At 43.1% G+C, this 64,890-nt stretch overlaps 2 protein-coding genes across 2 annotated transcripts; both read right to left on the bottom strand.

Moving 5' to 3' along the window:
- Positions 1-19,912: 19,912 nt before the first annotated feature.
- Positions 19,913-43,196, bottom strand: IL17F (interleukin 17F). The gene is made up of 3 exons (XM_082411729.1): positions 28,244-43,196; positions 22,746-22,951; positions 19,913-21,576 (listed from the first exon to the last, which is right to left on the bottom strand). Exons 1-3 carry the CDS (start codon positions 28,268-28,270, stop codon positions 21,312-21,314), a joined length of 498 nt encoding a protein of 165 aa, XP_082267855.1. The 5' UTR covers positions 28,271-43,196; the 3' UTR covers positions 19,913-21,311.
- Positions 43,197-43,958: 762 nt separating this feature from the next.
- Positions 43,959-61,665, bottom strand: MCM3 (minichromosome maintenance complex component 3). The gene is made up of 17 exons (XM_082411677.1): positions 61,491-61,665; positions 60,496-60,608; positions 59,857-60,065; positions 59,260-59,390; positions 56,737-56,975; positions 56,164-56,272; positions 55,316-55,469; positions 54,841-54,972; positions 54,019-54,227; positions 51,559-51,733; positions 51,091-51,217; positions 50,138-50,288; positions 47,544-47,684; positions 46,957-47,060; positions 46,367-46,452; positions 45,879-45,948; positions 43,959-44,707 (listed from the first exon to the last, which is right to left on the bottom strand). The coding sequence occupies exons 1-17, from the start codon at positions 61,566-61,568 to the stop codon at positions 44,509-44,511; spliced, it is 2,427 nt and encodes an 808-aa protein (XP_082267803.1). The 5' UTR covers positions 61,569-61,665; the 3' UTR covers positions 43,959-44,508.
- Between the last annotated feature and the right edge of the window lie 3,225 nt (positions 61,666-64,890).

Genomic DNA, 64,890 nt, shown 5'->3' with positions numbered 1-64,890 from the left:
TAAATAAAAATAATGGTTGTTTGGTAATTTGAATAAATCATTTCCATTTTTAATGAAATAGTATAATGAATGGAAAATATGAGATTATATGAAAATGGCTCTAAGAAAGAGTCAGTATCTGAAACCTGGAACCTCAGACCAAAAAAATAAAATAAAATAATGAAAAATAATATAATATAATAAAAGATAAGATAAGGTAAGGTAAATAAAATAAAATAAAACTTTAAAATATCCAGGCCACCATGATCATGGCCACTGAACCCCCTTGTGGCAGGAATGCCAAGTAGGGAAACAGTAAGGTAAGAATCCACTCTAGCTGGGAAAAAAACTGCAAAATTAACAAATAATACACTCTAAAGACATAGCTCCATGTTCAAAACATCAGGAAAAACATCTCACCCATACAAAGCAACACTGAAATAAACATATGCCTTCATCCTTTTTATGCTGTTGTGTCTGTCCCCTGGGATTGAAACCTGCCACCATATGTATTGTTTTACACCACCATGAAGGAGCCATTCATGTTGAAGGCACAAATTATCTACTTTGGGGCATAAATTACCCAAATGGACTATTTACCTTTATCAGTTTAGATCATCACTGCCATATCTCCATCATATGCTCAGCCTTGTACCTCAGATGAAAAATAAATTCGTCAGGATCAAAAACAAGTTATGGTGGCAGTTTAGGTGGAGGTGGGGAATGTCCCTAAACCTTCACCCAGAAAAAGAAATTTGAGCTGTGCCTGGGAAAAGTTTCAGAGTAGCTGGGGAGAGAAGTGATCAAAGCAATTGAAGGCTTAGGAAACTGATAGACAGGGAGAGAGAGAGAAAGAGAGAGAGAGAGCAGGGACATGACATGGGGTCTTCCTGTTTCTTTTACCACAAAGGCCCATCTAGGATCCAGGTTCAGAAGATCAGAGCCTATCAAAAAAAGAGCACTGAAGAAGGCTGGTAATAATATCAACAAGAGAGACCTGGAGGCTTCCAGGGTGGTTGCTTGTCCTTGTGATTCCTCGCATCCTCAGGTACCCACTACCACCAGGTGTACAACTTAAGGCAGAGCTGACAAGGTCAATTCTCAAAGCGTGGAGCTCATTAATGGTGATGGAGGGGAAGTCCGTGTATGTCTGTGGTTAGAAGCAAGCAGCCTTCAAAGGCTCCTCTCAAAGGTGATTTGTATCTCACTGCCTCCTGCTGGAAGACCACAGGTTGGTAACTCTCATGAGTTCCTGGAGGAAGTAACAGAACACGTGGTTTGCACATACCCAGATGTGTGCCAAATAGGGATGATGGTGATGGTGACTGGGATGGCAATAAGATTTGCTCCTAAACTAACATTGATTGAGGACACCTGGGTCACTGAGCCTTCATTAATTTCTTGGAAGAGGAAGGTTAAAAGGCTGACTCATTCACCTTTATCTGCCCAGGGCCTTCCTGGAGGAGAAGGGCCTTAGCTGAGTCTTACTGGACGATTACAAGGATAATTATGAAAGCTTATGTTGGAAGAAAGTTTGAATGGTCTTCCAGTCAATTTCTCTGTCAAAAGATAAAAGAAAGTGATACTACGTATGAGCAAAAACATTATCAAGATTAATTTTAGACAACTTCAAATATAGACCTATCCCAATCCAGGGATTATTACCTAAAAACGCAAGAAGTCCTTCTCATGCCCAACTGAAATCTTTCTATCTTGAATTGGGACCATGTACCATTGTATAAAAATTCATTACAACTATTACTAAAATGGAGCAGGACCCTATGGTCCTTGTCTCCCAGGTCCTCTGCCTATATTTTTAGGACGTATAGAAGTTCTCTTCTGGTTGCTTTTATTTTCTGAATAAAATAAGAAGCAAGGTCATCTACCCAGAGTGAAGGTGGTGAAGGAGGTAGTGGAGATTTGGAGAATATATCAAGGAGATGAGAGGCAATAAATTGGTATCTGGCACCAGAAGGTAAGAGAGAACATGAAATAGTTATGTAGGGGAATGAGGGAGCAAATGGGTGTTTCAGGAGAATTACAGATCCAGCTGAGGTTAGCGGTCATACATTTCAAGTGAGATTAGTCAGCAGGATTGCAGGATTTTCTCCACCCACATTCAGCAGTGTAGGTTCAAGCACAAAATAAGTAAGTTGAGACTTGAATTTAACTGGTGTTGGGATTTTACCAGTTGAATATGACCAAGTGAGAGAGGCAAGGGAACGAGGTCAGGTGCAAAAGGAGTGGTTATAATAGCTTGCTATGGGATTTAAGTGGGGTAGAAAGGGAAATAGGACACAAAGGCAAGAGACAGTAAACTGATTATAGGATTTAGCAGGGGCGAGAGAGCAGATGATAAAGATTGTTGGACCCTCACATCAGTCGCTGATGACTATTAACTTTTCCATTCCACTTGCATGTCACTGAGGTGCAATTTAATCTTCTGCTAATTGGTGTAACTCCAATCCAGCCTTCAGAGTAATGGAATTGATCATGGGCAGAGTGGCCAGTTTGGGGGATGGTATGATGTGGGAATGGAGGAAAGATCGGTTTAGGTTTAGACTCCTAACATGGGGTTTAGTGAGGAAGCAGTCAAGAAGAAGTGTCCAAGATAGATTAAAACACTTGACTAGAAGCTGAGACTGCCCCCTTGAATAGTACTTTGCATATAACAAATAGTTGCTGAATATGTTTGAAGAATGAAATTGAACGGATACATGAATGGCATTCTCAGCCTGGAGGAAGTAATTTGAAAGATATGATTTTCCTGAGGGAGATGGTAAATAGTGGCAGTAGATACACAGAGAAGGGGTGAATTTGAGAAATATTAAGGATAAAATTAATATGACTTGATGGGGAAGCTGGGGGGAAGTAAGCAGGAATGGAGAAAGTTAATGATGGTGCCCAGATTGCTGACTTGTTTAATCAGGTAGATGACAATGCCCTGCAATAAGATAAGGAATGGAGGAAAGAAGAATATCAGGCTAGGGGCCAATGGGAGTGGTGAACGACTTTGAGCTTATTGAGTCTGAGATATCTGTCAGATATCCGTGTGGCACTGTCCAGTGGGGACATGGTAAAATGAACTCAGCCAAGATCTGAGCTTGAGGAACTTGGAGAGTAAAGCCCCTCAGTCAAAAGCAGGCTCCAAAGCACAGCGAGGGCACATACATGATTATCAGAAGCCATGCGTTCACTGGTGTCTCCTAAAGAGAAGTCACAGAGCGAAAGGATCCAACAGCGAAAGATTGAACCCTGAAGAACCCTGATGTCTAAGGATCAAGAGGAAGGAGAAGAGTCCATGAAGGAGACTAGGAAAGAGCTACCCAAGATGTACAAAGAGAAATCGGAGAGAAACGCCAACGGAAGAGAGAATTTAAAGGCAAGGAACTGGTCGAAGGAATCCAATGCCAAGAAATGTCAATTAAGTTGTGACCTGAAAAGGGTCTATTAGATATGAACTATGAAGCCATCAAGCCCTAGAAGGAGATGTTTCTTTGGAGAGGTGGAGGCCAAAATCAGATTAGAATAGTTTGAGGAGAGAATAGAAGGGGAGGACATGGGAGACGCAGGAAGAGGCTCTTTTTGAAGGAGTTGGCTGTAAAAAGAAAGGTGATGGCCATGGGAACCTGTGACTTATTTGTAGGGTTTTTTGTTTGTTTTGGTTGTTGAAGACTGAAAATTCCTTTTTTTTTTTCCAGGTTTTTATTAATTATCTATTTTATACATATTAGTGTATATATGTCAATCCCAATCTCCCAACTCATCCCACCACCCCCCTCCCTGCTTTCCCCTCTTGGTGTCCATATGTTTGTTCTCTACATTGTCTCTATTTCTGCCTTGCAAACCGGTTCATCTGTACCGTTTTTCTAGATTCCACATATATGCGTTAATATACGATATTTGTTTTTCTCTGACTTATGAAGACTAAACATTTTTGAGCCTGTTAATAAACTGAGAGAAAATGGCCAGAGGTTAAAGATATAGGAGAGCCGTCAGAAGAGTCAGGTTCCTTGGTCAAAGACAAATCAAATATAAAGCCCAGAAAGATGTCTTTCCCTACTGGAAGCAGCAAAGAATGGTTCAGATGGAGGCATATTTCTATCTGCCATGCTATTGAAAGATGTCTTTGTTTCCCCCACTTTCTCATCGCTTAATTCTATGCATTCTGGTTTCTGACTCGACTGATTTGCTGAAACTGCACTTTCCAAATTCTCAAATTACCTCCCAATTTCAAATTCAGTGGCATCTTCTCAGTTCTTTCCTTCTAAGCCTCTGTGGAGCATTCACCCTACTGAACACCCTCTCCTTCCTAAAACTCTCTTTTGCCCTGGTTTTTGTGACACTGTGACATTCTACCTCACCTCCCTATTAATTTCTTCCGTCTCCACATTGGTTTCCCTTCTTTGTCTTCTGCCCTAAATGTGGATATGGTCCCAAGATCTGTGGGTCCAGCTCTCATCTTTATAAAGATGGCATTCACAGTTACATGTCCAATCCCTGTTATATGACTTACCTGTCCAGGACTGTGTTGTTCAGACCTCCACCCCAAGATAATTGTTTGCAATAGAGCAGATGAATCAGAGTCACTGGGCATTGTGAATAGCACCAAATCAATAAAGAAAATCAATGATGATGGGCCAAATTTTCCAACATATAACTGTGATTGAGTGACTGTGACACAAACATGAAAGCAACAATACCCAGTATCACCGGCAGTGGGTTTAGAATAAAGACGAATGCCAATCCACCAGGAGATAAGAGAAAGACGAAAGGCAGACTATGAATAAAGGATAAAACTGAAACCAGATTACTCACTGAAGGACACATGTCATATATTCTATGAAGAGAGGCTCAGAGGAACCCTCCCAAGATCAGGACAAGATGACATAAAAGGACAGGGGAAAAATCAACTTTTCTGATGAAACATTGACTCAGATGGAGCTGCCAGGATCTGGGATCAGCCCCTTGTGCCTGCAGTCCCCAAGCAGTGACACCTAAATGAAGGGGCAGGGCTCTTTGGTGGCACAAGTGTGTAAATCAATAGAGTGTGACATGCTAATTAAAAGCACACTGAGATACCCTGACTAGAGTGACTAAAATTTAGTCACTAGAGTGACTAAAATTTAAAAACTAGCAATACCGAGCACTGACAATGTTGTGGGAGCAACCGGAGCTCTTATATGTTTCTAGTGGGAATGCGAAGTGACAGAGTCACTCTGGAAAATAGTTTGGCAGTTAAATGTACACTTGTCATAAGCCCCAGAAATCCTACTCTTAGGCATTTGCCCTAGGGAAATGAAAACGTATGTGCAAACACAGACCTATACGTAAATTTTTCATTATAATAGCCAAAAACTGCAAACAACTCAAATGCCCATCAACTGGTATAGAAATCAATGTTAGCACATACATACAATGGGATACACTCAACAATGACAAGGAGCAAACCACTGACACCCAGCAACATGACTGCATCTGAAAAGCATTATGGACATGAAAGAAGACAATTGCCAGAGAATATAACCTCAAACTACCCGCTGCTCAAACTAAGAAATCATATTTATATTTGACAACCATACATTCAGTCCACCATTTCACTATACCTGTGATGAGCAAACAATTTTGCCTGAGGGCAAGTTCCGGAAAAGAAGAACAAAAATATTTGCAGGCTACACGTTATTTTATAAATTGTACGGTTATGTTTTCTTATTGTTTTGTTTTGTTTTGTTTTTTTATCAGGAGGTACAGTATCTGCAACTGGGCTTAAGCATTTGTTTAATATTTCTTTAACCAAGGGTTTCAGAATTATTTGGCAAAGTTTCTGAAATGACAGAGGCACACATAGTACAGTATCTGGTTTTAAGTTTTGCCCTTGAATAGACGTTGTTGTTGTGTAAAGTATTCATGAAGCTCATTACTGTCCCAGATAACTGAGCCTTTATTTCTGTGTCATATCCAAGTCAACTCCCACAAGCCCCCTTCTCTCCAGGCTCAGTCTGCCTCGTGCCTCTGCGAGCCGCGTGGTTAACCAGACCGTCTACACCATCCTGACTGGTTGATGGCTCACCGTCGTGATGCTTACCACAAGAATGTGATAACTGTATCCTCAGCTCCAGAGAGAAAAGATGGGGTTGGGGGAGGGGAATGCATGCACTTTCTTCATTGCAGTGAAGTAGAAATTCTCGTCTTGAATAATGTTTGAATTTAACACAGACAGAAAGAGAGCTACTCCAATGCCATTCCCTTTGGAGACTCTTCCCCTTCCTTTTAAGACCCTTTGCCTGTTCTCAGCATCAGCTTCAAGTTCAAGGCTAAAGAAAAATCAAACAGGACAAAACTTTTCTCTACCTCTAGAAGTGAAAGAGTCACTATAATCATTCATGGATCAACCTGAAATACTCCTGAGTTGTTACTGTAGTTGTAATTTTTCCAGATTTTTTCAAACACTGGCAGATCAGCAAGTTCAAATAGGTTCTAAACAAAAAGGAAGAAAGAGAGAGAAGGGAGGGAGGGAGGGAAGGAAAAGAGCTTCTATGGAGAAACTACTGCTCAACATACATGACATTTCTAAATCCTCATTTTTAATTACTCCTGCTGAATACTCAGATGTGACCAAAAGAATCAATGAGCTTAATCACCACATTTATGTCAGCAGCAGCACATATTAGAAAAATGGGTGCATCCATCATAAGCATAAGCATGATTCGGCCACAGTGTCCTTCCACTCTCTCATCCCCAGTCCCGTCAGTAGCAATCAAATCTCAGGGCAAATCTCAGAGATGCTCCTCACGTCTCATCTTACAGAGTGATTGTTAATGGACAGGTGCCTAGGAATGACTGTATATTGTTTTATAGCATGTAAATTTAACCAAACATAATATGTCTAAACATGTAAACTTAAAACAGACAATCATATAAAGTTGAGGTAAATACTATTAAGGCATGAATTAAATTCATCACTACCTCTCAGTGATTCACAGAGGCCATGATTCCTGGGTGTTCTGAACAAGTTTGGGAACATCTGCCCAGGCAATCCCTGTGTCTATGATACCAAAGTTTACCATTCTTTTCAGAATATCAACCCTACCCTTATTCCCCTCCTGCTCCCAGAACCTGCTTCCTGAACCAAAAGCCTTCAACATCCACCTTTTTCATCAGTTATAAGCTTTCCTTGTGCCTCAAAGATAGTGATAGCAGTAGAGGGAAAGGGGGAGAGAGAGAGAGAGAGAGAGTGTGCGTGTGTGTGTGTGTGTGTGTGTGTGTGTGTGTGTGTGAGTGAGAGAGAGAGAGAGAGAGATAAGTACTTGGTGCCCAAAGGCAAACCTTTCCAGTCAGTTCAGGGCAGAACCACCTGGAAGGAGGAGATAGGCCATGAATAAGATCAGAAGGCCCTGAGAGCAGCACCTAAGAACCCAGGGGGCTGGATGAACCTGAGATTCTCTCCAGGAATCTCCCCAGGGAGGAGGGGAGGGCCCTCTGGCTGCCTGAACCAATTGTCATCTAAATTTCAGTAGGCAGGAGGACCCCAGCTGACCGGGGCCATCTTTGCTGGCTTGTTTCTGTCCCCCTTGTAGACCATGAGCATCACAGTGGAGAGAATGGCACCTTTGTGATCTCTGATTCCCCAGTAGCTGACACAGTACTAGACCTTAAAAGGAGGGTTTTCGGAGGATGACTGGAAAATTGAACCTACCTTACCAGCTCAACGTGTCAACCTCCCAGAGGTGTGTACTTTTCAGTAAAGTCCTCAAAAGTGATGTTTCAAAGAGAGGATTTCAGCAGAGCACAAAGATATATTTTGCTGGCAGAGTCTCTTCCCATGGCCCACAAATTACAGCACAGGGAATGCGGTCTGTCTTGCTAAGCTTGAGACCCAACCATAGCTGACATTCCTGGAGGAATCCCACGTGAGGATGAGAACGAAGACTGAGAGGCTGTGGAAGTGGAGGAACCAGGTTTTCCTAAAAAACAGCGTGCCCACAAAGACTAATAATCATCCCCTCAACCATGTTGCCCTACTGCCCTTTAATCTATCAAATTCAAAGAGTTGGGTGAAACCAAAGGATTTCAAATAATCCTTAGATTAAATGTGATTGTCATGCACTGTTTACTTTTATGCATTTAACCTTGAACAGCTACAGGTATAGTGAAGGTCATTTGGGAGGCTGAAAATGTAGGTCGGGTTCAAGTTCGTGGAAGGAGCACTCCACCAACACTGACTTCCTTCCCCTGAGGTTACTGTAAGAAGTTGCCTGTTTCAGTCAGATGGTGAGAAGCCAACTTCAGGTCCCAGAATGCTCTTCATGCATCTCCCACACAGGGCACTCAGCAGTCAAACTGAAACAGCATCCCTCTGCATCCTTTCAGACCTACCACATGAGTGAGTCAGAGACATTTCCCTCTGAGGCCTCCACCTCCTGCTCTCACCAAAGACATGGTTCAATAGAACTGGCCACGGGATAAAGCAAATTTTCCAGAATAGACTAAAAAGAGGTCTAAACACATGAACCTCAATTACTGCTCTGAGCATGAACAGTGGCCAGGAGATTAGAAATGGGTAGATCATGACCAATAATTTCTAGAGTGAATGTTCTCCCAGCCTTGAAATATAATTCTTATTTAGGCTAATCAAACATCCAAGCTGACGAAGAGTTAGCCATGCAAGAAAGATGTCAAAGAAAAAGAAAATTCAATTCGTTTCCTATCACTGCTATAACAAATTACCGCATGCTTGGTAGCTTAAAGCAGCACACATTTATTCTCTTACAGGTTCACTGGGTCAAAACCAAGGTGTCAGCAGGGCTGTCCCTTCAGAGGCTCTAGGGGAGAACTGTTTCTTTGCCATTTGCAGCTTCTAGAGCTGCATTCCTTGACTAGTGGTCCCTTCCTTCATCTTAGCACATCACTCCAACCTCTGTTATCAGTCATCACATCACATTATCTTCTGTTGTCAAATCTCCCTCTGCCTCCCTCTTATAAGGACATCTGATTACATTTAGAGTCCACCATAATAATGCAAGATAATCTCCCCATCTCCATAGCCCTCATGTAGTCACATCTGCAAAGTCCCTTTTGCCATTTAAGGTAACATTCACACGTTCCAGGCATTAGAGTGTGGATATCTTTGGGGGCCATTATTCAACCTACTATTCCATGCAAGAAAGATTTTCAGAGAAGAAAACAATCAGACACACCCTACAGCACTCTTAACACAATTGAACATAATATTCTCTTGATTATTTAGGAAACAATATCTAAGATCATTCTCATTATGAACATCAATTCATCACCATATTCTAGGAGCACAGAAATGCTTGTTAGTATAGAGTTCTGGCGAATAAATGAAACCAGAGATTCAGCTCTATTTGACTTCAGAATAAATTATGAGGTATGGAATCATTTTCGTTCAGTAAGAGTGCCCTAAAATCTTTGAAACCTTAGAGCAAATAGTAGAATTTGAGAATTTATTTCCAAGAGGCAAGCAAGTTTTTTGCTTTGCACTAGAGGTATCTTGAAACCCCCTATTTTTTTCTGAGAAATGCAAACAGTTGGGCCATTTAATTATGCAAATATAAAATACAGCAACTTAGGAACTATAGTTCCTGGGGATTAACTTGCTTTTTGTAAAAGGTGATTTTAAAGGTCATTAATACTGAAGGCAGAGTTGCATCTCTGCAGACTATGTCCTTTGCACAAAAATTCCTAACTATCAATATACTTCATTGTTACACCCTGTTGTTTTTTAATATACAGGTCTGTGTTTGTGGGGTTTTAATTAACCTTGTTGAGGTGGCCAAAAAATGCTGCAAAGGTATAAAGGCACAATTTTTAACTCCTACTGGACGACAGAACAAAAAATAGAGTTGAACTAGGCATAGCTCAGGTTGCCTAGACTCACAGATTTAAGGCTGAATGAACATTTAGAAAGAGTAACAGTGCTGGGCTATTGCAGTCTGAAATAATTGTTTTTGGAGCATAACATAATTACTATGGCCATGTAATAAAAACCCCCAAATTTCCTGGTGTAAAGCAACCATTTTAAGCCCACAGCTAACATCATACTCAATAATGAAAGGCTGAAAGCTTTTCCTCTAAGATAAGGAACAAGACAAGGGTGCCCACTCTCTTCACTCCCATTCAACATAGTATTGGAAGTCCTAACCAGAGCAATCAGATAAGAAAAAGAAATAAAAGGCATTCAAATTGGAAAAGAAGAAGTAAAATTGTCTGTTTTCAGATGACATGATTTTATGTAGAGAAAGTCCTAAAGACTCACCAAAAAACTGTTCGATCTAATCAACAACTTCAGTAAAAGTGCGGGATACAAAATTAACATACAGAAATCAGTAGCATTTTTATACACTAACAATGAATTATCTGAAAAAGAAATAAAGAAAACAGTCTCATTTACAATAGCATTAAGAACAATAAAATACTTAGGAATAAATTTAATCAAAGGAGTTTAAGATCTGTATACTGAAAGCTGTAAGACAATGGTGAAAGAAATTGGAGAAAACACAAATAAATGCAACAGTATCCCATGTTCATGGATTGGAAGAATTACTATTGTTAAAATTTCCATACTACCCAAAGCCATCTATAGTTTTGATGCACTCCATAAGAAGATTACAATGAAATTTTTTACAGAAATATAAAACACAATCCTAAAATTCATTTGGAACCACAAAAGACACCAAATAGCCAAAGAAATACTGAGAAAGAAGAACAAAACTGGAGGCATCACACCTTCTGATTTTAACCTATATTGTGAAGCTGTAGTAATCAAGACGGTATAGTACAGACATAAAATAGGGATATAGATCAATGGAATGAAATAGAATCAAAATCTCCAAATAAACCCATGCATTTATGATCAAGTAATTGACAAGGGAGCCAAGAATATACTAAATGGAGAAAAGACAGTCTCTTCAATAAATGTTGGACTTCCCTGGTGGTCCAGTGGTTAAGACTCCACACTTCCACTGCAGGGGGCACGGGTTCAATCCCTGGTCAGGGAAGTTCCACATGCCACGTGGTATGGAAAAAAAAAATTTTGCTGGGAAAATTGGATATTCACATTCAAAAGAATGAAACTAGACTCTTATCTTATACTGTTTACAAAAATAATCTCAAAACAGTTTAAAGACTTAAATATATTATATTTTTTTAAAAGGTTTAAATGTAAGACCTGAAACCATTAAACTCCTAGCAGAAAATATAGGGGAAAAACTCCTTGACATTGATCTTGGCAATGAATTTTCGGATATGACACCTAAAGCACAAACAACGAAAGCAAAAATAAACAAGTGGGACCACATCAAACTAAAAAGCTTCTGCACAATAAAACAAACAGTCAACAAAATAAAAAAGCAACCTATAAATTGGGAGAATATATTTGCAAACCACTTGTGTGATAAGGGGTTAATATCCAAAATATATAAGCAACTCATACAACCCAATAACAAAAACAAATAATCCAGTTTAAAAATGGGTAAAGAACCTTATTTTGTGTTCCAGTACCCCAATTGCACCATCTGGGCATGGGGGTTTCCCCCACATGTCTAATAAGCAATTCTCAGACACCAGCTGGGTGTCCTATAATTCAACTCAATACTGACACCACCTACCCCGAGATACCATCAGATTTCACAGGGTAGGGGTTCAGTTCTAAATGACTCCCCCCAACCCCCCCCCTTCAGATGACAGTCACAAGCCCTGGTTGTTACTTGTGCTTCTGACCAAGTAGCTACAGATTGGGGGTTCCCATGACCTCCTTCTAGGGTTTGATTAATTTGCTAGTGTAGCTCACAGAACTCAGAGGAACATTTAACTTACCAGATCACCAGTTTATTATTTAAAAAATGTAAATCAGAAACAGCCAAATGGAAGAGATGCATAGGGTGGAAACGGGACAGAGCTTCCATGCCCTCTCCAGGCTCACCACTCTCCCCAGATTTTCACCAGTTCACCAGCCCAGAAGCTCTCCAAAGCTAGTCTTTAGGGGTTTTTATGGAGGCTTCATTACATAGAATGGATTCAATCTCACAATATATACGTATATCAAATCATTGTGTTGTACACCTTAAACTTATACAATGTTATATGTCAATTACATCTCAATAAAACTAGAAAAAAATAAAACAACCATTTTATTTCAATCACAAAAATTTAAGAAGGGCTCAGCTGGGCAGTTTTCTCTTGGGATCATGAGCAGGTTGATTTCCTGGGTGCACAACCTGTATAGTCACATCGGGCCCTCAGCTTAAAGAGGTCCCATGGTTAGTTTAACTCTCTGCTCAACATTCTGAATTTTTTAATGAGGAGTTGTGCACTTTGTCACTAGGCCCCATAAACTATGTAGCCAGTCTTGCTCATCAGGTGCCTTCAGATACTGGTTGGGGCTCCAGCCTTTGAAGACTCAGCTAGACAAAGTGAGCAAGATGGCCCCCTCACATGGCTGTCGGCTGGGAGTACCCTGGGACTGTCACCCAGAGCATCTACACATGGGTTTTCCAGCATGGCATCCTCAGGGTAGCTGTGCTTCTTGAATGGCCATTGGCTTTCCCCAGAATGGGCATCCCCAGAGAACCAGGTGGAAGCTGCATAACCCCTTGTGACCTAGCCTGGGAAATTGTAGAGCCTGACAGAAATGACCAGGCCTCCACCTGCCAGTGGCTGGGCAGGGCAGAGATTGGCTGTCAAAAACCAGACAGTTGATCAAGGTAGTGAACATCCTCAGGGAAAATTGGAGGGAAATGAGGATGTTGCTCAGAGATTCCCAGAAACTTGTGAGGAAGAGGGCCTGGGAAAGAACTGGCCTTCCTATACACAAGCAAGATGAGGGCCATTACAATCTGAGGTATTTATGGAAGCTGGCACAGTTGAGAATCTGTTGGTTACATTTCCAATGGGCTTTCCATAAGCTTAAAATTCTGCAGTTGCATGATTAAGCAAATACTGAAATTAACGTGCTCTCTCTGACCACTCACAGAGAGAACGATCCTCAGAGAAGATTCTGTGATTCAGAGATTCCAGTACAGGCAAGGGATTCCCAGTGGACCGCCTACAGGAAGGCAATGTAGCTGAGGAACAAAAGGAAGGATAAGTATTGTCACCTCAAGGAAGGTACTAACTCAGTCTCTGCCTCAGTGTTCCCATCTGTACAGTGACACGAATTAATAGTTCCTACTTGTAGAGTTATTATGACAAATGAGTGTGTGAATGCATATAAGTTAGAAGAGGTCTATTCTATTGTAACCATTCAACAAGTGTCAGCTTTCATTAAAATGGGTTCCAGTAGTAATGAGAATGCTAGGGATTCAAAATTTTCACACACATGATTCTATATAATCCCATAATAACACTTTTTTCCCCCTACCTCTATATTGCCCCTCCCCCTGCCCCTCTCCCAACTGGTAGTTTTTTCTCTATATCTGTGAGGCTGCTTCTTTTCTGTTATATTCACTGGTTTGTTGTATTTTTTAGATTCCACATATAAGTGATCTCATACAGTATTTGTCTTTCTTTGTCTGACCTATTTCACTTAGCATGATGTCCTCCAAGTCCATCCATGTTGCTGCAAATGACAAGATTTCATTCTTTTTTATGGCTGAGTAATATTCCATTGTATATATATATACCACCTCTTCTTTACCCATTCATCTGATGATGAACACTTAGGTTGCTTCCATATGTTGGCAATTGTAAATAATGCTGCTATGAACATTGGGGTGCATGTATCTTTTCAAATTAGTTTTTGGTTTTTTCGGCTATATACTCAGGAGTGCAATTCTTGGGTCATATGGTAGTTCTATTTTTAGTTTTTTGTGAAACCGCCATACAGTGGCCATACCTAGTAAAATTCATTCTCATATGACAAGAACTTCAATTCATCTAAATTCTCAAACCCAAATCATAGTACTTAGTGGATTTCACAAAGCTAAGCAACATAGAAAGAGAAAAGATTTGTTTGCTTTTATACTTAATTCAATGTCTATGTGTTTTCAAATACAGTCACCAGAAGTTTGGCATCCCATATGCAGACACAGTCAAAAGCAAGTGGCTTTCTTAATGGATCTCACTTGAGGTTTGAGGTAACCGCAGAAGGCAGTCAGGCGTTTGACAAGTGGTCTGTGGGAAATCTGGGTCTTTTTTCTCTTAGAGGTCTCTTAGGACCCTGGGAAACTCTTGCCTCATGGATTAATATTTTCAGAATTTTTCGTGAATAGCGTGTCCCTTCTGGGGAGGCCCATCACACGCAGACCCCACTCCAGCTTCAGCACACACGGCCCCCCCAGAGCTGTGCCTCCCAGATCTGGTTTCTGTCAAAATCACGAGACCATGGTTGTGGGAAATGGTTACATGGCTTCTGGTGTTGTTACCACCACAAACAAGGTCTGGTCCTTGCCTTCAGGCCATGCAAAGGGCTGTGGTATGTCACCTACAGACAGCATGTAAGGAAACCACAGAGGTAAGCCAGTGGAGTAGGAAGTCTCTGAGAGAATAGAGAGAATGCACATAGAGAGAATTTTAACATGGAAGGCAACTGTACTTATATAAAGACATACACTCTTCTGTCTATAGCGTATGTATCACATTAAAAAGTAATTAAAACAGGTATAGGCATTATCTCATTTTTCTAAGCAAAAATAGTTAAAGGTTCACAAATAAAGAAATACCTAAACAAATTCTGGTTTGTCAACTTGAAAGAGTAGTATGTAGCCACTAAAAATCATTGTGAACCATATGGAGACAGAAAATGTATAAAATATAATATTAAGTAAAAAATATAGATCGCACATATGTTGCAGTTACAGCCTTATATAAAGCATGTATCTGTGAGATGAATGAGCAGAAAAGAAAGCAAAATATTAATCTAAAAAAATACAGATGAAGTTGTTTACAAAACAGAAACAGACTCACAGACATAGAAAACACTTATGGTTTGGGGCAGGAGGAGGAATAAATTAGGAGTATGGAATTAACAGCTACACGCTACTTATGTAAAATAGATAAACCACAAAGACTTACTGTATAGCACAGGGAACTATATTCAATATCTTGTAATAACCTATAACGGAAAAGAACCTGAAAAAGAATATATATATATATATATATATATATATATCTGAATCACTTTGTTATATACCTCAAACTAACACAATATAGTAAATAATTATACTTCGAGAAAAAAAGTGATATGTTATTATTGTGGGATAATGGATGGCTTTTCCCTTTCTTAATAACACACCAGACAACACATGCCAGGTACTATGCTAAGCACCTTATATATATTATCTTATTCTAGCCTCTCAGCAATCCTGTGAAGTAGGCACTATGATCATCCCCATTTTACAATTGAGAAAAGAGGAACACAGAGAGGTTAGGTGACTTGCCCAAGATTATTAGTAATTGGTGCAGCCAGTAAGTGCCAGAGCTGGCATTTGGCTCCAACACCTACATGCTTAGTCATTATGGTGTGGTTTCTGATATTGCTATGATGCTCATACAATTTAAGAGAAGAGGTGAACATTTTGCAGGTAAGAAGTCTTCGTGTTCAAATGGGGGTCATTCTTTTTTTTCTTTTTAGTTTTGAAATCTGTTCTCTTCACCACTGAGCAAAATTCTCAAAATCAGCACGGGTAAGTAGCTGCTAGTGTGCCAGCAGTAGGTCACAATTTTTAAAGCATACATTTCACACAGCCCCCGTTATAAAATCACAAGACCAAGGTCACACACCTGCTACTAGTAAACAGAGGTGTGTTTCTAGAAGGACATCAAGTAGTGCTATTTGTAGATCAAGGGTTAATCCTGAGAACCTCCAGTGACCTATGTAAGAAGCATTTTAATCAGTCTTCATTTCCAGATAGGAAAAGATTCCAGTGAAGAAATATTAAGACACTTATCCAAGTTTACCCAGATAAACTGATTAGATGATCAGGCAATAGGAGATCTGATATGTTGTCCAAGAGACCGGAGTTTAAACCTTGAGGCTAATATTTACTAGCTCTTGTGACCTTGGGCAAGTAATTAATTCCACAGTTCCCTCATCTGTAAAACGAGGATAATAATATTTCCAAACTCACGCCACTGTTGTAAGGACTAAGATGCGTGTAAAACAGCACAGTGGCTGACACACACAGCCAACACTCAGTGTATACAAGCTGCTGTCATTGTTATCATTTTCATTCTTTTTAACAACCCTCAATAGAATTGTTATTGGGTTTAGCTTTCTGGGTCACATTAATACTCCAGATACGAAAAGTAAGATTCCGTTACAAATACATTAAATCCTATCACAAACACAAGAAGATGCAGAATTACAACTTGCTAAGTACAACCTCCCTGATTTTCAGATTCACAGATATAAGGGATAAGTGCTTCTCCCCACTACCCCACACCTGATCTCTCACTGACTGGAGGGACTCTGTTTTCCTGAGTACTCTTTAGGGAAGAAGGAATGTTTTTGTAGTCTGTTATGACACTTGGAGATGCACAAGCAAGGCTTGTCGGCTTCAGAAGCTACCTTTTTTCCAAAGATTCTTTCCTTGACACCAAAGAGGGTGCCAAAAAAAAAAAAAAATCATGTCTCAGTGTTTGAGAAAATGTGTGTTCCTTTGTAACCTGAGGGGAGTCAGGCTGAACAGGTACCCGTTCTGCAACTTACTGAACCAAAATACTTTATAGCAGTGGAATAGGCTACAAGGTACATTTGGGACAAAGGGGAATTTTTTTAATGTATTAAATCTATAGCTTCCTCCATAGAGAAAGAGATCAGATTTGCAGTTACCAGGAGGGGGGCGGAGAGGGTGGGAACTGGATGAAGGTAGTCAAAAGGTACAAACTTCCAGTTATAAGATAAATAAGTACTAGTGATGTGATGTACAATGTGATAAGTATAGTTAACACTGCTGTATGTTATATATGAAAGTTATTAAGAGAATAAATCCTAAAATTTTTTATCACACACAATTATTTTTCTATTTCTTTAGCTTTGTATCTATCTGAGATGCTGAATGTACACTAAACTTACTGTGATCATCACTTCTTGGTGTATGTAAATCAAATCTTTATGCTGTACGCCTTAAACTTATACAGTGCTATATGTCAATTCTATCGCAATAAAACTGAAAGAAAAAATCTATAGCTTCCTCTACTCTTTTCAACTTAATTTAAGGTGTTTAAACAACCCATCTTTATAATAACAACATACTAACAATATACAGGTCATTTGTTTAAACTACCTTAAATTATATATTGAATACATGTGTATACAGAGAGTAAATAGAGAGCATAAATTTAATAACCACGAGGAATATTATAACTGTGGTGTTTAAGCATAAAAGTTGGTTGTGAGTTTCCTGGGGCCAAGCAAAATGGGAAACATAAGTTCTGTGCCTCTTGGGATAATAACTACCGGTAACTAGGTGCCTACAATTTCCTGGGTACTCAATTGTCTTCTACGTTTTTTGTTTCGATTATATTACACTACTCTTTAAAATAGCTATTATCCCCACTTAACATAGAGGAAGCTGAGTCTTAGAACCACTAATTTGCCTAAATTTATACAACCAGAAAATAGTAGAACCAAGATTCAAAATCAAGAGCTGTCTAAATATTAAACACATTTTTTCTACCTCTCCTATTAGAAAGAAAGACAAACCAATTTCATAACCATTTTCCTCGCTGTAAATTACAAGCGAAACTTCTCCCATGTGACGTCATAAATACAGGTGACTTCTATCCAGGTTTGGGGAGGAAGAGAGAGGGAGAGAGAAAGAGAGAGACTGAGAATGTGTTTTTCCCCTCAGCCAAGTCTTCATAAGTATGAACTGGATATCAAAAGAAAAGTCTATATGCTTTCAAGTTTCCATGTGGAAAGAAAAGTTCCTCTCTCCACACACTATATGGTGATTGGATTTGGACGCCTGAACCACTCAGCTTGACCACTTCTCCTACAGGCAAAACAAGGTACCTCCAAGTCCCAGAAAGCTGGGCGCAGAGCTGAGGAGCACAGGAGGGTCTCAGGTGGCTGCCAGGGAAGACAGAGTCCCCCAGGAGGGAGCCATCATTCCCTAGGCGCCTATGCTAGGGAATCTGGGGACAAACCGGCGCAGTGTGCCACCCTGTGAGTGGGAGAAGACCTGCAATTTCCTGAACAGCAGCCAACCGTGGAGGGAAGCTGTAACTCAGGGCCCCAGGCTCCAGGGGGCGCCATGTACAATGTACCTGGAGATGTGGGCTGGGGAGGTCCTTCGACACGGCTCCCAGAGTCCTTATTGGAAACGCTATAGAACCAACATGAAAAGTCACGAACTTGGAGTCAGTGAACCTGCTTATGTCACTAACTACCCAAGTGACCTTGAGCAAGCCACCTAATTCATCTGGGCCTCATCTGCAAATAAAAAAGGTCGACAGGTGATCTACAGGGGCCCCTCCAGCTCTAACTACGTGAATCTACCACAGGAGAAATTGCCTTCCCTCTGACCTTGTAACCGGCCTTCTGGTTTCCATCCCTTTTATACACTTACCACCAAAATTCTCTTATGAAATACAGCTGTGCTCTTATAACATCTGTAATAGAGCATACAAAACCATCCACAAGGGGGCCTTCTGCCTACTGTCCTTTGCCTACTGCCATGTTCATTCATTCACTCATGTTTTCAATCGTTCTCTCAAGAAATATTTATTATGCATCCTCCACTGTGTCCCCGTGTCCACATTATCCCAGGCATATGCTGTTCCCTTAACACACCAAGCTTTTTTGTGCCTCTGCACTTTTGTTTATACTGTTCCCTTTGCTAGAAATGCCCTTCCCTCGTTTTCCTCTAGAGCAACTCTTATTTAACCCAGTGCAAAAGTCATCTCCTTTCCGAAATTTCCTGGTGAGCTATCATCCTCTGTGTCTTCTTTAAATCTCAGACCTTGATCATGGTACTTAGCACATCGTTTTGAAATTACATGCGACCACGTGTAACAAGATAATATCTTGATACATTCAGAGGCATAATTTTTTCCTCTGCAATGTCCTTCACCTCTACACTTCTCTCACCACTCAGATTGAGGCTTTGTGTGTGTACTACCCTCAGGGTAAAGCTATTACTGCCAAAATGAACAGGGAAAGGAAGATTCATTGCACAGATTTCTGCTCCAGTATGGACTTGTGGGATTCACAGCAAACTTACGAAGCTGATAACTATGAGAGAAAATGGTTTTTAGATTCCAAGAGGCTGAGCATTTTAAGTACAAACGTCAATGTTTACACCATATGTGAAAGACTCTGAAGCAAAGAGAAGAGCCCGCTTACCAGCTCCTCCATCCCCACCCTCACCTACAGACTAGGTAAAAGTTGCCCCCACTAAAGAGTGAAAAATGGGTGCCAGGCTCCTGCCCGCTGCCCATCCTCAAGCCAAGTTGCAGGTGGGAGTGAGAACTGATGCCCCATCCCCTCTCCAGGACTGAAAGGCAGCAGAACACAGATGTGCCTTGAACCGGTAGTGTAGCAGTGAAGGAGGAAATGTGGTGCATCTGGGCGAGGGAGGGACCAGTGAGCCTCTGAGTGGTAGAGAGACCAAAATCTGGAAGCCCCTGTGTCCTCAAGAAGCACAAGAGGGGCTTCCCTGGTGGCGCAGTGGTTGAGAATCTGCCTGCCAATGCAGGGGACACGGGTTCGAGCCCTGGTCTGGGAAGATCCCACATGCCGTGGAGCAACTAGGCCCGTGAGCCACAACTACTGAGCCTGCGTGTCTGGAGCTTGTGCTCTGCAACAAGAGAGGCCGTGATAGTGAGAGGCCCGCGCACCGCGATGAAGAGTGGCCCCCGCTTGCCGCAACTAGAGAAAGCCCTCACACAGAAACGAAGACCCAAAACAGCCAAAAATAAATAATAAATAAATAATAAATAAATTAAAAAAAAAAAAAAAAAAAAGAAGCACAAGAGATTCATGAAAGACCACCAGTGATTCCAGATGCAGAGTGACCGCCATGGCCCTAGTGACCAGGGGCTCTGCAGGCAGCCGCTACCAAGACCATGGACCCCGCCATGTGCATTTGTTACTTTTCTTCGTGTCTCCAGTAGCTACCACAGTGGCCAATAGATGTTCACGTTGTAAAATAATATAGTCAGGAAGACAGAGCAGTAACGAGTTACTAGGGAATGCGAGCCCTGTTTGCACCATTTTCTTTAACTCTCCTCCTAACCCCCGAGAACCATTAATAATAGAGGAACTCTCCAAGGCATGGAAACAGAGAGGAGATTGCTGGTTGCCAGGGGCAGGGTGTAGGGGAATGGGGAGATGTTGGATGAAAGGGACACACTTTCATTTATAAGATGAATAAGTTCTGGGGATCTAATGTACAGCCTGGTGACTGTAATTAACAATACTGTATTGTATTCTTGAAATTTGCTAAAAGGGTACATCTTAAATGTTCTTATCACACACACACACAAAAGGAATTATGTGAAGGGTTGGAGGTGTTAAGGAACCTTACTGTGGTAATCATTTCACCATATATACATGTATCAAATCATTACCTTGTTATCACTTAAATTTACACCATGTTATTTATCAATTATGTCTCAAGAAAGCTGGGGGGGGAAAGCTAATATTACCAAGATCACACACAAATAATAATAATAAAAATTCTGACACTAGCACTCTGATGAAATATGAAAAACAGATGACAGGTGTAAAGAATTTCATAGTCTTCAGGTCCACAAGGTTCGTGAGTACAAGCTGAGACTGGAAACAAACATCTGAAGCATTTTTCAATCATTAATACTTTATTATATTAGTACTTGATATATTAATTTTTCTCCTACAATTTTATATAATCAATACATCATAAATACACGGACAGTTTCCCTATAGGTATAACTATCAGGCCAACCTCATCTATATTTAGCAAATGCTTAATAAACAGGTGCTGGATCCCTATCCCCATCCTTCCCGCCCACCGCATCCTGCACAGACCCTCCCACACACTCTTACATTGGGGTTATTTTATTTGTTGCCTTTTGTGGAGCAGAAGCCCATTTTACCAAGGGGGACCCACCCAATGACTGCATGGCTGGGAGGAGGTCATGATAGCACATAAGCAGAGTAGGTGAGGGTCCTGCATCCTCCTCCATCTGTTTTCAGGGGGGTGGGACACTGGAACATCTCAGGACCGTATAAAGATTCTGAAGCCCCAGAAAGTTACTCTATCTAATACAGAGCTTTGAGAGTCCCATGCAGATCTTATGAAGAGACCTGGGAAGTGGAGAGAATTGGGAACCACACAGGACTCATGGCAAAGTGCTGGGTAAAGAGGGGCGTTTCTACAGCTTCTTCAGCTGAGCTGATCCGCCGCCCTCAAGCCACGCACGTAGCGGACGATGGGGGTGACACAGGTGCAACCAACAGTCACCCGCACCTTCTCCAGCCGGAAGGAGCGAGAGCAACCCTGGGACTCCCTCCGGAGGACCAGGAACTCTTGCTGGATGGGGACGGAGTTCATGGAGCTGTCTTCCTTCCCCTGGGCGTCGATGCAGCCCGTGTGCCTGCACCGGGCCTCTGCGATCTCGGAGGGGAACCGGTGGGGGTCCCGGGTGATGCTGCAGGAGGAGCAGGGAGAAGCCGATGGTGAGACCGGGGGTGGGAGGCGGGGAAAGAGGCACAAAGGATGGGGGCCCCGCGGCACTGGGCGCCCGCTTGCAGGGAGGCGGTGCCGGGCGACTCAGGGCGGCAGCGCAGGCGCGGAGCAGACAACCTGGACTCAGTACGCCGGCCCGTGGCGGGTGCTTAACTCCTTAGGCCTCAGTTCCCTCAACTTTAAAATAGGGGTTCGCAAATTCCTCTCCCGTGGGATTGTTACCAACACTCGGTGATACAAATGCATATGAAACGCCACACCGTAAAACGTTGGCATTCCATGAATGTTAGATCTTTTCGTTCATTTCCCTTTTCATTTTTATTATTATAATCATCATTCATCCTTTGGTTAGAGACTGAACCTCACTAGGAGGTCCCCCAGTACACAGTCTACAAAGCCTGCTGCTTGGGAAAGAAAACCAAAGCCCCGGGGGGTCGGTGAATCCAACGCCTTCTTTCAATTTCTCCCTCAATAGCCCCCTTGCCAGGGGGAATAAAGGCAGCAAAGCCAACCCAGCCAGCTGGCCAGCGTACACTCTCGCTTCCCAAGGCAGGCGGTGCGGGCAGCCCCGGAAGCACTTCTAATGGTCCTCGGGCTCTGTTTTCATACTTATATTTAGAGCATATAAATGAGTGCTTGCTATTCCGAGAACCTCCATGTAAGACAAAATCCCAAGTCTGGACCGTGAACATCCCCTTCCCGAACTGGCCTTTCTCCTCCACTCTGGCCTCCCCCCACGCCTTGAAGACTGAAATCCAATCTGAGTGGCTCTCTGAACTGACTTTTCCGGTTCCCCCTTATCTCCGTGCAGAGACCGTTATGCAGGCTGCTTTAAAGACTCCTCTCTCCCAGCACAGAAAGTCTGTAAATTCCAAATCCAGGGCTGCGTGAAGCAGAAAAGGGCAAAGCGTCGATGGGAGTTTGGAAGCAGAACAGACCTTCGACCACATAAGAGGACTTAGCCCCAAATAGCAAGAAAATGTGAGCACCCAGGGAACGTGGAATTTCCGTTTTTCAGAGTGAATGTAAGGACTATTATTTGTTCTATGTTTCTGAAATGTTCTACTTATGGTTAGAATAAATTAACATGTTTTTCAAAAGAACGTGGAGGTCAGTCTCCTTGGCACATACTTGTAATCCCAGGGGGAGCTGGAGCGGTTCTGGAAGTCGTGTGAGAGGAGAGCGCCCTGGGTCTGCCTGAGGATGCGGATATCAACCCTCACAGTGTGGTCCTCCGGAGCGGGACAGAGGGCAGGGTCCCCAGCTTTGGGGGTTTTCCGAGCTGCCACCTCCCCCAGGAGGGTCAGCCCCAATGTCAACAGCAGCAGGGACTTGACCTGGAAATAGATGAGAATGGGACTGGTTAGCGACTCTGGTGTCACTTGCTGACAAGAGACAGGTCATGCTTCAGCTGAACTCAGCATCCCTGGGATGGGATCAGGGCTCCTCTCTGAACCTCAGGTCCTCACCTGGCAACAGGAACAGTCATACATGAAGATACCAGGGTACCAACCTGAGAACTAAACTCATTAGCCTGGTGATTGAGCCCTCTACAGTCCGAGAGCTCCCGAACAGGGAGAAAGAAAGACGTCAGGATCTGGGACTGGGTTTAAATCCTGACCTGGTCTCCTCACTGAGCCTCTGTTTTCTCTTCTTTCCAGCCAGAGCATAACACTTGCTTCATAATAATAGTCACAAGATTAAATAAAACGTTCTTTGTAAAGCACCTACAATAAAAATAGGGGCTTAAGAAATGATAGCTCTTGCTTTTAATTTCCAACCTCACATCCATGAAGCCTCCACAAAACTCTTCGTCCCAACCATCTCTCCACCTGGAATACACTGCCCCACCTCTATCCATCCAAATCCTCCCCTTCCGTCAGGGCCCCACTAGGACTCGGTCTCCTCCAGGAACTGTCCCAAAAGTAGTTCATTCATAAAGCTTTTACCATCTAGCACTCAAGCAGCCCTTCTTTATTGTCTGGACATGCAGTATTTGTGTTCATGCAGACCTACACCTATTAGATGGTAAGTTCCTGCAGGAGAACATGTCATAGAACAGGTGTTCCAAAATACTCTGGATGAATGAAAGAGCGGGTGAGTAAATGCATGAACAAAACAATCCATTTAAATTAACAACATAGTTAAGCTCAACGCATTCAGAAAAACACCATGCAAAACCAACTGTAGCAGAGTTCCAATGACGCATGCTGACTGAAGGAAGCAGAGGCACTAAGGATGCACGACAGAGAAATGGAAACTACTTCTCTTTAGCTCCAGAAAATATATTTTTTATACTTACATTGAAATACCAGTTTATCTGGTATTACAGGAGTGCACAAAGAAAGAGTTCAGTGAAGACCTAATTAAAATAAAGGAAGAGATAAAAATCTCTCCAGCTTCCCTTTCTCACGACCTGCTTTGCTCACCCCACCGTGACCACCGACCCTCACTGGGGCTGGACAAGCCTCATCACCGATACTCAACATAATGCAGACCCCGGGCTGAAAGTGAGTTACTTTCATCCTCGGGGCTCAGTGTCGTTCAGGCTCACACCTTCCGTGAGTTAGGGTTGGGAAGGTGCTTAGACATGTTGGTTTAAAGGACCTTCTTTTTATCTTTTGCAAGTGCTGGAGGCAAGAAATGATAAGAGTAAACAAAAAGGTCATGGTATCAAGTGCTGTACTAATGTAGCTGATACTAAAAAGAAGTTGAAAGCAAGATTGACCCAGATAAGCCTGAATGAGGCTGATTTGCCTCCAGATAATCAGCAGGTGTCTACTTTTGTCTCCTGCAATCATTCATTCATTCAACAACTCTTTCCTGTCTCTGGAGTGTGATGATAAAGGACATGGGCTCTGGAGTCAAAAGTCCTGGGTCCATAACTCAGTTCCTGGACTCTTACTAGCTGTGACTCAGTTTCCTCCACCAGCAAATGTGGAGATTAAATGATAGGATCCATATATAGCATGAAGAGCAGGGCTGGGACATGGAGAGTATTCAGTATAGGTACTATTGTTAAGTCCACATTGTCCTAATGATACACAGTGGACGGGAAAGATGTGGAATTTGCCCTCATGTAACTTCTGTCTAGACAAAGCATTATGACATTGTAAAAAGTAAAAGGATGCCTGCTTAGACAAGACGGCCCTTAGCTTCCCAAGCATCACCTCCTTACGTTTCTGAAGTAAATCCCTCCTTTGTGTTTCCTCTTTCCTCTTCTGTATCATATTCACTGAATCATTTCTAATTTCATTATCAAAATCATATAACCATGGGGTTACATGATTTAGCAATAATTACCAGGTTTCTAATAAGTCATTATTGTAAACATTTGCTTATATTCTTAGAGTGTTGTAGAAAACACTTTCACGTTTCTTTAGTCTCTGGATTCTCACAACTACCTTGTAGGACAGGTAGAGCTCATATTAGTTATCCCGATAAGGCAGGTGCAGGAGTTGTGTCTGAGGCGATGAGGTTCACCAGCCTGCTGGTGCCAGTCTGGAGACTGGAACAAGGTGTCTGCGGTCAGTGCCATGGCCATTGAAGATCATTACTATTGTCATCAACATAGAGCCACTCACGGTGTTTCACCTCAGCTTTGTCTCACTAGAGAAGCCAGGCATTTTAAGCCATGTGTCAGAATTGCCTGTGTGTTGTAGGTCACATAGCCCTTTATCAGAAATCAGATGATGTCTGCAAACCACTCTAGTTTTCTCCAAGAAGCTGTTGATCTGAAACTGTAGATTTTAGTGGTTATGCTACACAGAGCAGGGGCTCGGATTCTTGCTGGTTCTTAAGAATGATACATAGCACAGCACTTCTCTGAGAGGCTCAGAGTATTTTATAGTCTCAGATCCTTCTGTGCCACCTACGAGGCAGGTAAATGGACATCACTCCCTGTCTGTCCAATAGGAAACAGAGGCAAGAGAAAGCACCAGCTGAAGGTGGGCAGTGTCAGGACACCAACATGCTCTGCTCAACCTTTTACTTACTGCACTGCACTGTGAACTCCCGTAAGGAGAACATCTGAACACCTGTCCCCTGAACTCACCTGTGATTCGTGCTCACCCCATGTAGGAACATGCTCCAGAACCCGGGCAGCTCCTGGTCCATAAGAGTTTGCCTCACCACCGTATTGAGGATGTCCTGTGTGCCTGCACCTCCAATTTCTAATCCTATTCTAATGTCCTTTGCCCTGTCATGTTTCTTGCTGACAGTCCAACAGATTTCTTCAAAGAAACCAAAAATAGACGTGGCTTTAGAACACAAAACTATCCAACAAATTTGTTTAAACACAATGGCTTTAAATTCAGAAATCTTGCTTCTGAACCATTCAAGGAAAAGAATATTACTTGGAGCCAGTAAACCTAGATTCATGTCCTCATTCTTGGGCATACAGTATCCAGTGATGTTAAATCACTTAAATTCATTGAGCTGTTTTTCATCTGTACAATGGGGAAAGTCATCCCAATCCACTTCCCTAGATTGGTGAGAGACTCAGAGGTAAAAATAATGACATCATCAATATTAATATTTAACACTCTAGTTCGAAAAGATACATGCACCCCAATGTTCATAGCGGCACTGTTTACAGTAGCTGAGACATAGAAGCAACCTAAATGTCCATGGACAGATGAATGGATAAAGAAGATGAGGTGTGTGTGTGTGTGTGTGTATATATATATATATATATATATATATATATATAGTGGAATACTACTAAGCCATTATAAAGAATGAAATAATGCTATTTGCAGTAACATGGATGGACCTAGAGATTATCATACTAAGTGAAGTAAACCAGAAAGAGAAAGACAAATACCATATGATATCATTTATATGTGGAATCTAAAATATGATACAAATGAACATATTTACAAAACAGAAACAGACTCACTGACATAGAGAACAAACTTATGGCTACCAAAGGGGAAAGGGGGTGGGGGAGGGATAAATTAGGAGTTTGGGATTAACATATAGACACAACTATATATAAAATAGATAATCAACAAGGACCTACTGTATAGCACAGGGAACTATATTCAATATCCTGTAATAAACCATAATGGAAATTATGGTTTATTTATTCAGTTATATATAACTGAATCACTTGCTATATATCAATGTTGCTAATACAACATTGTAAATCAACTCTACTTCAATTAAAAAAAAAACATTTATTGAATGCTTTCTCTATCCTTATTGGTTGTTATATTAAAATGGCCAAGTTAACTAAAAGCCATGCCTGCATATATCTGCTATTTCAGAGAATAGGTTTAGTCATTCTCAATGATATCGATTAATCCTTCCATGAGGGAGAGACCATTATTATTTCTCTATACAGATAAGAGGAATAAGAATGCACAGAGGGGCTTCCCTGGTGGCGCAGTGGTTGAGAATCTGCCTGCTAATGCAGGGGACACGGGTTCGAGCCCTGGTCTGGGAAGATTCCACATGCCGCGGAGCAGCTAGGTCCGTGCGCCACAACTACTGAGCCTGCGCGTCTGGAGCCTGTGCTCCGCAACAAGAGAGGCAGCGACAGTGAGAGGCCCGCGCCCCGCGATGAAGAGTGGCCCCCGCTTGCCACAATTGCAGAAAGCCCTCGCACAGAAACGAAGACCCAACACAGCCAAAAAAAAAAAAAAAAAAAATTAAAAAAAGATCATCTCTTCTTTAAAAAAAAAAAAAAAAAAAAAGAATGCACAGAGAGGTTAAGTGACTTACCCCAAATCCCACGTTTAGTAAGTGGTGAAGCCAGGTCTGCCTGACTCCAAAGCCCATGCCCCCTAACTACTGCGCTTGGCTGCATTTCATACCATCTCTAAAACAATATATGAATATAACATAGTATTATCATCACCATATGCCATGATCTTTTATGAAATCCGAGCTCTTTTAAGTTGCATGGCTTGTAAAAAGGGAGAAGAAAAGGATTATTTAAACCAATAATATGGTGAGTGATTTCCCAAGCCCTGCTTTCATGCTGCTGTATTTTAAATCCTTCGAAGGTCTTACCTGACGACTGCCAGGTGAGATTCTAGACCCAGGGGATGTAGATTTCCGTCACATTAACATCTGCCTCTCCTCCAGGAGGAAGGAGACAATGCAAAAATGATCAGCTCTCAGAGATGGGGCAAATGTCCCTCCCATAGGAGCTGTCCAAGTGCATCACCAGGTGGTTTCACTCCCTGAATCCAGGGCACTCCTTGTCATCTGCTCGTCTTGGGGGAATCATTATCCCTATTGGGGCCCCAGCTTCCTTGGTTAAAATAAACATGTACAGATCCTAAAAGGCTGGCTAAGCTCCCCCATGAGATGAGGGCCAACTTAACTCTACAATGGTGGCCACAAGAGAGACCATGTCCAGTTTGTGACCCCAAGAACTTCACAAGCTAACACCAACTATGCCAGAGCCATTGGTGAAGAGCTATGGTTTTACACCCCATTATAATTTCTGGTTATTTTTTCTTTTTCTCCACCAGACAGTGATCAGCATTAAAGTCAGCTCTGTTTTTTAAAGAAATGACCCCACAAAAGACCCCAATCTAGCATCATTCCTTAGAAATCTGCTTTCCTGAAATCCTAGGGATGACTGTACCAACACAAGAATGATCCTGACTACTCACCACGGCCATGTCACACAGCAATGTCATTGTCACTTTGTTCTGGTCACCTGCTTCGTGCAGGAAGCTCTTTCTGTGCTGTGTTGCCTTGTGTGTGCCCGTGTGGTGTCAACGAGAGCACTGTCGGTTTTATAGCAATCTCTGTCCTTGTTTCAATTGACCTGCTTACTGTCTAACTTGTGGTTGCCCCAGAGTTACTGACGAATGTAGTGTTTTTTTTTTTTTCCTATTCCACTTCCTGAAGGGGAGTCGAAAGGGGACCCTAAAAAGGGATGATGAAAAAAGAACCAAATCTTCCTCTTCTTCTGCCCCACTCCCACCCCCATTGTCTTCACACTACAGCAAATTTCTTAACTTATGTACTACAGAGATGAACCAAGTGACAAACTGCTGTCATGATCTTTCATGTTCGTCCACAAAATGGCTAAGAACTCTAGTCACGCACCTTATGTTCTACTTTCCAGTCATGCAGTGTGAACTGTGATTTAAGTGGATAAGTCATCCTTCGAGGAGGCTCGGTATTAAACAGAGGACTATCTTTAGCTCTACTTTATGAATGGAAAAAACAAAACCAAAGAAATGAATGGCATCAGTGAGAGATTCAGAAATTATATCCCCATGCAGTTAGTTTCATGGTCTCCCTGAACTAATTCTGTTTTAACCCCATGGTTAGACTCCTACCAGTGTTTAATAGATTGATAATCATTACTTATACAACATATAAACAACTATTATCTTGGCTGTGTCTGACTGAGGATGGTTTGACTTTTTAAACTAATGGATTAGCAAGTAGAACCTTTAAATGCTCTGATGTGTAATTTTAAATGACCTGCAAAAAGTTAATTTATCTTAGTTCAGTTCAGGTCAACATTTATTAAGCACTTGCTGTATGCCGGGCATTATAGCCTAGGGATACACAGACATTTCTGAAATAACAATAACTTACTCTTTTTAATGCCCCTTAAGATCAGGTAAAATTACACATGCTCTGTTAATAAGGCAGGGCACATTCTAGCAGGGTAAGGTTACTCTCCTCCATCACGTGCTTGAACAAGTTTGCCCCATTTTCTTTAAATGTAGGAAATAAAGAGGAAACAGCTCTTGGGTTCATGAAGCCCCTCCAAGATTGATCAAAATTCTTCTGTGATCACGAGTCTTTCACCCGTGTTTCTCCTCCCCATGCCTGTGCGTTCTTCTCTACACCTCCCCTCTGGGACAATCAGCAATGTAACCCCCCTAAGAAGACCTCCTTGAATCACCGTTCCCTCCCTCGTTACTCTGTGCTCATCTTTAGTCTACCTCACACTTGCTTATATGTTTTAGGATGGTTCTCTGGGGTCTTCATGGACTTGGGGTAACTTCAGTTCCCCCCAGTAATCTCTGTCAGCTTCCTTCTCTAAATATATATCCCCAAGTATACAATCTAAATTAAGACAGTGTATATATACAATGGAATATTACTCAGCCATAAAAAAGAATGAAATAATGCCATTTGCAGCAACAGGGATAGACCTGGAGATTGTCATACTGAGTGAAGTAAGTCAGAGAGAGAAAAACAAATATATGATATCACTTATATGTGGAATCTAAAAAAGAAAAAAGTGGTACAAATGAACTTATTTCCAAAACAGAAATAGAGTCACAGCTGTAGAAAACAAACTTATGGTTACCAAGGAGGAAGGGAAGGAGGGATAAATTGGGAGATTGGGACTGACGTATATACACTACTGTATATAAAATAGATAAGTGATAAGAACCTATTGCATAGCACAGGGAACTCTACTCAATACTCTGTAATGGCCTATATGGGAATAGAATCTAAAAAAGAGTGGATATATGTATATGTATAACTGTTTCATTTTGCTGTACAGAAGAAACTGACACAACATTATAAATCAACTAAACCCCAATAAAAATTAATTTTAAAATAAATAAATTAATTAAGACAGTATATTTTCTATGCATACACCATTTCAAGACAAGTCCCCTAGGCAACCCATTTCAGGGCAGACTGAAGCCCTGAGTCCATCATATAGAGAATTTTCAAGGCCTCTCTGGATACATTCTTCCATATACTCAGTGAAGTTGACACCGTGAAATCAAGAGTCATGTTTTCAGATTTGCTTGTATCACACAAGCTACCAAAGCAATATGTGCAATAGACCCTTAAAAGCATATTAAGTTAAGTGGACTGAATTACTCACTTTCTGAGGCAGTCTCTTCTCCATGCAGAGCCATACCTCAATGCAGGGAAGACCACAGCAGCTCTCCTGAAAGAAGAAACAAGGAAATCACCTTGAATTAAGAATGCCTGATTCAATACAGAAGGATTTGCTGGTTGCAGAGAAAATTAAATAATTTTTTTGTGTGTAAGAAGGAAGCAACATTGATTTTTTATGTGCCCAATGGTCACATAAGTTTTCCCCCATCAAGGTAAAAATAACTAACTTACCAGGATGTCAAACTAGTAATAAACCATCACCAAGTTTGAATTCCATCAATGGATCCAGATCATTGTTTCGTCTAACAATGATAAACCCTTCTTATCCTGTAAATCATGGGCTAACATTTGGGGACCCAGTAATAAATATATGATGAACACACAGCTGATTATGGTGGAAGCCCTTCATTAACCGGCCCTGTACCACTTGTGGCCCAAGCTGCTGCTGGCTTTAAGAGTTTCAATAATCCAAGTGGAGCTATCATTCAACACACCGACAGCTACAGCGCTCTACACACAGTTCCAAGGGCCCACAGAAAAAGACAGCAGGAAACTCTGTAGTTGTATGAATGAGTTACACACAACCTCCATGTCGTAAAATATTACAGCTGTTCAAACATCCAATTTAGCAAGATTTTTGTATGCCCTCCCATGTTCTGGAAGCCGTGCTGCATTACAGGTAATAGACTGTACTAGTAGAGTCTCTACCTTAATGATTTTAAAATACAGTTATGGAACGAAAGCAAACACACGTATATTAACCAATAAGATAACGACATGGGATTGTTGGGGATATTGATAGCTAAATGAACACATTTAGTTTTACAAATCCAACCCTCAAGAGGTTTCATCTTCATTCAAGAAAGGGGAGTCTAAACATGTGCAAATATTTAATTTAATGAGGATATACATTCATAATTAAAATCTTTTTACACCGTAGTTTGAATTAATGTATTTTATATTATTTTGCAGTAAAACATAATTCAGATTTCTATAGGCCTTAAAACCACAGACAGTGGTTCCTATTTGAATTGTCTTCTGTAACAGATTTCACTAAAATTGGACCAACTTGAAAGAAAGAAAGAAAGAAAGAAAGAAAGAAAGAAAGAAAGAAAGAAAGAAAGAAAGAAAGAAAAGGGAGTCTAATCAAGAAATGCTGGCACAACCTAGCAGTATACATGTGGATACAGAAATCGATGCCTAGAAGTGAGGGGCTTCCACGGCAAAAGGCTGAAACGGTGGCATTTTCCATGGTGGTCAGGTGGTAGGCTGTGATGACAGTGAAATTGGAAGCTAGATAAATGATGACCAATGTTATGAATGGCAAAACATTTGGTAAAATTATTGCCTGCAGTAACTTGAGAGGCAGATATTGTACCTAGAGGTCCAATAAGAGCTCTAAAGGAGGACATCGGAAACAGAATGCCAGCTATGTGTGTTGGAGGTTATTGTCTGCATTTGGTGAGGTAACACAAGAAAGACATGAGCTCAGGAAAGAGTAGGCAGGTTTGCAAACAAAAATGAAAGAGAATGAAGAGAGTGCAGAAATTCAGAGCCTTGCAAGGTTGGAAAAAACACAACTATTTCTATCCCCCCGAAGCAAAAGATACGATTGGAAAAGCTTCTGAGGTAAAGGTGCCCAGTAAAACCTTTCAACCAAATACATTCCCCACAAGCGGGAATCAAAATGAAGCATCTGGAAATCCCTTTACGTAGGTAAAAGGACTCAGAAAAAAAGTGTAAGGGTAGAGTTCTAGTAATCTACCATTAAATCAAGAGAGGGAGAGTTATACTTGCCATCACTATTTCAGATGCGGCCAAAGAGCATATTGGGGGGGAAACCTCCCAGCTGGGTGGAGCCAGCAACCACAATGAGTACTAGGGAGGTGAGCCCTGCTCAAAAAGCAGAATCTGGGTCTGATCAAAGCACATCCCACATGCCCTGGCTATGGAAGCCCCACAATGTTAGCCAAACAGGATTTCAAGGTTGTAACATCAAAACTACTGCGTGCATCTCCCATTCTGTCTCTCTCTAAATGGAAGTGTTTCATCCTAGTCTAAACTGACTGAGAGAGACCTTAAAAATTTTACAGGATTTTCTGCTTATTTTCACTGTTTATCAGAGCTCTGACTCCTCATTAAAATAGTCATTTAAACAATGTTATCATATAACAGGTTTAAAGAATATTGATAAAGAATTACATGCAAAAAATAATCACTATCTTATTATCATTATCATTCTTATTATCATTCACTATCTTATTCACCAAACAAAAGCTATTAGTATATAATTTACTTTAACTCCAGTCTTTTTTCTAAATGAAATTAAAACACGCCTTTCTAATTTCCCTGAAGCACTGATTTATTTATGTTAGAGTCAGACCCTCTGAATATGGGTTAAAACATTAGGTCAGAATGGCCTCAAAGCATTATGGCTTTTATTCCCAACCTTCTTGCAGCTCTCCTCCTCATCAAGTACAAAAATTCTTCCTCCTTTCAGGCTATTCAATCTAATTAAATATAAGGTTTATTTGCCTTTTCAGTCCCTAGATCATTTAGAAAGTCCATGTCCCATTCCCTTTCATAACCCTACTTCTCCATCCCCTATTGAAGAAAAAACATGGAGCATCCTTATAACTATAAAGCCACAGACCCTACAAATCCACATAATTCTTTTTTTTCCCCGTTTTAATACAAAAGGCTGTTTCCAGTTTCAGGATTCTTTGCATCCATTACTTCATTTTTACCTATTTGTTTGAGTCAAATATTCAAACCCATTATGTACTTAATAGAACCTCCATAAAATCACACTCCATAGCAACCAATTCTTTTTTTTTAAAGGTCAACATATTTCCACTGTGAAAAGATTTTCAAGAACAAAACAGCTTTACTTTTGGGTTAAAAATCAGAGTTCATTACAATGATTATTTTTCAGATGAAAATGCTGTGCCAGGGTCTTCATATGCCAATGTTTGTGGGCATAGGAATTATTTGGGGCTTAGACACAGAAGCCTTCTCTCTCTCTCTCTCTCTCTCTCCCTCCCATCCTCCCTCCTTCCCTCCCTCCCTCCGTGGGGGTGGGGGTGTGTGTATCTGTTTATTGCCTAAAAAACAGTATAATTCCTGATCTTCTGATGAAAAGGTGAAGAATCTATGAAAGAGTTACAGGGGACAGAAATGAAGGGAGGGGATTGGAGGCAAAAGCTGAAAAAGAAGAAAAGTATCAGGTTGGGGGAAAACTTAGGAAAGGAGTTTCCCAGAGTGCTGCGTGAGAACCCTGGATGGAATAGGGTTGAGGTCACTGGAGAAAGTTCCAGATCAAAAGCAGAACCCCTCAATTCTGAATCTATTCTATGAACCATGGAGCTATTTGCACCAGAATTTTATCTCCTTATTAACAAAAACACCATTTATTAAATGCCCACTCTGTGCTAGTCGCCATGCTGGGTACTTAACATGGATAAGAAGAAGAAAAATAAAAGTACTATCCATAAAAGAAGAAAATCATCATGACAGTTTCCTCTATCCAGGAGTGCCATGAACTTCATGTTAGACAAAATGGCACTTCTGTTTTGGAGAGAACTTACCTTGGGCCTTTTTGGAAGTGCAAAGATAGAGCCTATCTCTATCCAGGGTAAACACAGAGAGGGAAGTTCTATTCTTCCAGGGTGGAAACAGAGAAGGAAATCACTACACATACAAATAACAAGAACTTGAGTTACCACCAGAGATAAGAGAAATGGAGAGAGATGCCAGTTGGAAACTTCAGTAGCTGACACAGCAAGGGAACTAAAGAGTCATGAGCCTAGTATTCAAATTGTTTCCATGTCTACATTGTGCCTTAATTCTCTTCCATTATTACCACACCTAAAATAAAATTCTTTACATGCAACACAGTCCTATGATGTCCACACAGCAGCAAAGAGATGTGGAAAGAAAAGGCAGCCTCAGGAAAGGAAGCAGCAGAAATGGGTCAACAAGAATTTGGAATGAGAAAGTAAGCACCAGCCCCACCCCTGCCATCTAGCTTGCTAGGACCTGGGAGCTTGTTAAAAAGGCAGAATCTCAGTTGATGGTTGTTAACCAGACTTACCGTGGTGATCATTTCACAATATATACAAATATAGAATCATTGTTTTATACCTGAAACTAATATAACATGTCGATTACACCTCAATTTGAAAAAAGAAAAAGTAGCAAAGTTTGCATTAGAAGAAAATAGATAATAAATATGTGAAAAAAAACCCAGTTTAACCTCAAAAGCAATCAAACGAATGCAAACTAAAATAGAATTCCATATTTAGGCTATCAAACTGGCATAGATTTTTAACCATGCATATTAATAGGAGAATAGGAAAAAGGGGCATTTTCAGGTATTACGGCTGGGAGTGTATTGGTACAACTTTTGTAGGGTATTTAATAATATGAAGCAAAAACCTAAAAAAAATGTTCTACCCCTGGGATTTGTTCTAAGGAAATAGAGAAGTACCCGAAGATCCACATACAAGGATATTCAGTGTGGGAAAATTGAAAACACCCTAGATTTCTAACAGTAGAATAATGTTGATAGTTCAGTTAGCGTGTATATATGATAAAACCTATGTAGCCACTAGAAATTTCTTTCCAAGAAAATGTAATAACTTTAAAAATACCTTTTTTGTAACAATTTTTGAAAATATTAAGATACGGTTCTTCATATAAAGCATGACATTCCTTTGATGTAGATACAAACACACTATGTACATGTATATGTATATTTGTATGTGTGTGTATATGTCTAAATAAATGTACGCTCAGAAAAAAGCCTGAAAATATATGCAAAAAATAAATGCAGAATCTTGGGCCCTCACCCCAAACCTATTGAATCAGACTCTGCCTTTTTACAAGATTTCCAAGTGATTCTCATCACATGAAAGTCTGGGCTGCACTGCTTTAGGGAACATTAAAGAAAGTGCGGGATTTCCTATAAAATTACAGCAGGGCTCACTGGACACATTCCATTTTCTGAAGCTGAGAAATTGAGAGTCAAGTACACTTGAAAAGTGATTGGGATATGAATATCAGAGCCTTAAATCTCAGAGCTGCACTCCCTCGAAGCTAAGAACCATACACCTCTTCTCCTACTCTGCAAGGTTCCTTGGCAAGGGTGGGGATGGAGAGACCACGAAATTGAGGTCTTTCCATGTAGAAATTCAGCAGCAGCTGCTTTGGGTTGACCTGACTGAGCCACCCACAGGCGAGCTACAGGCAACTCAGGGTGTCGTGCAGACTTTCACTTACTCATCAGCCAAGCTATTCAATAATTTCCTGCATTGAGGTGAATGGAATTAGTCAACTGACTACCAGAGCTCCATGCCCAGGGAAAGCCCAAGTGGGTGTCTGTCAAATGCTGTCCAGTGTTACTGGCTTCCTCCAACGAAAACCCTCAGCTGTTTCCACCAGGGTCGTACAGGAACCAGGGATCAGCAACGTTTGCTCCTGGACTTTCCCCCAGTCCCATGCTGACAACCCACAAAGTTCTGGGGTGGTGAACTGGGGTGGAGGGTCTTGTCCCAGAAAGATGAGCTTACACTCTACTCTTGCCTCTGGGTTGGATGACCAGTTCCTTAGACATTGGCCTAAATCTGATGCATGGCCCTAACCTAGTTTGTTAAAATCACCTTCCCAAACATTCCGCATGAAAGAACCTCATTTTCCAGCTTCTGCGCCACAAAATGTGTTGTATTTCTGAGGCCTCATCCTCTGCAGGCCAGGTCCTTTTTCCTGGAAAGTTCATTTCAGTTCTTCTGCTCATTTAGGCTCTACCCAAACTCCTGGACTCTTCCTCAAAGTCTGTCTCCTCTGACCCAAAACCCACTAGTGTCTGTCCCTCTTCTGAACTCTCCACTTGCTCTCGTGGAATTTCATTTAGCAATTACTAGAGACAAGTTTTCTACTGTCCACTTGAACGGCTATTTGTATGTGCTTTGGCTTTTTAAGTTTTCAAATGATTGTTCCTAACCTGCTCTCTGGATCTTAAACTCTTTAAAGGAGACACCCGTGGCTTCTGCACACCCCCATCCCAGCAAATACACTACCCATGGCTGGTGCTCAGTGAATACTTACTCACTTGACCCGATTTAATTTAATGTTCATACTAAGTTCTTAGTATGAACATTTTCTTCTTCCACCCAGTTTTTCGCTAAAGAGGGAGATCAGAATATGCCACCACAAAAGGTGCCACTTTGGCATAAGGATTAATTTGAGCTGAAGGCAATTGAGAAACAGCAGACTCAGGTAAAGCTCTCCGCCTTCCCCCTTTCTGTCTAAAAACCAGGCATAAATTTCCTTTTGTAAAGGTAACAATTTTCCATTTGTAAAGGAAGTTTACATATTAGAAAGAGGGGGACAACTCTTATGGATGGAAAAGGCACTAACTTGAGTCTGCATAATAAACCTTACTAAATAACCCTTATCGTTGATTAGCTGCCCCCATATACTTACCTTCCCTTAATCTACTTCCCCTAGAAGTTCAACACTCCCTCCTTCCTTTGTCTCATTATCTATCCACAGTTTACGACTCTTTGTTAAAATGGTATCTAAGCTGCTGGGTCTAACTGCTTCTTTGAATCTTCACTTCTTTCCTACAAAGGCCTCTGTATGCACACATAATAAATTCTTTCTCTGGTAATCTGGTTTTGTCAGTTTAATTTGCAGGACCCCAGGGACTAAACCCAAGAGGGTAGAGGAGAAAGTTTTTCCTCTCCTTCATTACTTTCAATTCCTAATAGATCAGATAACTTTTAAAAAATCTTAATTAAAGGGTGATATTTTGGAGAAAAGAAAACTTACACAGAATATTATTTTCAAGTATTTAGAAAATTTTTAAAAGGGAGAGGGATTGGACAGTCACCAGAAGGTCACACTAAAGCTTGATAAACATATGGTAGTGACATTCCAGAGAGGAATGGTACACCAGGGGGTTCTGTTTGAACTGGACCATCTCCAAGTTCTCTTCCAATTTGGGGATCCTATGAAAACCAAAAAAATATGTACTGATATTTTAACTAAACACAACCACAATCTCAGTCTTAGGAGTAGAGGTGTGTGTGAGTGCACACACGTGTGAGTATTTTTGTGTGTGCATATCCGTTGGGGGTAGGGAGTAACATAGCTTCAGTTTTTTCCTCTTTTTCTGGAAAGCAATTGCATGACTCAATTCGAATAATTCTGTGTCATCACTGCATGTTTCCCATGAAAATACAGGTTAAGAAGAGAATAAAATGGAGAGGAGGTGGACCGGAAAGAAAGGCACTGAAACAACCACACTTCTGAGAAATGTGTCACTTTCACTCTTGCGTGGACTGACTCAGAAGGACGAATGAATCTCGGGGTTCTCCTAGTGTTCCTAGAAACGCTGTAGAACGACAGGATGAAATGGGTTTCCTGTGAGAGACAGTTCTTCATCCTTGCTGAGGCAAGGGGATGAAGGACGCGTGAAGGAGAAGGTGGAGGAGAAGGAAATCAATAGAGAGAAGAGGGGAGGGAGGCGGGAAGGAAAGCGGAAGGGGCGGAGCAGAGAGCAAGTGCTCCCAGTGGGCGGGCTCATCCCAAAGCTGCTCTGCTGCTTTTGTCCAGCTGGAGATCAAAGGAAGGTAGCGGGAAAGGACATGAAGTGAAAACGAGGACTCAGAATGTTCTTGGCCGTGCAGACCTGAGGACTCATCTGAATTGGAGAGACGGCTTCCTGTAAATCGCACACGACCATGTCCATCATGCAGGTTTTATGCCAAGCAAGGAACCAGAGGGGACCCCACTGCTGACTTCCCTGTCCTGTGACCCTCTCACACCCACAGGTGTCCAGAGCACCCCTTCACCTAGCACCCAGGTTAGATTAGCCATTAAGACAAGGGAGATGACTCTTTCTCTTTGCTTTCTGACTCCATCATGGCTTTCGGGAGTAATCTGGTCCAACCCTCTCGCTGATGAGGGCGTTGGATGGCTTTCCTACAGACAGACCCGGCGGGGGAGCCTTGCCTGGACCCAGGCTTCTTGACTCCCCCTAGTCTCCACCTGCAAATAAAGGGATCCCTCTCTCCAGCTCTTCCAGGGCCATTTTTCTCTTTAACAAAATGCTGCCAGGGGAGGAAAATAATTATAATATTAATAGCCTTACATGGTAGATAAAGCCACACAGCTTACAAAGCATTTTCATGTCCACGATTTTATCTGATTCACACAACAAACCCATAAATCTCTCCATTTCACAGGTTAAGAAATTGAGACAGAGTGCATGGAAACTGTCCAAAGCCACACAGCTATTAAATAGCAGAGCTGAAATTCAAACCCAGGCCTTCGATTCTGAGCCCAGAGAAGGATAAATAACTTTCTCCAGATGCAGGCTGGAGAAAATTTGAAACACAGGCACCCAGGGCACGGTGGGGAGTGAGGGGTTGTCAGAGGACCAGACTTGCAGGGTGAGCAGCATCTTCCAAGCGACGCCTGCCCTGGAGTCAGGACACCTGAGCCACTCTGCCCATCCTTTGAAGAGGATGGGAAATGAAACCAGTCTTCTATTTTCTTTTTTTTTTTTGATTCTGAACACTTTTTAGCCTTTGCACATTGTCTTACACACATTTATCGGTGTATTAACAAGATAAATGAACAAGCAGCCAGATGGTTTCAATGACAGCTCTTAAGATGCCTCACTCTACCAACTTTTTACCTCTGGTTCTCAAAGATTATATAGTGGTAGAAAGTTGCCTTTTCTGCATTTGCTATGTGTAATGATAGGAAGAATTTCTAAGCCACTTATGTATCACTGAATTGCAAGTGTTACTGAAGGTATGATATGAGAAGTGAATGGTATGAGATCATAAAAATTAATTTCAAATTCTAACCAGAGTAAATTTGGCAATTTTAAAAATGTGAGAGTGGGAGTGGAAATGATATCCAATAAACTGTAATGGAAAAGAATATGAAAAAGAATGTATAGGGACTTCCCTGGTGGTCCAGTGGTAGGACTCCACGCTTCCACTGCAGGGGGCACAGGTTCAATCTCTGGTCATGGAACTAAGATTCTATAAGCCACATGGCACAGCCAAAAAAATAAAAGAAAAAGAATGTAAATATATGTATAACTGAATACTGTGCTATACAGCAGAAATTAACACAACATTGTAAATCAACAATACTTCAATAAAATTTAAAACAAAAATCAAATGGCCCTGGGTTTGGATCTAGAATCCACCATCAACTAGCCACGAGACCCTGGGCAAACTATGTAATCTTACTCTAAACCTATTCCCTCCTCTATAAAATTCGGATCATAAAACCCACCTCACAGGATTGCAGGGAAGATTTATTGAGATAATTTATGTGGTGCCTAGTCTATAGTAAGCCCTTAACCATGATAGTTGTTATTAGCAGGGCCAACCCCTTCTCACCTGTCCCAATCACCAAGTGCACAAAGAAGCTGTTTCTGGGAGTCAGAGTTTGCTTGGGAACTTGGAACAGCATGCCTAGGTTAACTCTAACTTGCTTAGTTTTTTTTTTATCATCAAAGTTCAACGTGACAGTTTGAATTTTTGCACTTCTCCTGTAGTAAGATTTTCAGAAATCTGACTTTCAGTTCAAAGTTTTAAAACTACTAATCCCTAAATTCCTGTTGTATATGAATCTCAGTCTCAAAACACCTGATCTGTAACTTGCTGATACCACTGGATATGTTGTGAAGTGTCACCTTTAAAACTGGTTTTAAAGTTCACCAAAAGTAAATTATAGTAGTTATATTAGGGTGGTAAGATAATTTTTTGTTCTCTGTTTTCCTAAATATTCCATGTTGTTTTATTAGTCATAATTATAGTTTTTAAAACTAGAACTATGCCCATAGTTCTAAATTCCAACTTTAGGCTATGTTTTTGGAGATTTTACCAGCTCTGTCATCGCTCTCATTCAGGACTCCATCTACTTAAGTTAGTAGAATAGCAGCACAAGCTGACCTTTCTATGTCAAGGTTAAATGTTAGAAACTTAAATGTAAGAAGGCTTAGCTTGCTACAAGAGTACTTGCTGGGAGAACTATTATCAGAAGGGTAATTCTTAGCAGAGGCTAATATCCTCCTCCAGGCTATGGAAAAATACTCAGAATTTCATAGTAAAAATATTTAGGAAAAGAATTTAGAATCTTAATTCTCTCCCTTGAGGAAACACTGAAGAGAATGAGGTAGTATTCCATGAGGTTAATAATGGACCAGGCAGAAACCAGCATTCATCACCGAGGCAGCAGACCCAAAAAAGAAAAGGAACTAGGCTTATATTTCAGCAAATTAAAATGGGGTTAAACAAAAATTAATTTTATTCTAAATTTTTTCTAGGAATTAAATACAAGTCCTTGAGATAATTGGAAACATACTGGAGTTCCATCCACAAAATCGAGAAGCACAAATATTACTATCCTCAAAAAGTATGTTTAACAGGATGATAGACTCATTCTGACCTGCCTGCCAGGACTAACGTGTCTTCTGGGTAGAAATGACACTGGGTGTCTCATGCATTACCAGAAGGGACCTCAGAAATCATCTAGTTCAACCACCTCCTTTTCCAGATAAAGAAACCAATAAGGAAGTGGCTTGGCCAGCCTGGCACGTTAATCAGCCACTTACAGCCAGAAAGGAACTCAAACGCAGGGCCCCTGCTGCCCAGCGCAGGGCTCACTTCCTCTGCCAGCGTTAGGCTCTCCGGGGAGATTTCCTGTGCATCCAGAGCCAGGGCAAAACGCCCCACCTCCCCTCTCCCCTCCTGGGGGGCAGAAGTGGTGGCACCCGGCTCCTGGGGAGGGAGGGGAGAAGCTGCGGGGAGGGAAGGACTCAGAGCTGGTGTGAGGATGGAACAGACGGGCAGCCAGCACACAGGTGACCCTGGCACCTGCCTGATTCCACGAACCACACCCTTTGGGGAAACTTCACCCCAGAAAAAGTCTGGAGTCAGTAGGACAACTGGTGTAGTTTGAAAACTCAGGGAAAATGAGAAGAGGACAACCTATTGATTCTTTGGTTTCGGGGAGCCCTTCTCCTCTTTTTCTTCCTCCTCCTTGTTGTCCTGATGACCCCACCTTGCAGGGCTCTTCTGAGGCCTGAGGTGACACTGCCCACCCTGGGCAGGCTTCCGTCCCTGGGAGACGGCTCAAGAGCCCACTGTCACAAGCCGAGGCACAGGTCCTCCCTGTAAGACGGGCCTGAGTCAGAGCCACAGGGACCGAAGGACCGGAACCATCGAGGAAAGCGTGGAAAGGCAGGGAAGGGGACCGAGCTCGGGGATTCAACATGGGGAAATCGTTTTAAACGGTTTTGATCAAAGGATTGTGGGTTTTTTAAAACACATCAAAATGAATCGCTTTGTTTTAGTGAAACCAGGAATTTGCGGTGATAATGGCGGTACCATGGAGTATTTCCCTGCTGGCCAGCACCTACCAGCTGCCCTCAGTCACCTCACAAGCACCCTGCAAAGGCAGGAATTATCCTCCTTTTACAGATGAATTAACCAGCAGTTCAACACTTGAAGTTATTCGGTAAGCGGCAGAGGACTAGATTCCAGCCACACTTACCAATTGTCTGTTTTGACAGCTCTCTCATACTGACACTTCGTTTATCCAGGAGGGTTAAAGAATAAGCATAAAATTTTTCAAGATACAACTGATTTCTCAAAGCCCCACAAATTATTTGAACTCTTTCAGATGGCAAACCTAAATGGAAACAGACTTCCCTTTTGGAAGGAAGCACGTGGATAAGGAAGTGTGTATTTTTTTTTTTTTTCCTGGTGAATCGGGGCCACCACTCTGATCTCTGCAAAGCCACAGTGATGCCCTCAGGGGACACTGACCCGCAGACCAGTTCGTCCCTGCCCAGCAGCCTCGTTCATGTACCTGCAGCAGGAAGAGGGGGCCTCTGGACAATGAGTAGGAATATTTCCTTTAAATGCTTAGCAACTTTCTTATGTTGCTATAAGTTGGGAAACAACACACACAAGTTTTTAGAAGGTCAACGTGAAGATTCACTGAGTTCCTAAGAGTCAGGTTATTTAGTACAATTGACATCCCTTTTGACAACGGAATACACTCTGCTACCTTCCGTTCTTGTGGCTAAACGTGGCATTACAGCTGTGGCTGAATCCGGTGTGCACCTAATTACTCTCCCACCCTGTGCCTCAGTTTCTTCAGGTGTGAAGGAGAGAGGACAAAAGTCCTATTGACAAAGCGTTTGGCCTTTCCGGAAATGCTCATCTGAGGGGACCCTAAAAGCCCCGAGCTCCTCTTCCTACAGCACCCCATCGGAAGCTCCCGCCTCCTCCTGATACTCTCATGGCCCCTCAGTTCCTTCCGCTCTCACTGTGTGTGCTCTCATTCGGCATATAAATCATATTTTGCAGTTTTCAACTTTTCACTGACACATTAGACATATATATACCCCCAGCCTGGCGGCCTCCAGGGCATCAGGTCCTCCATTTGCACCCAGCACAACGCAGGACTCACTGTCGGTGTGCAACTGTGTCCAGTTCCTCCGCTGGCACCACTGCCCGCTCCTTGGACTGTACTCTCTAGAGCTCTCCCAACAGGACTTGGATTTCACATCTGTGGAAAAAACAGGAAGATGACCCTGAACTCTCACCTACTGCCTCACGGCCTCAGGGTAACGGGCTGCCCTCAGCAACAAGGGGGAGGAAGCAGCTCGCGGATCTTACGGCTGGGAACCTGCACAGCCTCTCCTCAGAGCAGCCTCCAATCCTTGTGACCCAGGCCCCTCATCAAGTCACACTTTCTTTTTCTTTTTATTTAAGTAACCTCAAAAGTTCTTCAGAAGCTACCTAAACCATACAGGGGATAGAAGTCCCGCCCTGGCCCCTCCACAAACTTCTGTGCAAACAAACTAACAGACCCTAAGGGCTGGACAACAGGTGTTAAGAGGTTTCATAAGGGGACTTCCCTGGCGGTCTGGGGGGTTAAGACTTCACCTTCCAAGGCAGGGGGTGCAGGTTCCATCCCTGGTCAGGAAGCTAAGATCCCACATGCCTCTCAGCCAAAAAACCAAAACACAAAACAGAAGCAATATTGTAACAAATTCAATAAAGACTTTAAAAATGGTCCACATCAAAAAAAAAATCTTAAAAACGTTTCATAACGCTCCTGTAAGGGGATGTCTTAACGGGCAAGAATTCACGTGATTCTGAGGCATCTGATGTATTGGGTATTATTTCTCCATGAAGGGGCTTTGATTCCTGCTCAGAAAAGCCAGGCAAAGGGTCAACCCTCCTGGACTTTCACTCACTGGCCTCCTGCGACTGTTTGGGTTTGCAGCTTTAACCAATAAATGCTGGCATCCCTGATACCCAGAGGCCTAACCCCCAGAGTGCAGTTGCCTGCTGCCACCTTGTGGTGACTCAGTCCAAACGCGGGCAGCCCAGCCCACAGGGAAGAGCATTCAAGGAAAAAAAAACACAAATATGTCCATAAAATCACACAGTATTAAAGTCACAATGGGTAAGTTTATTCAACGTCTTGGATATTTGAGTCAAAAGTACGTATAAGTCTTAACTAGTGCTACTGCAAAGCAAGCTTTCTTGGCCTTAGGACTTGCCTCAGAGCTTCTCTCCATCAGCACACAACCACCCAAAGTCTGTTCTAGACCAAAGTGCTCGGGGGTGGGGGGATAAAAAGCCAACACAGAAAGGATGAACAGAAACCAACTGTGCCCCCCAAAATACTCAGAAGTCATGTTATCTACAGCGAACAATGGTGTGGCTTGTTTGGGGAGGGGCCGTGAGGAGTGTGGTCCAGTCTTTTGCAGTGAAGATTGTCTTCATCCTGCCCACCTTCTTCTCTTTACCCCAAAGCAGCTTTCATGACCCATCCCCAGGCTTCCACCAAGTCCTGACTCCGCTTGGTCACCCGTCCTCCACTTCAGTTCAATTCAACACTGACATTCAGGGAATGAACGCATAAGCTGGGGGGAGGGGGAGAAGGAAACGGGAAGAAACTTTCTTGGCCGAACCCCACAGTCCACAGACGAGGGCTCTCAGATGAGGAAGACGATGCCCTCGGAGACCATGACCTGGTTGTCATCCTGCATCCTGCTCAGCGCAGCCTGGATCTCCGCAGAGGAGAAGGGCTCTTCGTTGTCCTGATTGATGGATTCTGTGAGGCGATTCATGCCCACCGACTGTGCGTGAGCTTCCCGGAACACCTCCAGGAGGGCCACCTTGAAGGCCTTCAACCTGCCCAGGACAGGAGAGAAAGGGTGAAGGAGCAGAAAGTGGCCCACATGCTCTCAGGCCAGATCGATGCTGGGGTCCATCCGCACAGGCATCCTCCAACTGCACAGCCCGCCCCGGATGGCCGCTCCACGCCCGAGCTTCCCCCTTAAAGCTAAGCTGTTGTATTACAGAGCTTCCTGCACAGTGAGAAATAACAGCATTTTAAAAACCAGAGGCCTCTGAGCATATGGGAAACTGGCATCCATGTACCATCAGCAGAAACGCAAACTTGGATGGCATCTTTGGGAGGCAAGTTAGTCACATGTACTACAATTTTAAAGTGCATCTCCTTTGACCCCAGGAATCCATTCCTAGAAACTAACCCCACAGCTCTTCTCCCACCACTGCACAGTGATAAACGTTAAGAATGTTTTACTGTAAACAGCAGTCTTATGAAGGGTAAATGTCCACCATTAGAAAACAAAAATAAAAATTTACACATCCATACTATGGAAACCCTGCAGCCACTGAAAAGAGATCTCCATGAGCTGATTCAGAAAGTGCTTTAAGATATAGTTCAATGGTTGTCCTGGGGGATGGAGATATACTTGATCTTAATGTTTTTTCCTAAATACTTTTCAATTTGTTCAAACTTTTTTCAGTGAAGACACTGTGTTGAGTCTGTTCAGGTATTAAAAGAAAAAAGCAAACCTTAGCCGTAGACTTACTTTGATATCCAGGAAACATAAAATTTATAGATAAAACTGCTTCTGAACCTCTAGTGGTAAAAATTCTTTATCTCAGAACAAATGACAACAGTTCAGTGAGGAGAAAAAAAAAAAAATATATATATATATATATGTATATGTATCTCCTACTGAGAGGAACCCAAGGTTACAGTGAGACAAAACTTCTGTCCTTGTTCTACGATCCTTCTTCCTGAACTCACAAAGGTATCGATTCAAAATTCCCACAGAGAGAATTATTTATAAAGCAAATGGTAAAACATAAACAACTGGGGATTCTGAGTAAAGAGTGTAAAGAGTTCTTTACACTATTTTTGCAACTCTTTTCAAGTTCGAAATTATCATCAGAATCGAAAATGTTCTAAAAACCCTCGGGCCTCTAGTTCTGAGCTCCGTTGATAACAGCTTTTTTCCTACCATCCCGGGGAGAGGTCTTCCCTACTCACCGGGATTCACTCAACTCCACCTTCTGGGACTCCTTGGTCTCCTGTGAGTCTGTCGCCTTTGGAGTGTGCACTTGAAGGGGAAAGGGTTGCAGAGAGTGGGAGGACAACAAGGTGAAGCCATGTCCACAGACCCCAGAGGCCCCTCTCCAACCCCGCCCTCATGAGCCTGCAACACTCACTCCTGGGGCCCTCGGGGCCGGCCAGGGCAGGCGGGGAGAAAGGCCTCAAGTCAGGCAGGGGACCCTCAGCAAACGGGATCTGGGACGCTCACGCCAGGCTTGGCAAAGAGCACAATTCACCAGGGAGGAAGCAGACAAGGGGGCAAAGCTTATTTCCAAAGTTCTGACTGAGTTTCCTGGGATTCTCGTGGACAGACCTCTTAGACACAGGGTCCCAAGGGGGGAGCCCACCAGCAAACGCAACAGGCAGAGCACTGAAGGGTCAGCAGTCAGGGACCACCTCTGTACCACTAGGGGCCGCTCGCTTACCCTGAGGCATCTCCTCCTCCGTGTCGCTGAAGTCGTAGGGGTCATAGGAGTCCCCATCCTTGGCATCCGAGTGACGGGTCTTCCTCCTAAAATGCCCACAGCAGTTAAGAGACGGGCTTTGGTGAGCTCTGTCCTGCACCTCTGACCACAGAGAACCATCTACAGTCCAAATGGAACACTAGGCCCAGGCCTGTACAAACTGCTGCCTTTTCTGAAAGAGACCAAAAGTCTCTGGACTAGAGCACAAGCAGGCCCTGCTTCCCAATGCTCTTTCCCTGTCGCCCACCCTCATAAATTCAACCACAGGTGTGAGAGGAGAAAATAACCTGGAGGAAAGACTTCTGAAATGTGGACTCAACAGCCTCCGAGCGGGTTACTGCTCCTCTACTTAGCCCTTCCCTAACAGGAAAGAGGCCAAAAGCTTCACACCGAGGACAAAGGGGGCTGTCACCCTCTCTGCTCGAGTCACCTCCATCCTCTGACTCACTGCAGCATTGGTCTGGTCACCCTTCCCCGCAGCCCTGTTCCCCTCCGCCCCTCCCCAGCCCTAATCTAAGTCTTTCATCTCCTTCCTCTGCGCCCCATCCGACCTCTTCCTCTTCTGCTCTTGGTCCTCCTGGCTTTTCTCTGCTTCATCTTCTGTCTCCGATTCATCCTCACTTTGCTTCTTACGTTTCTTCTCCTTCTCGAGAACCTAGGACCAAGCCACACGTGGGTGGGCAGGAGGGTCACAGATGCCGGGGACTGAGTAAAGAACAGTCCCTCCTGCACCATCGATAGCAGTGACTCTCTGGGTCTGATGACCTGGCCTCTCTCATTCCTGAGTCCAGGACCAGGGGCAGGGGGTCGGCTGCGACCCATCCTTAAATCTGCTGGAAGCTGGGTGCCATACCCTTCTCATAGTATGTGCTCAAGGAGCGTTCACTGAATACAGAAATGAATGGAAAAAAGTTTATCCCATAATGGTTAGGTGGAAAACAATTCATTTCTTTATAGATCAGGTGTTTAATTTAAGACAACCCCCATGCTAGCAAAGAGATTAAGTCGGGGGAGGCCAGTGGAAAGACGCTGCTTTCTGCCAACAACCCAGATACAGGCGTCAACCGTGCACGGCTGTGAGGCGCGAGCACCGACAATTCACTCAGAGGCGCCTCAGGCCCAGCACCTGGATGCTCACCTTCTTGAAGTAAGCGTACTGGACCAGCTCCACGGCCTCCTCTGCGTCCTGCAGGTCCACGGTCTTGCTCATGCGGGCCTTGGCGTGGGCCGTGGCCAATCGAATCAGAGTTTCCAGTGTCCGGGCTGTCACTGGAGACGTCTGGGGGAGAAGACAAGGGGGGTCCACTCATCCAGGATCCCCCCATGGCATGCCGGTCATGCCCGTCACTCCCACCGCACAGAGAGGGAAAGACTCCACTAGAAAAGCTCTGGAAAAACCAAGCCATGGAGCCAGAAAAAGTAGGTAAAATTCAGAAAGATAAAAACAACCAAGGAAACACGACTGAGAGAGGGCTGAGGGAGGGAGAATGAGGTGAACGGGGAAGAAGACGATCTAGCATCTTACAGCTGGAGAGGATAGTGAGAAGAAAAACCTTTGCTGCAGGCCTGCAACGCGCCAGGATCCCGCTTTTATGTTCACTGTGTCAGTCAACGGCCTTAATAACCTGGAGCAGCTTTACAGATGAGGAAAATGGGACTCGAAGAGCTTCCAATAATTTGTCCAATGTCACACTATGGGGGTGTGAGAGAGGTTATCTGAGGACAAACTTTCTAAAGTTGGGTAAACTCACTTAGGTCCAGAGGAGAAGCAGAATTCTGACATGTTCTTATCAAGTGGTTCCCAAAGAGGTGGGTGTATCCCAAATGGGGGGGGTGGCGGGTGGTGGAGGGTTCATCTTTTTAAAATGCTATTGTCTGAACGGCATCCCTGGTCTAACGGACCAGAATGTCTGGTTTAAGACTAGACATGTGTACTTTTAAAAAAAAGGGAATTCCCTCCCTGGCAGTCCAGTGGTTAGGACTCCACACTTCCACTGCCTAGGGCACAGATTCAATCCCTGGTCGGGGGAACTAAGATCCCACAAGCCGCGCAGTGCAGCCAAAACAAAAAAGGTTTCAGATGATTCTGATGTGCCCTCCTAGGTAAGCAGCCCTGACATTATCCAACCTTCTCATTTTATGGGTTGAAAAACTGCGACCTAAGAGGTGAAAGGATGTGTACAAGGTGCAAACGTTACTGAAGCCCTGGGGTCGGAGCCCAGGGCTGGTTCTTTCCACCACACCTCCAGTCCCCCATCCTATGATGCTTCAGGGATGCATCTGGTCACTTCTGCTTTCTAGTTTTCTAAATTATCACTTACAGCCAATCTGACATTCAAAAACAAATACATTCATATTCAAATAAATTCACCAATTTTTTAAATGATTTAGAAAGCTACCAGAGTATGTAGCTTATACATTCCATCATAAACTCCAATTCTTGAATAACCTAAAGCTGATGAAATCCTAGCCTACACGAGCAGAACTACAGAGCCCAAACTGAGAGATTTACCAATCCCACTAAGACCACAACTAAGATAGTGTATTGTATTCAGTGAGAGGGTCTTTGACACACTGGAACATATTCATGTGACAGGAAAAACAATTAAAAAGACAGGGGGCTGTTTAATCTGAAGAAAATAAGTCATACACAGTCTCCAGAAAACAAAATTAAGGCCCATGGGTAGAAGTCACGGAGAAGCAGGTTTAAGCTCAATAAATAGAAGAATATTCTAACATTTCAATGCAGTGAGGTACTAGGCATGCTGTCACTGGAGGTGTCAAGGAAGTCCCAGCAGGAATTCCAGAAGATGGAATTCTTGTCTGGGTGTAAGTCTGGAATAGATGATCTGGGGTCATGTCTGAATCCAAGAGTCTATGTCTCTATCACATCATGATGGTTTGGGACCTGGGTCTTTCTGCTGTGAAATCCTACCTATATAAACTACATTGCCCCAAAAGACTTCGATAAATTCACGGGCAGGTGTATTAGGTTTCTAGAAATAGCCTTGGATGATCATCATGGCTACCCAACTCCTAATTTTTTTTCAAAGTCCAGCCCAAATATCATACCCTTTGGGAATCCTTCCCTGACATTCATATCCCTTCCGTTAAGTCTAAAGGAAAAATTAACAGCTTCTGCATCTACACTCCAACTGTCTTTCACATTCATTCCCCTTTGGGGGAATACTACACTGTGGTATATACTTATAAATATGTATATATGACCTTTCCATCTACCTTCTGCCTCCCGGGCCCAGGACTGAGCTCTTGGGGGACTGCATGTAAGAACAGAGACTCAGTAAGTTCCCAGAAGTCGCTCACGTTTGCGGAATGTTTTTTTCTTTTTTTGGCCATGCCACACGGCTTGCGGGATCTTAGTTCCCCAACCAGGGATCGAACCCATGCCCCCTGCAGTGGAAGTGCGGAGTCTTAACCACTGGACCGCCAGGGAAGTCCCACATGTCTGCTGAATGAATCACAGCTTCTGGAGGCCAATGTCATCTGAACTCATGAGAAACACGTTAGCTCTGGGGTTCGCATTGCATTTTCCTTTGTAAAAGGAAATGATTACAGCAGTGTAACAGGAAGCCCTTCAGGCCAGAAAGAAAAAGATAAGGAATCACTAAGTTAAAATGCTTCCAGTGCTCCCAGGGAGTGGGGACTCCCTCCCCAGCCTCACCCTGAGGGGCTCCAGTCACCCTCCGGTCACCGTCCCACAGGCAGGCTCACCCTGGCGGTGTCCGAGCCCATGCTGTCCTGGCTGCGCAGGCATGAGTACTCCTCTGCGATGTAGGCGGCCGACTCCTGCGTCAGGACGGGCTTGATGATTTTGGCCACGTGGATGTACTTCCTCATGAAAGCCGCACTCACCATCTTCTCCCTGGACCCGCACACAGCAAATTTCACTCCCCTGCCACAGCCCAGCACCTGCCAGGGGTCGTAGCCTTGCCCCTCCTCAGGGAAGTCAAGGTCACGTGACAGAGCAGAGATACAGCCTGGAACCCAGTGTCACAAACCCCACTTATACACAACATGGACAAGACCCTCTCACATACTTTTATTTAATTCTATGGTGTTACTTAGGTACTTGTGAAGTACTTGTGAAGTAGGTAGTTTAGGTACAAAGTGTTATCTGTCCTATTTTATCAGTGGGAAACCTATGGCTCAGAGAATCTTAAGTGGACTCAAATTTCATTTTCTGACTCTAAAGTCCACGTTCTTAAACCAATAGGTTTGAAGATTACACTATGCTTCCGACTGCACCAAGGCCAAAAATAGAGAAATGGGATCTCACATGTCAGGCACTGAGCACAAGTCTCCTTTATCCAAATCCACTTGCAACCTTTCCAGTGCTTGTGATCTACTGCCCCTTCAACAAAAGCTCACCACGAATGGCCACGAGACTTGTGCAACACTTCACGTACACGGGTAACATGACACACCCACCATCAGTTAGATGGGTCGTCAAAGCCTTCCATTTTAGGAAAAGACCAGAACCTAAGCTTGATCACCCACATTCACAAGGCAAGTGGCTATGAAAAAGGGTGCATCTGTGGATCCAGAAGAGAAAACGGGCCCCCATGATTATGACTCCAAGCATGATCTTGGCCTGGGCAGCACATATAAACACGCTCTACACAAATCTCAGGTTCCCTCCAGGAAGAGGTGTGAAGAACGCTCACTTCTTTTTCTTGGCCCCATGCAGAAGGCTATCATGCTTCTCGTAGATCTGGGTGTCCTGCTGGTCTTCCTGGCTAAAGTTGGGATCCTCCGTGGCCAGGATATCCACGGCACTCCCTAGAGGCATAGCTGGAAAACCAAGTCGGGAGAAAGAATAAGAAAGAGCTGAACCCAGGGGAAATTGCTTCTTCTGAAGAGATACAAGACTCACAAAGCAAGGACCCAGAAGGAAGCAGACACGTGAGCCCCACAAACAAGGAGGCAGAACCATCCGGCCCACAGAAGATGCTCAAAGGTGTTCCCAGACCCTGAAATGGACAAGAGACACACTGTAGGAACCAGGGAGGTGAGGGCACCTTCCACATCACCCCAGACGCTACCACGCCCACCAACCCCAGGCTGGGTCTGAGAGCGCGGCCTGTGTCTAGGTGCCCTCCCCTCAGTCAGCCTTTCTCTTCCCCCGGCCTCACCGTCACCATCCTGCTCGCCAGGCGCCCGGTAGCGGTGCATTCTGAGGACGTGGTCTGAGATCTCCCGATCCTGCTCGGGATCCATCTGATCCAGCATGATGAAGAGGAGGTCGAATCGGGACAGCAGTGAGTCCTGCAGCCCGATGTTCTCCATGGGGGTCTTGTACTGATCATACTGGGTGGGGAACACAAGAAAAAAGGAGAGTGGAGACAACAGCAATGGGAAGAAAGAACAAGGAGGCAGGATTGGTTATGTGAGTGAGAACAGAAGACCAGACCTTCAAATGCAAAGCGAATAAGCAGTGAAGATGTAAAGCATTTGCAAGCTACTAAGAAACTGAATTCATTTCCTCTACGTGCAGCCCTCCTCTAACTGACGCTCAGCTGACCTGAGCAAGCTCAGAGCCCCACGACCTTCCTTCCAAGCAAACAGAGCCCCACCTCCTCGCTCCGGTGCCTCTAGCAAGCTGACTGTGGGTCTCAAAACCAGCCTTCTCGGGCTTCCCTGGTGGCGCAGTGGTTGAGAATCTGCCTGCCAATGCAGGGGACACGGGTTCACGCCCTGGTCTGGGAAGATCCCGCATGCCGCAGAGCAGCTAGGCCCGTGAGCCACAACTACTGAGCCTGCGCATCTGGAGCCTGTGCTCCGCAGCAAGAGAGGCCGCGACAGTGAGAGGCCCGCGCACCGCGATGAAGAGTGGCCCCCGCTTGCCACAACTAGAGAAAGCCCTCGCACAGAAATGAAGACCCAACACAGCCATAAATAAAATAAATTTTTTAAAAAAATTTAAAAAAAAAACAAAAAACAACAGCCTTCTCCTTCCCAAGCTTTACTCTGCTCCTCACTCCCAGGCAGGACCAGCTCTGGAAGATGAGTCCCTCTTCCCTACCTATTATGAAGACATGACGAGCTGGCTAAGCCAGAAACACCTGGAACCTCTGGCTTCCTTACTCAGAAGGTACTGGGTAAAGTCTCAACAAAAACATGTGATAATCTATAAACCATAATGCCTTAAGGATCAAGGGAGGTTTTCCTGGGACTCAAGAACGCCTATACTCTTATCTTTCAACTCTGGGCCTACGAGCTGACGCCTCCCCACAGTCAGAGGCCTGACAACCTCGTAGGTAACATTAACGATTCTGACCACGTTCACATTTCAGGACCCGCCATCTTCTCCCTACGTTCCCCAGAGAAATTCTTCAGAATGACGTAACACATGTTACCATTAATCTAAAACTGTATGGTTCTCAACCCACACTATGCATTAGAACCAACCTACGGAGTCTTTCTAAACCATAGCTACCAAGAGCCCCAACCCAGAGATTTGAATTCAGAAACTCTGGGCTGGGGACTAGGCACCAGTATGTTTAAAAAATGCCACCAAAACAGGTATTCTCATTCACTGCAGGATCATAAATTGTCAGAGCACAGCATGGGCTCTGGGTTCGAATCCTCTCTGCCATTTTCTAGCTTGTGACTCTTGAGCGAGTTACTTAACCTTTTATGCCTCCATTTTCTCATCTGTAAAATGAGGATAATACCTACCTACCTCACAAGGTTATTGTGAGAGTGAAAGGAGTTAATAAATATAAAGCATCTGTAAATATTAGTTAATAGTATTATAATGGTACAATCTTTAAAAGGGGCAATTTGGCAATCTCTACCATAAAAATGCATGTAACTGTTAATCCAGTGATTCCATTGCTAAGTATTCATTCCCAAATGTTTAACAAAATGCACATAAAGGGATATTCACTGCAGTTTCATTCATAATAGCAGAGGGGAAAGGGAAAACACCAAATGCCCATCAATTGGAGACTGGTTAAACAAATTATTATAAGTCCATACAATGGAATACTAGACAGCTGCTTAAAAGAAAACAAAAACAAAACGCCTAAACTCAGCAAACCCAAAGCTGGATAAATACAAAAGATTACACCTAAGCACATCATAGTCATACTAAAAAACAAAGATAAATCAATTAATTCTTAACAAGGAGATAGTGTATTTACTGGCACATGATAAAGTTTTTGTTTCCTGAAACACTCAAGAGCTGTCAGTGGTCATCTCTTGGGAAAGGAACAGGAGAGAGAAGGCAGGCTATTAATTTCCTTATTATATCTCTCTGCTCTGCTCATAAATCCTCCGACCATCTGCATGCAGTACTTTTATTTCAGTGTCAATGTAGGTTACCTGGGTTGTGAGGCTGCAGGTCACTTTTGTTTTCTTCTTTGTATTTTTAAAAACTTATTTTAAATAAATAACTTTCCAGGGTATTCTGACATGGATGAACGGGTGAGGAACCACTGCCCTAAACCAAGGACAGTAACAAGATGACAAGCTTACTTTAGTCTGTGGCCTGTTACTCCCCAGGTCACCTGGAATAAACTTCACAGCCCAGTCACTCAGCAAAGCCAAATGAAGGTGAGGACAACAGCTGAGTGCCTGGTCCCACTCACCCTGCCGTAGACGGGATTGGCGGCTGCCAAAACACTGCAGCGGGCATTGAGCCGAGCATGGATGCCAGCCTTGGCGATGGTGACTCGGCCCTGCTCCATCACCTCATGGATGGCCGTGCGGTCCATGTCAGACATCTTGTCAAACTCATCGATGCAAACCACGCCTCGGTCAGCCAGGACCATGGCCCCCGCCTCCAGACGCCGCTCCCCTGGGAGGTGGGGAGGGAAGAACACACACTACCATCCAGGTTGTAGGGGACAGGGCTAGATGTCAACCTCCTTCCTAAGCACCTCGCACTGCCATACATGAGAACGAGAGTGTAGTTAAGAGGTGTCAGCTTCTAGACTCAGAGGAAACCCTGGGGTCAGCTTTTCAAGCTCCTATCTGAACAGTATTCCTTGTCCCACTTTGATACCTAAGCAGCTAGCCTCCAACACACTTCCTTCACAGACTTCCTCTCTTTATCCTCATCTTCAAGCCATTTCCCAACTAGATCTCTGTTCTCTTTTCACTGGTCTTCAAATCCCTTCCTCTAACGTGTAAAGCAGTACAATCTTCATCTTTATTTCCCTTCAAATGTCAGAAGCTTTCTCCTTCACAGCTCTTTCCAACAGCCTTCCAGGAGACATTCTTGTCACTAGAGGGCCACCCAAACATTTCAATAATTCACCCATTGTTGCCAGACACTTGGTCCTCTCCAATCTGGCCCACACTAACCTCTCAAGTGTATCTTCCCAATACAGGCCAGCGCCTGGAGCAAGCTCAAACCACCTATGTTCATCTCACTGCTGGACCTCTGCCAAGGACCCTTCCACCCGTACCTGTTTCCTGGTCTGTGGTGACAGCGGCTGTGAGACCCACTCCAGACGAGCCCCGGCCGGTGGTGGGGATGGCCCGAGGTGCGGTACACAGTACATACCGCAGAAGCTGGGACTTGGCGACCGATGGGTCTCCTGTAATGGGACGGGGCAGCAGTGACTCTTGGAAACTCCCCTGCCCCCCAGCAAGTGCTGCTTTTCTAGCACAGCTCTTGACACAATAGAAATATATAGTAACAGGCTGTTACTATTATTTCTTTCCCTTTCCCTTTCCCATTCACAGAAGAATATATTTTAGACATTATAAATCAGGAACCCCAGAAATAATAAAAATAACTTTAAAAATTCATTTTAGACTTTTGCCCTTTGATGGGACTGAAATACAGCCAGGTACAGACACACAATTTGACAGATGATAGATTCCTGCAACCACACCCCACAGGGGGAGACCAGGAGACTAAAATCCCCAACACCGTACCTATTAGAAGGATATTGATGTCCCCACGGATGTGGCTGCCATTCTCTAGGTCTCGTTCCACTCCTCCCAAGAGCAAGCAGAGGATTGCCTTTTTGACATAGTCATGCCCATGGATGCTGGGGGCCAGCGACTTGGCCAGCTGGTCAAAGATATCCTGGAGGAAGGACAACCACGGAGTGAAAAGCCTAAGGAGCCTCCATGGGGTTGGATGAACTCACTTCATACTTCAGCCCACAGAAGATGGTTGAAGAAATACACTGTTCTTAACTGTAAAAGCTTCTTCTCTAAGACTTTCACACCCATCAGAGCATTATCAGAACAGACACAGAGGAAGCCTGGATTCCAAAACCTGCTCGGAGCTTTAATCTTTAGGAAAAAAAGTGTTTCCAGGCTCCAAACATTTTAGGTTTAATAAGAATATGTACTATGCTTCAGCAGTAACCTCTGTCACACATGCACAGCTTTTGTTCAATTCTAAATGTGAACATTCTGTCTTTAAAAGGAGAAATTTTTTAAAGAAAAATAAATTAGAGAACTAAAACAAAAATAACGTATTTTATCTTTAAGTAACAATGTATCACTGGTGTATTCCGTATAGACTCCTTGGTACACTAATATTCTAACTCCTAATATTTGTATTAGGTTCACTTAGCAGGTAGCACAACAGAAATATTAAAGAAAAACAGCAAAAACACCCTTTTGCTTACTGACTCAAAACTAGAAGCTGGCACCAAATACTTCAGAGAAAAAGCCTTGACCTTCCTCCTGATGCAGTACAAAGATGGCCATGCCCAAATACGACCCTAACAAATCCATCCCCACCCTCAAATCCCCAAAGGACGCCAGACCTTGGAACGGGTTTTACTGAACTTCTTGATCTTGGCTATGTCCTCAGCAGAGAAGGAAGGCTGAACGTCCTTGCTCATCTGCTTCACGTTACAGGCAATCAGGACAGTCCTGGGACAGAGAGGACAGTAAGAGGCTATTTTCAATTCCTAACACCAAAGCCTTCTTAGGCTCCTAACCTAGAATAGCAAATCATAAACAAAGAAAGAAAAGAAAAAACAGAGAAGCAAAGCTGTTCTGAATTCAACTACTTATTCTCTTCATCTAAGACACAAATATGTTGATGGTGCCTCACCCTGGGAATTTACCTCCTGCTGACCCACAGAGCTTGGGACAGTGTATGGGAGGGAGATGGGAACATGCAAGAAACCCCCAGGTAAGCCAGGAGGCTGTAACCATGTGACCAGTAACTCCCACTTCTAGCATAAGACAGTATGGCGAGTTTTATCTCCCAGGCAGGTAGAGTGTTTCACCAGTCCAATGTAACTCTGGGGAAGATGGCAAACTGGAGAAAGATTGCTACCAGAATGTACTCTGCCAGCAGCATTCCAAACACCTCAGGACGAACCATCTACCTGAAGGTCCCTGAAGTGTAGCCTCCCTTCTTTCCAGGAAGGCAGCGGTAGGTCCCCACCACCTGGACCCGGTCACCGGGCTTCACTCTGTCTACCAAGTCGTCATCCAGTATGACGTCCACAGAGCGGGGAAGCTGGCCAGCAGGGGCCTTCTCCGGCATCTCCTGGATGGTGATGATCTGGTGGTCTTTGTAGACAGAAAGGCCGTATTCTGTCTCAAGGGGATTGTTTTCCTCATCCTGGAAAAGGCACACAGAGAGGCAGTCATCTCGACCCTGTCTTAGAATGCCACACTCGTTTGTTGTAGGAAACAAATATAATTTGTAGATAAACCTCACGAGATTAGTATCCAGGAACAATAAACCCCAAATATCTTCTCCAGTTTTTTCCATTCCTGTCTGTTCTAGTTACCAACCATCTAATGGAAGGGGTGATCTACAGCCAGAAGGGACCACGGCTGTATTAACATCTATACTGAGATCCTTACTTCCCCTATGCTATGACTCGGTATTTCTACTCCTAGGTAATACCCAACACAAATGTTCACCCAAAGCCACACACTACAATGTTCACAGCAGCACTATTCCAAATAGCCAAAATCTAGAAAATATCCTAATGCCATCAACAGAATGGTTAAATAAGTGTGGTATAGCCACATGAGTGAATACTACACAGCAGTGAAAACGTATGGAGTACACCTATACACATGGATGAAACTCAAAAACATATGTTGAAAAAAAAAAAATATGTTGAACAAAAAAAGCCCAACACAGATGAGCATTTAGATAAAATATAAAAACAGGGAAAAGTACTCGAAGCTGCTAGATGTCAGGATCTCGAGAGCAGTGTGGCCTCAAGAGGGACTTCTGAGCACTAGTAAGGTGCCGTTTCCTGGTTTGGATGCTGACTTTATATTCAGCTTGTAAAATTTCACTGAGCTGTACACTTATGTAAGCTTTTCTGTATATTAAACTTCAATAAAAACATTTTAAAGTTTTACTTCCTCGCCATTTGAATTTTCTAGAAACACAACAGCTATCACTTGTGGAGTGCCTACTATGTGCAAGGCACTGTGCTGTAACTTCACGAAATTATCTCATGTAATCATCACAACTCAGTCCCCAAAGCTGGTATTTTCCACATTTTACAAATAAGGAAACTGAGGCTGGGAGAGGTTAAAGAAGTTCTCCACGGTCACACAATAAACACCAAAGCCCATGTTCTTAAGAACCACACTTGACAACCTCCAGGAGACCTGGTCTGGTGTATTTCAGGTCCTGAGCAAAGAAGCTTGGCCACAGCAATCAGCAGAGTACCCCTGAGTAATTCCTGGAGAATAAATTCTAGAAAGTAGGGATCTTAATGAAGAAGAGAGCCGGGTGACTGAGGAAATGCAACTGGCCTGAGAGTAAAAAGACAGGCTCCTGTCCTCAGGGCCATCACTAACTGGAACATAAGCAACCTCGCCAAGCCTCACATTTCACCTGAGATAGACTAAATGGTTCTCAAGTATGACTCAGTTACAATTCTAAGAAACTCAGTCTTGTTTATATGTTACGATTCCTCCACCAGTTGATAAAACTGTAGACAAGGACTGGGTCTTCTTTATATCTGTGTCCTCCTCAGTGCCAGACAATCCTTTGGATACAGTCGCTCTCAATTAAAATTTGATGGCAGGGGCTTCCCTGGTGGCGCAGTGGTTGGGAGTCCGCCTGCCAATGCGGGGGACGCGGATTCGGGCCCTGGTCCGGAGGATCCCACGTGTCCTGGAGCAACTGGGCCCGTGCACAACTACTGAGCCCGCACTCTACAGCCCGCAAGCCACAACTACTGAGCCCGCGAGGCACAACTACTGAGCCTATGTGCCACAATTACTGGAGCCCATGCGCCGCAGCGAAGACCCAATGCAGCCAAAAATGGATGAATAAAAAGAAAAGAAAACAAAGAAAAGCACCTATAAAAAAAAAAAAATTTGATGGCAGGGACAGGCAGGGATAAAATGTGTTCAGACATCAAGTAATCAGTATTAGTCATCTTCTTTTGTCTCTAAGTAAGAAGACCTCGCACCATCCTCAATTCAGACCAATCTGAACACCAAGACTAAAGCCATTCTCTATGTCAACCTTCTCTCAAATCCACAGTAAAATATTTGCAGAGATTTCAGAGTAACATTACTGCCTAAGTATTTTTCCATATTACTTTAAGTAGATTATAAAATCATATGATATTATAACTTTGCTAAAAGATCAATGTACATTAGATGACTTTTATTCCTTCTTTCAATTCTTCCATAATTTTCCAAATTTTCTAAAGAGAATATTTTTTCTTTAAAAAACAAAAAAGAATTGTGGACTTTCCATATTAAACTCTGACTAGCAATCAATCTTTCCTTCAGATTAACCCTTACTTTTCACCCTATTCACATCTAGAAGAAAGACTTCAGATATTACCCAATTACTTGCATTAAAACAGACATCTTTGAGCCCAACCTCTAAAGAGGTCCAATCAATTCATCCTCCTCACCTTGGTAGGATAGACAGAGCTGGACGGAAAGGCCACCAGGGTGGTGAGATCAGAATAACGTCGCTCTATGGTCTTCTTGGTAGCAGGACAGTAGTGAACACTGCGGACGACTTTGGGACGAACTAGAGAGCCTAGGAATGGAAAGTCACCCAACTAGACAATGAGAAGGAGGCTCTAACCCAGGCAAGCCCATGATGACTCCAAACACTGTGTTCTTCCAACTAGTTGAGCAATTTCAATACTCCTTGTCCTTAATTCACTTTTATACCTAGAACAACACCATAATCCAAGTAAAACTTCAAGTACAGCTGATCCTGACTGAGAAGAAGTAGGAGTTCAGGGTCAGAATGAGGAGACGGCCAAGAGCCAAGCCTCCTCCACTCAGCAAACTTCATCGTTCTGCTGGCACAGGTGGTCACTCAAAGTCCCCCTAGTTACTGTGCAATACTTGAGCTCCTCCAAGTTTCACCCCGTAATTTCAGTGCTCCACCTTTCTGAAGCCATTAGCTCCCCAACTCTACTCCGCCTCTCCTGCCTTCCAGCCCCCCAAGCCTATGCCACCTCCATTCCGTTAGTCCCCCACTTTAGCCCACTCACATTTAGTGACAATGCCCTCCAAACAGACGACACAGCTAAGGAAGCAGGAGGTAAGAGTCCGGGGAGAGACATGCTTGGAGCCAAAGCTGCCCTCCAAGCCTATATAGAACTCCTCATACTGCTTGGCATATGTAGCATCAATGGAGGCCACAAAATCCTTCAGTGCCCGCTGGAAGGCAACCAGCTCCTCAAAGGCATTGCTCAGGAGGCTGCAGACGGGCGAGAGAAAGAATCATTAGGCAGAGAGGGCAGAACTCAAAAAACTGACCCACAAAACGGAAGTGGGTCATTCTTAGATCATCAGAGCTTTGATGGCAAAGCTTCTAGCTTCTACTTTCTCCTGCCATCCTACAAGGCCCAGTACAATACATCAGAACTGAGGGTCAACTTTTAATTCAATGATGGAGAAATGACACTCAGTTAAACATGGAAGGAGGAGCTCTTAAGAAGAAAATGTCCACCACCTTCTTTGGGAAGAGATAAAAAAACACAAGAGCTGGTGAGACACTAAGGGCTTCAGGGTCAAAAACATTTCATCCAGGTCCTCTCCTGTGAAGCCTGCTCCAATCCAGGGAAGAGAGGGGAGCCATTCTCACTCAGGGCCAGGATGTGCCCTTGGAGACCCCCAGCCACACTCACCGGTTAGCCCTTTTCTCGTTTTTCCTACGCAGGTCATTCACATTGACAATCAACCGGTACTGGTTGTCACTGATCAGCTCCCGAACTTTGCTTTGATAAATTCCCTGGTCTTCCTGCAAAATAGCCACCGCATGCCACAGCAGCCACAAATTCAAAAATCAGATGTTTTTAAACAGAGGCAGCTCTCACAGCAAGAAAAATATATCCATCTCTGCGGCACATCTGAACCCCAATTTCCCCCACGTTTTCACTCACTAGCCTCGGATTCCAAATACGCCCTAAGAGGCCAGTGTATGAGTTATAATGACTTCCTCAAGGTCCATATTATTCCTATCATCACCAACAGCTCTTCTGTGTGCAGTCATTTCTCAACCTTTAATGGGGAATTAAAACGAGCTCGTAAGTCTACGAGGACAACAAATAAAAACTTTGTCAAACTCCGGACCTAGGAGTAGGGAGCCTTAGTTACATTTACAAACAGCACTATCAACACTTCAAGATTTTTTTACCAACATTCCACGGCTGTCAGTCTTAAATTGCATGTAAAACCCCCTTTATCTGCATACCACTACTCTTTCTCCGCAACCCTCTAGATATGGAAAAAGACTGCGGCCAAATCTCCGGTTAAGAAGTCAGTCACTAAAACCTGGGGACCCTAAAACGCGGCAGGTCACTACCGTTTTCCTGCCGTCCTTCCCCTCACCCTCCCCTCAAATTAAGAGAGCAGGGAGTCATCAACGTGGTCTTTGCAGCTGGTTTGCACTTGGAGGAAACCTGTTGCCTTTCGCGAGACCCGGCCACAATTTGTACCTGGGAAAAAGTCACAGGACCGCTTTTAACCACTGACTCCGCCTCTAGGAAAGCTACGAGATCAGGGCGGAAGGTCCCGAGCCGCCGCCCCGCCGCCGCAGCCTGGAGCCCCGCGGCCTGCCTCGGCCCCTGCGCGGCCCTGAGGCTCCCAGCGCCCTAGTCTCGCGACCCGGAGCCTCTCTCACCTCGTCGTCCAGGAAGTCCAGGTAGTCTCTCTGCGCCTCTCTCAGCTCCACATCGTCCAGCACCACGGTCCCCGCCATGCTCGCCGCACGGAAACTTCTGCCGCCAAATCCGTGCGGAAGGCCCTTAGCCCGACCCCGCCCCGGCGCGAAAACTTCCCAACTTTTCCCGCCAAGAAACGTAACCTCGAGGAAGGGGCGGGGTATCTTGGTGGGTATTTACATTCTGATTGGCTGAATCCTCTCACGCGAGAATAGAGAGTATCCAATCGAGAGCTGCTTCTTCTCCGAGATTTCCGCGCGGCGCCTCGCTGTGGCGGGAAATGTACCATCCGGGGCCCTCTCCGCTCCGCCCTTACTGACGGGAAAGCTGACCAATAGGACGAGAGGATGCTCGCGGAGCCCGGTCATTGGGCAGCCGGAGAGCCGGCGTGACCTGGGAGCACTGCATTCTGGGAGTCGTAGTCTTTCCTCTTTTTTCCGGATGTTTTATAGGGGTTTTTTTTTTTTTTTTCAAGTTGTGGTTCCCTGACCTGCCGCAGAGTAAAGAAACTCAGCCCGGAGATTGGACTGAAAGTAGACTAGACGTGAGAGCGTGGAGGTTTAGAACGCAGGGAAATACAAACATAAAGGCAAATTGTTTTAAAAATATATTTAAATCGGGTGTGCATAGATATGTTTTTCTAACCACCAACCTCTAGTGGCATCCAGGGGGAAAATGTGAATTTCGAGAATCTGGGGGTGGAAAATAGAATCATAGCATCTTTGGGAGAGGTTCTTTAGTTCAGTGAGACCCGTTTGCCATCTGAATACCGTGGCTTGAAGTACCCCATAAAAAAACGAAATTCTGGACGTAATTACTACACCATCCTACTTGCAAACGGGTAAGTTAAAGGTTTTCTCGCCTTGTGAGAAAATCACAAGTTCCTTTTGAAAAACTTAGTTTATTGAAAGATAAAAAGACACAAGGAGAAACAAAAAAGGTGTTTCAAGCCACTCTTAAGTATCAATTAGTAATTAAAATATAGCAAATCTGAAATGATAAATAATTAAAAGACCAATTACATATTGCGATTTGTTTCTATTTTTTAGCTTTATTTTTGAGGTGTAATTTATATACAGTAAGATTCACAAATCTTACATGTACAGCTCAATGAATTTTTATTATGTATACACCCCCGTAACCACGCAGTGCACAGTAAGGAGCAGTCCCATCGTCCCTGCATGTATTTTTAATTTTACTGAACAGGTCTAGACACCTGGTAATTCTATATTTGAAATTTAGGCCAACTAATTATTAAATTATGTTTGAAGGTCTCCAGGACTCATTGTGCCCCGATAAATATTTTAAGTATAAGCTGCCTAAACCATATCAATATATATGCCATCTATTTGTATGTGTATATATATTCTTAGTTATTTTACAGTTTAAATTTATTTATTTATTTATTTTTATTTTTGGCTGCATTGGGTCTTCGTTGCTGCGCGCGGGCTTTCTCTAATTGTGGCGAGCAGGGGCTACTCTTTGTTGTGGTACGCAGGCTTCTCGTTTCGGTGGCTTCTCTTGTTGAGGAGCACGGGCTCTAAGTGCGTGGGCTTCAGTAGTTGTGGCTCTTGGGCTCTAGAGCGCAGGCTCAGTAGTTTTGGCGCGCGGGCTTAGTTGCTCCGTGGCATGTGGGCTCTTCCCAGACCAGGGCTCGAACCCGTGTCCCCTGCATTGGCAGGCGGATTCTTAACCACAGGGAAGTCCTATTTTACAGTTTATAGTTAGCATATTTTTTGTGTCATCCTAGCGGGCAGATACATCAATCCTTAGTCAAAGGAAAAAGGCTGTCATCTGCCTGCTTGCTTTTTTTTTTTTATATTAACAGGCCAAAAAAAAGAAAAATGAAAGAAAGGAATTCTAGATGAAGATTCTGTTTGCAATTATGTAGTAAGAGATAATTACTCATTAACTTGAGAATGCCTTTATCATACTTGATCATACTGTCATTTTATGACTATATTGAAGGTAATGCAGACAATATTCTCTTCTCTGGAAACAACTTGAAATTAACACTAAAAGAACCGGGAAGTTTAGTTCAAACAAGAAATCAAATTATTTCCAATGGAAAGTCCAAAGGAGTAGAAATATAAAAACCAAACCTTTGACTCTAACACACTTTTCTGTGGACTTTAGTTTTCTCATATAAAAGATGAGGAAATTAGAAAATCTGTAACATTCCATGAACCTATGGCAAATTTGGAAACTGTAAAGACAATTCCTTTTTTTTTTTTTGGCCGTGCCGTGGGGCTTGTAGGATCTTAGTTCCCCGATCAGGGATTGAACCCAGGCCCCCCGGCAGTGAAATCACGGAGTCCTAACCACTGGACCACCAGGGAATTCCCAACAATTCCTTTTAGAATTGTGGAGTTCAGCACATGGAACCATCCTGCCATGGTTCTGGATAAAGACTTGATTTCCCTTAATGTCATTATCTTCATCTGTGAAGGACATACAGGTTTTTTTAAATTTTTATTTTATATTGGAGTATAGTTGATTAACAATATTGTGTTACTTTCAGGTATACAGCAAAGTGATTCAGTTATACATACACATGTTTTTATTCTTTTTCAAATTCTTTTCCCATTTAGCTTATTACAGAGTACTGAGCAGAGTTCCCTGTGCTATACAGTAGGTCCTTGTTGGTGACACTCAGATATTTAATTGGTATTTCTCCCTTTCATTAGGGCGTGAGATCTTTGAGCAGAGAAAGTGTTTCCTTCATTATTCCCTGCTCCTCCAAACTGCTCAGAAAGGCCAGTCAATCAGGTTGCTAAAAGAAAAAAGTTAGGGGCATTTGTATGTATGTCATAGAGTCCAGTGGAACCAACGCCCTCCTCTACCAGAATGAAGAAGCAGGTGTCACCTGATGAAGCATGGCATCTATGGTTTCCATATCTGCTCACATTCTTGCTTTTCCTCTGCATCCCTTTTCACTCCACCCTAGACCTAAACCAGTCTCGCTCCTTGTAGAGCAAAAGTATGCAGGAAGCCGGTGAAAAACAGATTACAAAGTATATGTAATACTTACATTTTTCCATGTCCTCAAGGACCGAAAAGTCCCAAAGGCACAGAACAAACCCATAATAAATATTATTTATACTTACTAAATGATATATATCTTTGTTCAAACCAACGAACAATATTATAAGTTGTAGAACTTTTCAGACAACACCTGTGATTAATAACTAGTATTAACAGCACAGGGAATATAGTCAATAATACTGTAATAACTTTGTATGGTGACAGATGGTAACTAGACTTATCCTGGGGATCATTTTGCAGTGTATAAAATGATCAGATCACTATGTGGTACACCTGAACTAATATAATATTGTAAGTCAATTATACTTCAATTTT

Source organism: Balaenoptera physalus, assembly GCF_965194825.1.
Source record: "Balaenoptera physalus genome assembly, chromosome: 11".
Taxonomy (NCBI): Eukaryota; Metazoa; Chordata; class Mammalia; order Artiodactyla; family Balaenopteridae; genus Balaenoptera; species Balaenoptera physalus.
This window is presented reverse-complemented; position numbering and strand designations above follow the sequence as displayed.

What these genes read in the sequence shown, in the direction of transcription:
- MCM3 (XM_082411677.1), bottom strand. Translation starts at nt 61,568, where the DNA reads ATGGCGGGGACCGTGGTGCTGGACGATGTGGAGCTGAGAGAGGCGCAG. An exon ending in TGGACTTCCTGGACGACGAG is followed by an intron (nt 60,609 to 61,490) that starts GTGAGAGAGGCT and finishes GCTATTTTGCAG; the next exon opens with GAAGACCAGGGAATTTATCA. An exon ending in GCTCTGTCTATCCTACCAAG is followed by an intron (nt 56,976 to 59,259) that starts GTGAGGAGGATG and finishes TGCCTTTTCCAG; the next exon opens with GATGAGGAAAACAATCCCCT.
- IL17F (XM_082411729.1), bottom strand. Translation starts at nt 28,270, where the DNA reads ATGACATTGCTGTGTGACATGGCCGTG. An exon ending in TGCTGTGTGACATGGCCGTG is followed by an intron (nt 22,952 to 28,243) that starts GTGAGTAGTCAG and finishes ATCTATTTCCAG; the next exon opens with GTCAAGTCCCTGCTGCTGTT. An exon ending in AGCTCCCCCTGGGATTACAA is followed by an intron (nt 21,577 to 22,745) that starts GTATGTGCCAAG and finishes CTCCTCCTGCAG; the next exon opens with CATCACCCGGGACCCCCACC.